The sequence below is a fragment of the Hevea brasiliensis genome, chromosome 3 (assembly GCF_030052815.1).
Source record: "Hevea brasiliensis isolate MT/VB/25A 57/8 chromosome 3, ASM3005281v1, whole genome shotgun sequence".
NCBI classification, from domain to species: Eukaryota; Viridiplantae; Streptophyta; class Magnoliopsida; order Malpighiales; family Euphorbiaceae; genus Hevea; species Hevea brasiliensis.
The window spans coordinates 98169452-98241540 of record NC_079495.1 but is presented as its reverse complement, the minus strand read 5'-3'; the positions used below and the strand labels follow the sequence as shown (position 1 = coordinate 98241540).

The window sequence follows — 72089 nt, the reverse complement described above, 5'->3', positions numbered from 1 at the left end:
GTGGAGTTTAAAATTAACCAAGACTCATTAAAATCTTTAATCAATCATAAAACTCTCTTAATCCTTAGTCTATTTCTAGATTTAAGCTAATTAAGTCTAATTTCTTGATTATCTATCATTCCATCTTCTTCTTTCGGTCCTTCTACTAAGGATTAAGAACATAACTTGATGGGGTCCTTTACTAAGCATGTAAATAAGCATACAAGAAATTGATTAAACCTCATAAATTTCATTAAATTGGGACTAAAATAGTTCAATCCATAAAAATAACTCAAATATTACATCCCTAACTCAAAAATCAAAGAAAACTATTCACAATCCATGTTTAATACAAGAGATTTTGTGTAAAAGAAGAAATAAAATATGAAAAATAAACTAAAACTAAAAAACCTAACGTTTTGCGTGAAGAAATGGTGAAGAAGAAGAAGAAGAAGAAGAAAAATCTAAGCTCTTGTAATCCAAAAATGGAGTGTGCCTCTCTTTTCTCTCTCCTCTTTCTCCAAATATTTTTTCTTATTATTCCTCTTGTAGCAAAAAGTGATGTAAGAATGCTTACATATCCCTAGCAAAAACCCTAGAATGGTCTAAAAATGGTATAAGATGAGGTCATTACACATGTGGAAAGATTTGCCACTTCAACTAATTCAGGAGAAAATGCATAGCTAGAACTGTGGTTATGCAGCATCTTATGCAGAGTTAGAATTGGAAAGAATGAGTGAAGATATGTTTGCATAGCCATGCAAGTCCCTATGCATGATTTGGCAAGCTTCAGAGGTTTTCCGTAAAGGTGCATAGGCAAATGCGTGAAGTTGCATAGTCTATGCAAGAAGTTATGCAACATTCGGCAGGTTTTGGTTTATCTTTCGTGAAGGTGCATAGGCAAGTGCATGAAGCTGCATAGCTTATGCAAGAAGTCATGGAACTTTCGGCAGGTTCTATAATTTTTTATTTTTCTGCATAAGCAGGTGTATAGCCTATGCACTAAGCTATGTAACTTTTGGTAAGTTGAGAATTTCTTTTATTTTCTGGACAAAAGTTGCATAGGCAATGCAGCTTGTTATACAACTTTTGCCAGCCTTCAAAATCTTTAATTTTTAGGCTTCATTTTTGGTACTTTTGGACCTGGAATGTACTCCTCACTTGCACAGTTACTTTTTAGTCTCTCAAAAACACCATTTTATCCATAAAACAAAAGCAAAATTACAAATTAATCTAAAATTAATAATTATGAAAAAAATTAACTACATAACTAATAAAATTAACTAAAAATAACTAACAAATGGATAAAATGACAATGAAATTTAACTTAAATGACTACATGTAATGCACGTATCAATTATAATAATTTATTATGATAGATTTCATGTAAATTGATCATAATTAGTAATTAAAATTTATTTATTATACATATAATAATTACATAAAACAATTTCTTTTGATCTTGACCAATACAATTGTTTCTCCAGAGTAGAAAGCAATTCGAGCGAGATTATTGGAGTGAAATCTTGACCAATAACAACCTTATAGCAGCATGGAGAGTTTATCTATCGGATTTTTCTTGCCTAAACTTGGTTCATCATGGACCTAAGAGATAAGATATATAGTAAGATCCATCTATTAAGTACATGCGTTTCATATGTTTGTGTCTTAAATCCATGATAGATCGAGTTTAGGCAATAATTTTTCCTTTTTATCTAAGGGTGAGAATTTCCTACATATATGAGGTTGTAATTGTTGGTCCTAAGTTATATAGAAGTTGCACATCAAACAATAATCCATTTCCATCTCTCAAAATTTTCAATGTTTGAAAGGATTCCTTAATGGCAATAGTACTACGTTAGGGGTGAGCATAGCCAATTTGGTTTGTTTCAATTTTGAAAAACTGAAAAATTGAATAATTTGAAATTTTTAATAAATTGAATCAAATTGGACTAAATTAGACAGCAAATCAAATCAAATCAAACAAAATAAATTGAAAATTCAAACCAAATCAAATTACTTTAATTTGATTTGGTTTGATTTATTGATTTGGATTCCATATTAAGCTTTTTTTAAACTTATTTTGGACTCATTTTAAACTCAATTTCATTTATATTTTTTATTTTTAACTTTAATATGAGAGCTAATAATAATTAATTAAAAAAATAAATTATTTTATTTAATTCGATTCTTTTTTTTTTTAAGGAAACCAAACTGAATCTAATAGACTGAATTTTTTAAATTCAAGACCAAATCCAATTAAATTGTAAAAAAAAGAAATTGAATTTTTAAATTAAGCCAATTTAATAATATTTTTCATTTAAGGCGCTTTTCCTGTCATGCATTTGCGTCGCATTAATTAGAGAATGTCCCAATACGGAAGACATATCCAATCTCTTGCCCCCTACGACAACATTTGGAGATTCTATGGGCTTTAGGAGTTTATTAGATGTGTACTGTGATTTGTGGTCGACAAATCACCTTATGGGTTGCATTCTTTCATGACAAACAAATCCTCCCTCAGCAAATAATGGCTGATCTTTTTGCTATCTTAGGAAAAATTAGAATGAGGAAACATGATTCACTTAGATGATTCTTGTACAAATATGATTTTTTTTTTAAGAGTGATATTGGGCTTTTGTTTTGGGAGTGTTTTTTCTTCCCATTCTGAGGTGTGGCACATGCAGCTGTAATTGGGTTTAAATAGCCAAATTGGGAAAGAAAAATATTTGATTTGTTTGACCATAAAATTCAAACTAACCACATTAGTTATGATATATTAATTTAGGAACCAAATTGAATTTTATGCCTAAGCCTAATTATTATTTTACCACAGATAGTACTTGATATTCGGGCTATATGGATGGATGACACATGGACATGGTATAATTTATGGGAATAAGGAAATTTAGGTGATAAGTAAATTCGGTATTCTGGTGAGGTATATAATTGAATAAAACTACTTCCCGGTGCTTTTGATGAAGTCGGAGGTTGGCCACGACTATCATCACTGCTAGGTAATAAATGGTTAGAGGGCCAAAGGGATGCTCTCACTTGGCACTCTGATATTTAAGTTAGTCTTGGGTAGAAAGGCAGAAGACAAAGAATAAAGAGTGTAGAAAGTGTTAAAAGAAGAATGTTTTACCACCGGTAATAAATGCTTACAATAAGAAATGTAGTAGCGAGATAACACTTGAAGGTTTATGTCAAGTGGAATTGTCTCATTCAATTAGATCTCTGTTTGAGGTATGAACATGTCATGTCAGGATGATTGATGATTCTGACATACATAAAATGACGGATAGTCTAAATGTATAGGTATATTAGAATAGGTGAAAGACAAAATCGACCTATAAATAAGGGATAAATAATTCAATTAGCAATAAGGCAAGTCCTTGAATTGACAAGTGCTTGAGTTGTCTTAGACAACATATATTCTCGGCATTGGCGCTATTTTATATATGTATTTTAGGTATTCAGAATCAAACTACTTAGTAGGTAAACTATGCCAACCAGAGGTAGACGAATAGCAGTAGTTGGCTTCTAATTGGAAGGGCTCGTAAGATGACCAGTTAACGTAAAAGGTTTCCGACTAGTTGCACTAGAGCCCTTTATTGTGAGTATAAATATGGAGGTATTAAATATTTAAATAAATATAAGTAGTTCATACTATGTTTAACGTATTATATTTCTGTAGGATATTCAAGCGGTGAAATATAATACGACTCGTGGAACATGTGACATCAATCTAAGTAATTGGATAATTTATATTATATCGATCGATACTTATTTGTATAGAATTAGCCTTTGTATATGATGTATACATCCGCAATACTTCAATAGAGAGTTTTTACACTAATTGTGAAACTAGGGATGGACTAGAAGTTAAAAAACTTAACCTTAAAGAGAGTTTGTTCATTTTCACCGTAGTTTCTCTGTTTTTGTTTTTCTTGAAACAAGAAACTGATTTTATTTTTTATTTTTTTTCTAGAAACAGTTTTCTATACTTTTCCTTTTTATATGCAGAATTTTTTAATTTTTAATAAAAATCATTGCTTTTGCTTCATCTCCTATTTGTAATAAAATATCGTAAAATTTTTTAGTTTTATTTTTCTTGCAATAATTTTTATCAAAAAATAATAAAAAAAATCTCAAACACGAGAAAAATCATTAACGTTGAATAAAGCGACTACATATTTTTAGTTCTCTATATGAACATATGTATTCAATTGCTTAAGAAAATATTTGAAAAGAAATCACAAAAATTAAAGAAAAAATTTTAAATTTTTCAGAAAACAAAGAATTTTTTTCTATAAAATGAAAAAGGAAAACCATATGAGCAATGAATTTCAATTTAATGAGTAATGGGTTTGTATTTTTTTTTTTTTTTTTTTTTGAGAATTTAGAGAGGGACAAACACAGAAATCAAGTTGAATGAAAACCATCAACATGCATATGGGTTTGCTGTATCTCTAAGGAAGAATTTTTAACAAGTGAAGGAAGAAGAAAATTGCGAAAAAGAAGAAAGGAAGGAGAGAAATTCGCATCTAAATCTAGTCTATCATAAATTTAAGATATAATTATATAAGATTTACGTATTTATTAAATGTGTCCCACTATATATTTTATATCTTGAGTTATGATAGATCAAGTATAAATAAGAAAAATCCAAATCAAAATACAAAAATAGAAATGAAGAGACCCACTCCACAAAACATTTTTCCAAAAGATGAAAATCAAAAATGGTAAATGTAATGAATTTTTATTCGTCAAAAATTCGTTGTTGAAGCCTGCAGTAATGCAAAAAAGATTACGAGCAATCAAATTTTTTTTCTTTTATCATTATTTTTTTTACGGTGAAATAATAAAAAAGTACTATTTTAAAAATTATTTAAAGAATACTGATATAGCTCCCCAAATATATATATATATATATATATATATATATATATATATATATATATATATATATTTATTTGATCTAGTTACTCAAGTTTTCAAATAGCTCATGAGTCTAATTATATTTAATGGTTCAGCCATGATATTTATTTAGTTAGCTTAACTACTGTAAGACCTACTCAATAAAAGGAAAAAATCTTAATTAAAAATAATCAATATTTGTAGGATTGCCAAATATAGTAATCCTTATAATTATACACTATAAATACAAATATAATTCTATAATTATGGTAGCTAATAATATCAATATAATTACATAATTGACTTACCATAACTAACCATTGTCATATAAAGAGATTAGATCATCTATGGAGGTATATTTTTTCTCTTTAATCAATTTAATACACTATTCTCTCATATCAACTTTAACTTGAGCATCAGAGGGTCTTTACCGAGTCCATACCCGATGAATCCCTAATTCATTTATTTTTTATTTTGCAGGTCTATACCTAAAAGGTATTTTAATAGACCCAACAATGGTGCCGTCTGTGAGAAACGATACAAGAAGCCGTGTCTCTTCCTTATATTATTTATATTATAAACTCAAAATAGGAAAATGAACCCAATGAGAGGATGGCTTGTAGTTTGCAACAACCTAGCCAAAAATTTTTTATAATGCTCAAAAAATTTTTAAATTTACTCAGGTACATTCTAAAAAATTTACTTACAGTGATGTGAAATTTGTTTTAATTTGCTAGAGGGCTTTATATCTAGGGTAAATTACCGCACGAGTGTGCCATGCGAAGGAAAATACCGAAAAAGAGTTGAAAATCGAAAAATTATGAGAGTGGAGTGAGTTGAAAATATAGACGCGAGTCAAAATAGCATCTTTACTTGGGACGCTATCTTTGATAGCGTGCAAAGGCAAAATGAGCGGGAACGCTGTTAAGAACAACGTCCAAATGGGCGGGACGTTGTTCTTAACAGCGTCCAAATGGATAATTTTAATAAATAAATTAAAAATATTATTTTAATAAATAAAATTATAATAATTAATTTTTTTTATTTTATTAAAAAATAAAAGAAATTTATAATAAAAATATTATAATATATAATATTAATTATTATAACTTTATTTATTAAAATAATATTTTTAATTTATTTAAAAAAAATAAAATAATTAAAAAAAAATTGGACGCCACTACTTTTCTTAAATTTTTTTAATTATTTATTTTCTAATTTTAATTTTTTATTTCATTAAATTTAATTTAATTTTAAATTAAAAAATAATATTTATAATAAAAATATTATAATATATAATATTAAATATTATGATTTTTATTTATTAAAATAATATTTTTAATTTATTTAAAATATAAAATAAAATAATTAAAAATTAAAAAAAAAGTTGACTCTACTATAATTAAAAAAAGAAAAGTTGGACGCTAATATTAGCCTCCAACTTTTCTTAAATTTTTTTAATTATTTATTTTTTAATTTTAATTTTTTATTTTATTAAATTTTAAATTAAAAAATAATATTTATAATAAAAATATTATAATATATAATGTTAAATATTATGATTTTTTTATTAAAATAATATTTTTAATTTATTTAAAATATAAAATAAAATAATTAAAAATTTAAAGAAAAGTTGAACGTACTTATCCAACTTTTTTTTAATTTTTTTAATTTAAAAAAATTTAAAAATATAAAATAAAATAAAATGATTACACCTTTTCTTTAAAATTTTAATTATTTTATTTTATATTTTAAATAAAATATAAATATTATTTTAATAAATAAAATCATAATATTTAATATTATATATTATAATATTTTTATTATAAATATTATTTTTTAAATTTAAAATTATATTAAAATTTAATCAAATAAAAAATTAAAATTAAAAAAATAAATAATTAAAAAGTTTAAGAATTCCAACTTTTCTTTAAAATTTTAATTATTTTATTTTATATTTTAAATAAAATATAAATATTATTTTAATAAATAAATATTTAATATTATATATTATAATATTTTTATTATAAATATTATTTTTTAAATTTAAAATTAAATTAAAATTTAATAAAATAAAAAATTAAAATTAAAAAAATAAATAATTAAAAAGTTTAAGAATTCCAACATTTCTTTAAATTTTTAATTATTTTATTTTATATTTTAAATAAATTAAAAATATTATTTTAATAAATAAAATCATAATATTTAATATTATATATTATAATATTTTTATTATAAATATTATTTTTTAATTTAAAATTAAATTAAAATTTAATGAAATAAAAAATTAAAATTAAAAAATAAATAATTAAAAAAGTTTAAGAAAAGTTGGACACTACTTATAGTGTTCAACTTTTTTTTTAATTATTTTATTTTATATTTTAAATAAATTAAAAATATTATTTTAATAAATAAAGTTATAATACGGCACACTCGTACGGTAATAAATTAAAAATATTATTTTAATATTATTTTCGCATTTTCCTTCCTACGGCACACTCGTACGGTAATTAACCCTTATATCTATTTGGATGATCAATCTAAGACATTCTTCTTGTAGTAAGTTTAAATGTTTTATCATTATATCACTCTTTCTTCTTTACTATTACGTGCCTATATATAACCCATGTGCTTTAGACAATATTTTCATATTTTATTTTACAAAAGTTTGACATTAAAAAAAAAAATTCACATTTTCAATTGCTATGAAGTATTTTTAATAGTTTAAAAATTGATGAGAGATCATTGTGAAGTTCTATAACTTTCAAATTATTTGAGCTAATAAAAATTCTTATTTAATAATTTGTATTTATTTTACAAAATTATCGATGTTTCTATGGTAAGGAAATTGTCTTCATTTATGTTAATAGCTCTAAAAGAGCCACATTTAATAAGTCCGTCACCGCACCTTCATTTATGCTATTGCTATATTTTGTTGAAAATTACCTATAATGCTTTCAGTCAACATTATATGGATTTTAGTTAATTTTCTTGACAAAGAATTCTATTATTATCAAAATCAAATTCATTACTTGACTTTAAACGAATAGAAATTATAATTGTATTTTAGTTTAATGGGACTTGAAAAAATTATGTAATTCTAAAAATTAATTTTTAGGATTATTTGGGGGCAATAGCATAAACTCTATTAGACTAAATTATAGTCCAAGTTTGTCTCCAAGGTGAATAGTAATTGGAGATACCTAAAATTATTTTAAAATTTATCACTTTAATTTCCATGATCTAGCATTACTTTTGATTTCTATTTAGCTCATACTTACTATACTACAAAATTTAGATGTTATTAAAATTAAAATTCGTTTTATAGCCATGTATATATGAATATATGTTTATCAATAACATATTACTCTCAAATATTCTTTAAACTCAAAGGCCTTTATTTTTTATCAAAATTAGTTTATAAATCCCTTGGAAATGTACATTATACATTGCATTTATAATATTATTTATTGAAAAATCTTGCATAAATCTACAATATGCATTATAAGGATTATCTTCACAAAAATATTTATACAAGCATTATTTTTGCAGATAATTTCAAGAAAGCCACTAGCTCTAAGGCGACAATTCGCCATTATCAAAATTATCAAGGCAACAATCTGCCAGGCTAAAAATAAACTGAGAGTGCTTAGCCCATCCATAGCGATAGTCTGTTAGACTAAATAAATTGAGAGTACTTAACCCATCCACGGCGATAGTCTACTAGGCTAACTAAATTAAGGATGCTTAGCCGATCCACTGCAATAGTCTGTCAGGCTAAATAAAATAAGGGGTGTTTTGCCCATCCACGGTAATAGTTTGCAAGGCTAACTAAACTAAGGTTGCTTAGCCCACCACAGCGATAGTCCTTCAGGCTAAATAAACTGAGAGTGCTTAATCCACCCACGACAATAATCTGCTAAGCTAAATAAACTAAGGGTGCTTAACCCATCAACGACGATAGTCCGCTAGGGCTAAAAAATAAAATGCTTAGCCTATTAAAGGTAATAGTTCACCAAGCTAAACAAATGAAAGTGTAAGCCTAATTATGGTGAGAGTCTACCAGGATAAATAAATGAAAGATGAAAATCCAACTAAGGCAATAGTTTGCCATTATCAAGTTCAAAGTGATAGTTCACACTCCAAAAAATTATAAGGTGATGGCAAAAAACTTTATTGTCTACGTACAATGAACCTAAAGATTCGTACTCAAAGAGGGGACTAATGATATATATATATATATATATATGATCCAGTTACTTGAGTTTTTGGATAGCCAATGAACCTAATCATATTTAATGGTTCAGCCATAAGATTCGTTTAGCTGGTTTAACTACTGTAAGACCCAACACAATAAACAAAAAAAAAATCTTAATTAAAGATAATTAATATTTGTAGGATTGTCAAATATAGCAATCCCTATAATTGTGTACTATAAATACAAATATAATTATATAATTATGCTAGCTAATAATATCCATATAATTATATAATTTACTTACCATAATCAATCATTGTCTATATCCTATATAAAGAGATTAGATCATCTATGGAGGTATGTTATTTCTCCCTAATTAATCTAATACATTATTCTCTCATATTAACTCTAACTTGAGCATCGGAGGGTCCTCACCAGGTAGCTCCTCAAATAATATATATATAGTTATTCGAGTTTTTGGATAGCCTATGAGCTTAATCATATTTAATGGTTCGACTATGAGATTCGTTTAGCTGGTTTAACCACTGTAAAACTCACACAATAAAAAGAAAGAATCTTAATTAAAGATAATTAATATTTGTAGGGTTACCAAATATGGCAATCTCTATAATTGTATACTATAAATACAAATATAATTATATAATTATGCTGGCTAATAGTATCCATGTAATCACATAATTGACTTACCATAATCTATCATTGTCTATATCCTATATGAAGAGATTAGATCATCGATAGATATATGTTCTTTCTTCCTAATTAATCTAATACATTATTCTTTCATATCAACTCTAACTTAAGCGTCAGAGGGTCCTCACCGAGTCCATATCCGATTGATCTCTAACCCATTTATTTTCTGCTTTGCAGGTTTATACCAACAAAGAATTTCCATGGACCTTAACAATATTTTAAAAAATTATTTAATTATTTTAAATTTTTATAATTAAAATATATTGAAATTAAATTAATATCAAATAAATCTTATATACGAATGCTGATTACAACATAAAGATTTTAAAGCTTATCTATAAGCAAAAATCTAATAATACTAATTTAGAATCCTAATACAACAAGAATTATTTATATTAGGAATAATAAAGAGTGTAAACCCAGCATAGGGCTTGGCCCAATGTCATAATTATATGGGCGAGATTTAAAGAGTACTGTGCATTAATAAATTAAATACAATTATTATAAATTATTTCTCAGCATTAAAAGAATAATTCTAAACTTTTATCATAAAAATGTTCAAATAAATTCAAGTTGCAATATATTTGATAAACAGTAATTCAAGTTGCAGACTCTCGGAAACTAATAATTTTGTGTTTATTTTCTTCAATTTTATGAGAAATATATATATTGCAATAATTATTTTTCATTTTAATATTTACAATTAATTTTAAAATTTTGATACTTAATAGAGACCCAAAATTTTGATACTGCTGGTTAGCAAAATGCAGTGCTACTGTTTGAACTTTCTTGCAAATTTTTAAAGAAAACAAATATTAAAATTAGCAGTAGCAACATTAATTTTATTGTCGATAAGGTTTACATACTACAACAATATGAATAATTATTATTAATAGTATATAAAAGAGATATAACAATAATTATTATTATCATTTAAAATTTTTAATAATAATAATAATTATTGTCAAAAGACTTTTTTCACAGCAATCATAATTTTATTATAAAATACATATAATTGCAATTTTATAACAATAATATACAATAATTTATATGTTATTACTATAAATTTATTATAATAAATTTTATATATTTAATAATAAAAATTATTACTGTTAAATTTAATATTTTTATAGTGGTCAGTAATCCTTGACTCCACGAAACAGACATGCACATAAAATTAATGGAAGGAAAAAGAAAAAAAGGCTGTACCATCAAATTCATTAATTTTTGTTTACTTCCTCTTAAAAAATCAATAAAATGTATGGTTTCTGTTAACTATAATCATTTTGAGATGTATTTAATTAGAAGTCAGCTTTAGCATCCCTTTCTATCTTTTTTAAGCCAATTTTCATTTTATACTTTGTCTCCCCTTTGTTCCAAATAATTGAAATATTTATTTTTAAAAATAAAATGATAGAAATATATATTCTTCTTGTATTACAATCCAAGCACAAACACCCATCATTGGCCTATATTAGTCCAATTTGAACACTAATTCTTTTCATTATCCTCGCAATGATTGTTAAATTAATACTTTTATATTTGACAATAACCTAATCATATTCCAATATGAAGAAATTCTCTCAATAATATTGAAATTATTTTTAAAATTATAAGGTTTGAGTTAAAGTTAAATTGAAACTATTTATTAAAAAATATAAAAAAAATATTTAAAATAAAAACATGAGTTTAGATAATTAAGAATGAATGAGAGATTTGAAAAACATATGGACTCTGGGATTATTTTATATAATTGATCTTAAAAACAATATCATTACATCAAAATAATTCCATTTTGGTGCAATTGACAAAGATTAGATCAAGGCTAATTATTAGATGCACGGGGAGCACTAAAAAATAGTATTCCCTCTCTCACAGAAAAGTGGATCATTCCTACACTAATGTTACATTATTGCAATAGATTTTTGGCTCCAACGAAACAATGAAATCAAAATGTAATTGAAATTAATACGAGCTTGTAAACGAAGAATAAATCCCAGCAAATGAAACGAGCAGTAACAATGATAGTTGCTGATTCAAATTCTAACACTTAGGTAGATCAGCCGGTGGAGGTGGCAAGGTAGATCCCGGAGTGGGTCCGTTCTGGACCACGAAAGCTGTGGCTAGTCCCCAAGGCAAGTGCACGTCTAGATGACAGTGCATGAACCATACACCTGCAAGTGCACAAGCAGTTGAAACAAGGCAAACGACATAGTGTACATTTTACGAGAATTGAAAAGACAAATTCATACCAGGATTATTGGCTGTGAATCTGATGACTGCCCATCCTCCTACAGGGACTCCAATCGTGTTACGTAGTGGTGAGTTGACAAGATTGAACTTTTTGGGGTCGTTTACAGGATCATAGTTTCCAAATCCTTGAGCCAACACATGGAAATTGAAACCGTGAATATGTATGGGATGATTCTCCACAGCAAGCAAGGCCGTGTTCTGTAAAACTATCTGCACCGTCGCATTGTACTTCAGCACCTTTACGCTCGTTGATTTGGGAGTAAACAGCAGCGACAGATCGCTGCTGATATTGGCGTTTGTGTAGTCGAACTTCACTGGAGGCGCATCGGGGAAATTAGGAGTGTAGACTCCGCTTACGTTGAAAAAGAAGGCTTGCAACATTGACAGCCCTGTTGGGAGCTGAAAAGATTCATTGTTCATGCTAGCAGAGAATCGCTGCCCGAATGGACCCGGACATGTAGCATTCCCTCCGCAGGGTGCAAGCCCAACCCCAACTGTCACGAACATGTGCTCGTCAATTTGACGTGGCACCGGCACCCAGTGTGGTCCCCCAGCAAGTCCAGTGAGGTTGCTGTAGAACTTATGGGCCGTCGGAGTGTCATTAGTGGCCGGCATTAGAGGCATAATAGGAGTGGGGGCCGTGGAGCCTTCGTATATGAGGATGCCTCTCGTGGTGGTGTCATCGAACGGTACGCCAGGAGCACTCGCATAAGGGCTGGCCGCCATGTAGTAAGACCCCACTGGCTGGTCAGCGGTGATGAGGACATCGGTGGTCATGCCGGGGCCAGTGACAACGACGTCTGTGATATAAGGTTGTGTGTAGGAAGCATCGATGGAGACAACTGTCATCTTGTGATTGGCTATCTTGAAAAAGAGCTGATTATTGAGTGCAGCGTTGATTATGCGTAACAAGTAGGTTTTTCCGTTCTCCACCTTAAGTGTGTATGTCTCTAATTAAATATTTAAAAAAATTAATTAACATTAGAAGCAATAAGTTATAACAAACAATGTAAAAATTTTACAATTTTTTGTGAGATGGGCAAGATTCTTACGGTTTTGAGAGCAAGGGTAAAGATCACCAGGCATTCCATTAATGGTGTAAGCATTGGAATTGTTAGGTGCGCCGCCGGTGGCGAGTGCCTGGTTCTCAACGTCAATAATATTAGCATTCCACCACTCTCCTGCAATCGGATTTACAATTCATCGATCATTGATTTGTTAACCCACAAGTACTCTACAAGCAATAATAAGATATTTGGGGTACCTAATAAGATGGGTACTTCTTTGTCGGGTTTAGGGAACGGGTAGGAATGGCCGGATCTTGGACGGATAATAAGAGCTCCGTAAACTGTAGCTCTGAGAGTTAAGACGTGAGCATGCCACCAGAGAGTACCCTCCTGTTTGATGACCTTAAATCTGTAGGTGTAGCTACTTCCAGGGATTATTGGACATTGAGTTACCATATTAGGCCCATCTGCCCACCCACTTAGTTTCTGAAATATTCCATGCCTGCATTCATCACATTGTTCATTACTGTTAATTAATCCTAAATGTAAAAGCGATGGAGAGGATAATCATGCCAATGAAGAGTATCATTATGATGGTTAATTATTAAGAATCTATTCATTTCACATTATAATTAGGTTCCGCTTTGTTAATTGGAAAAAAATTATATATATAGATATTATTTCATAACTTGGATAAATTAATTAAAATAATTAAGAAAGACTCACAGAAATATTAGTTAAGTCATGCAGATTAATGCTTATTTTCTTGTTTATGTGATGGGAGCAGCTGGAAATCTTGTGAAGGTTTTTCTTTTTAAATTATATCCAAATCAAATGGATTCGAAGATTGAGTTTTCTGACAGTAATATTATTAGGTTAGCATTTTCTATGGATTTACCAATGAATTGTGACATTGTAGGGAGACTCGTTAGACACATGAACCACAAGGGTGTCACCCTCTCGAACGCGGAGGGTTGGGCCGGGGAGGCTTCCGTTCACTGCAGTTACCACTTGCTCACTGCACAACCGCCGGAGAGTAAGGTTTTTCACCTGAAATATATATACATATTGAAATATGAGATGGGGTTCTGTTAAGCCTGCTTTATGCCTCACATGTAAAACTGAAGGTAATAAAATGCACATCAGAAAAGTAATTGGGCTAAACTCAAATTAACTCATGGATGTTGCGAAGAACGTGTCACCTATGCATGCATGAACTCATTTAACTATCAAGAAGAGAAATGAAGGAACAAGAAAGAAATAAGGAAGGGGAAAAAATTACATGGAATGAATGTTCCACAATTGCAGCAGAAGCCACTGAAGAGGCTAGAAGAGCTGATGCACATAGCAGAAGAAAAAGAAAACAAGACATGTTGAAATGTGAAGAGGAGATACTACAAAATGAGAGGGCTAAAGGTTCTGCGAAGAACGTGGTGCTAATAATTTAGCTAAACTCCGTGCATTGATTTGATGCGATGGATACATAACAGGAAACTTTTAGATAAATATTTATAGATATAATGAGTTGAGAGAGTCATAGGGTTTGCACGATTAAGTGACAAGGTGGCTGAGTGATTTTAATTAGGGATTTGAATCGAAATTAATTAAGAGAGTTAGCGGAAGCTTCGTTATCTACAGTTTAAGTTAGGCCATCAAAATATACATAAACAAAGCTATCTCTCTCTTTTGAATTTGGCATTTCTCAAGTGCATGGGCCCAAAATTATAATTTAAATATAGAAAAATTCTTATTTAAATCTGATACATCATGAATTCAACACACAAATGTGCAGAATCTATGTATTTAATATATGAGTTTCACTATATATTTTATATTTTGAGTTCATAATAAACTTGGTCTAAACAAGAAAAATTCTTAAATTTAAGTATATTATGAACCTAAGACACAAATATATGAGAATCGTGGATCTCATTATATATTTTTTATTTTGAATTCATGATAAAAATTCTTAAATTTAAGTATATTATGAACCTAAAATACAAATTTATGAGAATCGTGGATCTCACTATATATTTTTTATTTTGAATTCATGCTAAATCAGGTATAAATAAGAAAAATACTTCAATATAGAAACTTGCATTTCCACTTTATATGTATTATCTAGCGATTAAATTGATAAAACTACTTTTTACATAGATCTTTTAAGCATTTTAATTATTTATATTGTAATAATTTATTTATTTAATAATTTAAAAAATCTTAACAATCAATTGGCTTAATAGTTTTAAAGTTATCTATAATATTATGAAGTGTTTGAATTTAAACTCTAATTAGTTGAATATAAATAACAAAATTAGAATTGAATTAAATTTACACCTTAAATAAATAATCTAATATTTGACATAACGAAATTAACAAAGAAAAGGAATAAAACTTTAATTACTTTGCACATAAAATGATTTTATATTTTAATGCTAAATTAAGAATACTAACGCCTATGCCTAGCTAAGATTTTCTCTTATTTGTTGTTTCCTTGAAAATTAAAAAATATAAAAAAATATCATTAAAGAATTTTAATTATGAATAATAGACAGGATCATGGTGGCTTCCATTAGAAATCATATTTAAAGTCTCATAGTTTTGAAAACAATTACAATACTATTAAATTAAAACTCATTAATATCGATATATTTCTTTAAACTTCACCCCTATCCAATTATTTTTAAAATTAAATCTAATTAAAGTTTCCGAATTTAATTCTCAATCACATTTACTAAGTGTTCCATTAATTAAAAGTTTAGTTTTCTCTTTTAATTATCATCTATTTTATTTTAAAAATAAAATTTTGATATAAAAATTTCTTATAATTCAAACTCAATATGTTTAATTAGTATATGTAACAATAAATTGAAATCTAAATTTTTCATCATTTAGAAATGATAAAGTTTGAGTCAAGTTCTATCAATTAAAATCTATAGAATTTACAAGTAAATTTTAAATTAAAAAGGCTGCAATTTTAAAATAAATTATATAGTTAATATTAGTAAATGTTATTATAATTTTTTATAAAACTAAATTGCAAAATCAAATAACACTACTATAGATATTAATTAGAATTAACAGCAACAGTAATTTTGCTGCCTATAATAAATTAACATACAATAACAATAAATAATTATTGTTAATGATATATAAAAAAGACATGCTAACAGTTATTGTTATTATTAAAATTTTTTTGTAACGATAATTATTGCTGATAATAACTATTTTTTTAACACATACAATTTTAATGTCATAATATGCTGTAATTTACATATTATTATCGTACATTTATGGCAGTAAATTCTAAACATTTTGCAGTAAATTTTTTATTAATGTTATAAACACAATATAATTAAATAAGGGGAGAGTAAACATTGGTGGTTGTGGTCAAGCTGAGAGACGCATTTTACCTTGGACGCCAATACCAGAGAACAATAAAGGTTTGCTGAAAAAATAATGGAAAACTATAGAATATGGACAGATTTCAAAGATTGAAGACGACAAACATTTGTTTGTTTCACATTTGGATGGATGACTAGAGGCAAATCAATTGGATGGAGTCAATGATCACAAAGTCATTTTTTCCCTTTTAAGAACAGTCTCGTGCAATGTTATGCCCTCACCATTGAAGTCATGAGTGACATCTTTCCAGAAGTGCAAGCGAAAAAATAAATAATTTATCCGTATATATATATATATATATATATATATATATATATATATATATAAAAGGATAGTGTTAAAAAAAATCAAAATCCCTGAAATTAAATTATATATTAACAACAGGCCGGTTGAAAAAAAAAATTTTATTGCATTTTAATAATTTTATTTGATTTTTTAAATCTTGATGGAATTGGTCAAGTTCTTAAAATTTTATTCAAATTCCTTCAATTGAATGTTGAATTCTTCAATTTATTTATAGCTAAAATTTAACATTGTAATATTTATCTATTTTTTCATAATTTCATTTTGATAACTATTAAACATCAAATAGTGTCATGATTTGGTGATAGTGAAGAGAGAGAGTGTGTGACTAAAACATTTAATGTAATCAAATGGCTAAGAATTTTAATACACAATGGATATCAAAATAAAGTTTAAAAGTAATTAATAGTAATGGTAACATTAGATCAGCAAAAAATAATGTGAAAGAATATGTAAAAAAAAAAAATTGGATAAAATTATAAAAAAAATTTCAAAATTTTGAAATATTTAAATTAAAACTTTTATATATTTTGAAATTTTGATTGATTCTATCAAAATAAAAAAAAATTGAACAAAAATATCAAACGGGATAAGATTTTTTTTTTTTTAATTAATAGGACTTAAAAAAATCATTAAAGGGCATGCCTGAGAAACAAGTTGTGTGTCCATTAATTTTATGTTAATTAAAAAAATGCGTTCAAATCTTTTATACATGAGCTTTATTAATGACTGAATATTACTAATCGTAACAGTAAAAAACCAAAATATAGTTAAATCCCAAGTTTCCCCCTAATTCATTAATTTATAATCTTAATTTTCATGGCAGAGAAAATAATTAATAAGAGGGTTTGTTTATTAATTATTTTTATTTATTTAATTTCAATTCAAAGTGTAATTTTAGTAATATTAAAATATAGATTAAAAATTCATAGTTTCCTTTAATATAGATATTATCAATTAATCATTGACACCTTAGACTGAATCAACGTTGGAATATAATAAGAAGGCCTCAATATGTTGGGCGTTTTCCAACTTTCAATGCGCATTCCTTTATCAACATAGATTTTTATCTGGTCTATCATATTTTTGAAATATAAAATTATAATAATTTATTAAATATATAAATTTCATTTATATATTTATATATATATTTAATTTATTTTTATTTTTTCCAATTCAATTTGCTTGTTTTTTCAATATTATGGCTCTCATGAAATTATCCAAGTAGAAAGTGCTCAATTATTACCATTTGAATTATAATAACATAAAATCAGCGACCAGTATTATATTTATTTTGAGCATATATAGTTTCGTAATGGAAGACATCATATATAGGTTGTCAAATTCGAGCCTGGTGGAATAATTTAATTAATCTGATTTTCATAAATTTAATGTGAACCTGCAGGATGATTGAATAAGGAATTTATTTAATCGACAAATTCATAAATTCGATCAGGTTTAAAGTTGATGTTGATTGAGTCATCTCATTCAAAACAAATTTATTAAAAATATTTATGAGCAAATTTATTATTATGAAAATTTTATTCTTAATACTTCTTTTATTATATATAAAATATTACTATTTTAATTCAAAATTCTAAATAAAATTTTAAATTTTTTTAAAAATATTTACATGTTGAAATTTAATTAAATTTATTCTTTTAATTACTTAGAATATATATTAAACTAAATTATTACTATTATTTAAAAAATTATTAGTTTTATAATATGTTTAATAATATATTGATCAAACTCCAAATTGTTTTCATGATTCAATGACTAAATCAGATTTAAAAACCATGAATTTAGTTTCTCGTACTGTCAATTTGATAATTTATAAAAACTGAGAATTTAATTTAAAATTAATTCGATAATTGATATAACTTCCACTTTTTTTTAAGTTGCGACTCATTTTCAAAAATAAACTCTATTTATTTCATAAAAGATAATTTATATATTAAAATATTTTAAATAAAACTTATTTTTTTTTAAATGTTTCTCATTAAAATATTTTTTATTATTTAATTATAATATTAAACTGATAATATTGATATTGTTATTTTCTTCCGTGAGTATAGGATAATGAATTTAAAAATTAAATATGTAACAGTGGCATCGTTGGTGATACCGTTACTGGTAGGAGGGTGGATGGGGAGTGGTGATGGATCCATAAATGGCGGTAAATTTGAGGTCATGATGGGTTTGCTGATGGAGAAAAAAAAAGAGAAAAAAGCAATCACATTTTTTTATTGATGGAAAAGATTTTTGTGACGATCTTTCCCATAAAAGGCGCTAATAATGTTATTCTTCTCTTTATGAGTATAAAATTAAGAATCTAGGTATTGAATTCGTATTACTTACTTGAGCATTGAAGTGGTTGTTGATTAGTCCATTCGGTATTCTCTCTTATTTTACATGTTCAATTACTAAATCCATCATTTCATACCTATAAAAAAGGAGATAACATCAAATATGTGTTATAAGTCTTTTTATATTTTAATAAGAATATTGTCAAAATTCAGAAAATTATTTAATATTTAGAAAAGAGAAAATTATTTTTTTTTAAATAGTTTAATTTTTTTTTTATTAAGAAAATATTTTCTGTTAGACTCATTTTCTAAGTACTTTAAACTCTAGAAAATGATAAAAATACTTAAAAAAAATATTTTTTGCAAAATATTGAAGCCTGAGAAAAAAAAAAAGAGTTTCATATTTTTTTTAAGTACATTTTATTAATAAACCATAAAAACGTAGCATATATCAATCAAATTAAACCAAGTCAAAAGACCTTTCTTAATACACCCAACTTAAGCTAACCTATGTTAACTGGGAAAAACTTGAAATCAAAACGGAATACGGCAAATAGTTCAAAAAAAAAAAAAAAAAACATGAACAAAGCATCGACAAAATCAGTAAAAATAAATAAACAATAAAGGATGCACTCAAGACTCTTAACTTGTGGACACGATTGGAGTTTGAAGAAGTGTTTTAGTATTTATTATGTCTTATTCAAATCCTTTCTATATTGTCTTAAATTATATTTAATTTTCTTTACACATTACTTAATTATATTTTTCATCTCAATAACTCACTATTAGCATAATTAATCAATTAATATTATAGGCGCCGGGGAACGTTTTGGGTTTCTCCATGCCAGTTGGTTGTGTTAGGTAGCCATTGACTAGAACTTCTTCCCCCGATACAGGTGAGAGTTGGCCCCTTGCGTTGGCATCCAAGTTAATTAACCCTTATTTGACTTCAAATTTTATATTCTGCCGTCTGCTTTAATCAACCAAAATATTAAAACTTTTAGATATCCTCTCAATTTATGATGAGAAACTTTTAGGTAACTCAAACTATCACATCATTTATAGAATAGGCTAATTAAATTATTTTATATAGTAACACAATTATAGATAATATAATTATAGATAAATATATAGTTCCATTTTTAATTATCTTTCTATATTTATATAATTATAAATAATTACATAGATAATATAAAATGATTTGATTGATTTAGATATGTCCGATTAAACTGTTTGATACACCTAATGGCTAATAATTGATAGTTGCTGCTAATAATTGATATATTCTAAATATTTGATAAAATAATGTCTAATTAATATTGTTAATATGTAAAATAATTAATAAGAGTATATATATATATATATATATTATTTATTTTATTACTAAAATAGAAGTATAATCATTAATTTATTACACAACATACATAAAAATTAAAAATATAATTAATTTCATACATATACATACATATTTTTTATCATGTAAGAAAGAAGATTATAATTAATTTAATTATTATTTACAACATTTTTATATTTATTTATTTTTACAATTTTAAAAAATATATTAATATAAAAAATAATTTAAAAATACAAAAATTTTGTAATTAATAAATTTTAAAAGGTTCATATAGTCTAAATAAAAAATAAAATTAAATAAGCTATTAATTGATAATAAATAGCTCTAAAAATAAAATTAATACAAATTACAGCCAATAAATAATTTATAAGCTATAATTGTAGTTTTAATAAGTTTACTAAATAGATTGATTCGTCTATTTAAATATTTATTATCTATTAGTTGCATTCAAAAGCTAAATTAAATATCCTCTTTGTTTATAAATAATATGGTACCAAGTCTCCCAAATCACTCATTTATGATTATGATACAAATCCTAAAACTAGATAATAAAAAAGTTATGTAATCTTTATGAATCCCTAATCTTGATGTGATTAGTGAACGGACCAATAGATATGGAATAGAATAGTAAATTGTTTGAAAGTTGACTCATATTTAATACCACTGTATTGCAATAATAAATCAAAAGATCTTTCTCTAGAAATTTTGTTCCTCTCCTCACCTCTAATCTTCCATATGTCAAAATCCAGATTTTATTTTACAATAGATTTAATTAATATATATGAATGGAATAGTCCAATTGATTAGGTACAAGTAAACCTTACTTGGAAGCATAGTTTCATTAGAAATTTGTTTAAATAATTATTGCATATTTTCTTGTGGATGACAAGACTGTGGAATAGACACTGTAAGAATATTAACAGAAATTTACATATGGAAAATTTAAGAGAGAGCAATTGAAATTGAAAAGTCTATAATTAATTAAATAATTTTGTCAGTAACCATTAGCTGGAATTATAAATTGATAAAAGGAAGCAAAACAGTTAAGAGTATTGTAATTAAGAAATTGAAAAACCACTGAAGTGTCATAGTGATGTCATCGCATCAGATGTTAATTTTATTAAAATTACGTGCACAAGCATGCATATGTATAAATATATTAATTAATTAAGACAATGAAGTTCAAATGTAACTTTGATCAACAACGCATGCCTAACTTTCTACATTAATATACCAAAACACACACACACACACACACACACACACACACACACACACACACACACACACACACACACACACACACACACATATATATATATATATATATATATATATATATATATATATATATATATATATATATATATATATTAATTTTATATATTAAAATTGTTATGCATCATAAAAATGTATAAATTATAAAGAAATAAAATAAATATACAAAACATGTAATTTGCCCTCTTTACATAGACTACATCCATGAGTATACCATTTTTCCAATCAATAATATACTAATCAATTATAAGGTCAAAGCTATATATCTATAAATTTAATTATAGTTAATAGAATCCTCACAATAATCTATTCGTAGTAAATATATTAATTAATTCTCTCAGTCTCCTCTAAAGATAAACTAATATATTTGTTACTTTAATTATTTAATATACCACAAAAAATATATTCAACTATAATGGACAATAGTCCATTTCTTTTAGACTATTTCCTTCTCTACTTTAAGCTGAAATCTCTTTCTCTTTATAAGATTGCAACCTTAGGCTGGATTTTCTGTCTCTCTATGAGACTGCAATGGGTAAAAGTCTCTCATCAATGAATAAATTTAAATTCTTAACAATTGGCAAAGCCTTTATTTATAATGGGCAACAGTCTCATTCTATAAATTGAAAGCTCATTCTATAAATTAAAAGTCAAATAACATTTTCACCATACTCATATTTATAGTGTAAATTCTCTTAATTTTAATCTAATTAGAAATCTTACTCAATTTTAGAATAACACTAAAATACTCGTTCTACTCTATATGCAAAATATTTCTTAACTCTATTAAAGAATGTTTCTCACACTCAAATTTAAAAAAAAAAATCTTCTAAATCAATTAGGATTTTGGATCATAAATTCAATATTAAAATTAAATGTTTTTACAATTAATATTAATATATATATATATATATATATATATATATATATATATATATATATATATATATATTAAAGAGTATTACCCTTAAAATATTATTTAACAAAATCAAATATGGTTGCTAAAAAAAGAAGTACAATAATATTCACTTAATTAATCTTTAATGTATTTGTAACAGTATCATTGTAGTATGTCTGCAGCTCAAAATTGATAGATGATAGGCAATCATTTGCGTAAAAGGAGAATTTATGACATTGATTTATATTCTATCAATCCATTATAAAGAATTATGGTTAATATTTAATATATTTATGTCCTTCCATAACTTTATATTCAAAATTAGTATACATTTATTAATACCGAATATAATAGGTTTACCAAACAATTATTATTATTATTATTATTATTATTATTATTATTATTATTATTATTATTATTATTATCAAATAGGTCCTACAAGCTAATTGGGGATGAATGTATATAAGCTTTAAAATCTCTCTCAAAATTATTAAAACATAAAACTAATTATTATAAAATCAACATTTTTTCTTCCTAAAATAAATTTATATATAGAAAAAAAAATACATTAATAAATTTATTTTTCACTTTTTATCCTGCATATAAATTTATAAAATGGATTAATTATCAAGTTTCATTTTATTATATTTAGATTTTATTATAAATTTTATTGCACCTATATCATTTAATTTTTTATTTTGTGTCTTTTTTTTATAATTACCTTATTTAATTACTAGATGCAATAAATTATATTAACTTTTTTTTTATTATCTGAATTGACAAAATAAAAGAAAAGAATAAAATCATAAAAGATATTCAACTCTTTAGCATTTATTTCTTCTATATATTTAAAATGAATAATTTCCCTTTACACACACTTAAACTCTTAAAAATCTAACCTTGATTTTTACTTTCATAACAATTTAACTTTTTAACACAATATCATTACAAAATTAACATTTTCAATGTTGCGGTTAACTTTCAATTTCTTAAATAATTAGTTTAATGATCATATGATAATGGCTTAAGTTGAACTTTAAATTTAAAGGAAATATGTATCATTCAAAATTAATTATATTTGCAAATTAAAAATAAATTTTCCTCTATCTACTTGTTGTTATATGTTGAAAAAGAAATTGTTGAAAAATTTACTATGAATTCACTTATAGGTAACTTTTGTGATATGAATGAACAACACACTCTTTTTTATTGGGTTATATATTATTATAGCAGGCATGTAAATTTAAAACACATACACAATCGCACAATAGGCACTTAAATTTAAAACACATACACAATTATACAATCACATAATATAGAAAAGAGAGAAAAAAAAAAAAAACCACAGGATTTACGTGGTTCGACCTTAAAATCTACGTACATGAGGAAAATAAGAAAAAAGTTCCATGATGGAAAAAAATAAAATACAATCACTTAGAACTCTCAAACATTAACCCTATCGACCTGTGCCCTTCCCTACTATAACAGACGTCACTTTTTATTCTAATCGAATCACAGCACAAAATTTTCAAATTGTGTAATAATTCGAATCCATGAAAATTTATTCAAAATTTAAGCCACATAAAAAATAAATTTAAAATTTGGCCCTCCTTATCCAATATTACGTCCGTCCCTAGCTATTTTATTAAAGTTTGGTCAAATCGTTGATCTTTATCGATTATTTTTATTTATTTATTTTTTAGGTTGAACATTTTGACCAAACCTTATTATGTAAAGTTAAGTTTTTTCATATCATTTTCTTGTTGTTCTTCACTTGGTAACACTTATTGTTATAACAAGCACATAAATCTAAGGCATACACACAAATCGCACAATCACATAGTATAGAAAAAGAAAAGAAAAATAACATAGGATTTAACGTGGTTTAACCATAAAGTCTACATCCACAGGCAAGATAAGAGAAATAGTTTCACCATGATGAGAGTAAGATACAATCACTCAGAACTCTTAAATCCTAACCCTAATGTATTTTTCGAATGTCTCACAACTCTATCTCAAATGGCAAAATATTATAATATTTATACTGGTTCACAGATTTCACTTTTTATCCCAATCAGGTCACAGTGTGAATCTTTTGGGTCAGACCATAATTCAGGTTCATTAAAACATATCCAAAATTCAAGCTATATAAAAAATAACAATTCTTCTCCTTGGCTTGAATTCCCTCAATCATTAACAAAATAACTATCAAAACACTCTTTCTTGCCATATGCCCTCGCAAGGGCATTACTGAGTGCTACAAACACCATCCAAGCCTAGGCAGTGCCTAAACTTGTTGACTGGGACTCCCTTAGTCATTATATCTACTAGATTATCATGTGTAAATACTGTAGATAATCTAGTAGATTATCATGTGCAAACTAAGTACATTGATGTCAGATATCACTTCATTCACTTAGTTTGCACATGATAATCTACTAGATTATCTACAGTCTTTACACATGATAATCTAGTAGATATAATGACTAAGGGAGTCCCAGTCAACAAGTTTAGCAATCGCCAGACTTGGATGGTGTTTGTAGCACTCAGTAATGCCCTTGCGAGAGCATATGGCAAGAAAGAGTGTTTTAATGGTTATTTTGTTAATGATTGAGGGAATTCAAGCCAAGGAGAAGAATTGTTATTTTTTATATGGCTTGAATTTTGGATATGTCTTAATGAACCTGAATTACGGTCCGACCCAAAAGTTTCACACTGTGACCTGATTGGGATAAAAAGTAAAATCTGTTTCACTTAGTTTGCACATCATAATCTACTAGATTATCTACAGTCTTTACACATGATAATCTAGTAGATATAATGACTAAGGGAGTCCCAGTCAACAAGTTTAGGCACTGCCTAGACTTGGATGGTGTTTGTAGCACTCAGTAATGCCCTTGCGAGAGCATATGGCAAGAAAGAGTGTTTTAATGGTTATTTTGTTAATGATTGAGGGAATTCAAGCCAAGGAGAAGAATTGTTATTTTTTATATGGCTTGAATTTTGGATATGTCTTAATGAACCTGAATTACAGTCCGACCCAAAAGTTTCACACTGTGACCTGATTGGGATAAAAAGTGAAATCTGTGAACCAGTATAAATATTATAATATTTTGCCATTTGAGATAGAGTTGTGAGACATTCGAAAAATACATTAGGGTTAGGATTTAAGAGTTCTGAGTGATTGTATCTTACTCTCATCATGGTGAAACTATTTCTCTTATCTTGCCTGTGGATGTAGACTTTATGGTTAAACCACGTTAAATCCTATGTTATTTTTCTTTTCTTTTTCTATACTATGTGATTGTGCGATTTGTGTGTATGCCTTAGATTTATGTGCTTGTTATAACAATAAGTGTTACCAAGTGAAGAACAACAAGAAAATGATATGAAAAAACTTAACTTTACATAATAAGGTTTGGTCAAAATGTTCAACCTAAAAAATAAATAAATAAAAATAATCGATAAAGATCAACGATTTGACCAAACTTTAATAAAATAGCTAGGGACGGACGTAATATTGGATAAGGAGGGCCAAATTTTAAATTTATTTTTTATGTGGCTTAAATTTTGAATAAATTTTCATGGATTCGAATTATTACACAATTTGAAAATTTTGTGCTGTGATTCGATTAGAATAAAAAGTGACGTCTGTTATAGTAGGGAAGGGCACAGGTCGATAGGGTTAATGTTTGAGAGTTCTAAGTGATTGTATTTTATTTTTTTCTATCATGAAACTTTTTTCTTATTTCCCCATGTATATAGATTTTAAGGTCGAACCACGTAAATCCAATGTTATTTTTTTTTTCTCTTTTCTATATTATATGATTGTATAATTGTGTATGTGTTTTAAATTTAAGTGCCTATTGTGCGATTGTATATGTGTTTTAAATTTATATGCCTGCTATAATAATATGTAACCCAATAAAAAAGAGTGTGTTGTTCATTCATATCACAAAAGTTACCTATAAGTGAATTCATAGTAAATTTTTCAACAATTTCTTTTTCAACATATAACAACAAGCAAATAGAGGAAAATTTATTTTTAATTTGCAAATATAATTAATTTTGAATGATACATATTTCCTTTAAATTTAAAGTTCAACTTAAGCCATTATCATATGATCATTAAACTAATTATTTAAGAAATTGAAAGTTAACCGCAACATTGAAAATGTCAATTTTGTAATGATATTGTATTAAAAAAGTTAAATTGTTATGAAAGTAAAATTCAAGGTTAGATTTTTAAGAGTTTTAAGTGTGTGTAAAGGGAAATTATTCATTTTAAATATATAGAAGAAATAAATGCTAAAGAGTAGAATATCTTTTATGATTTTATTCTTTTCTTTTATTTTGTCAATTCAGATAATAAAAAAAAAGTTAATATAATTTATTGCATCTAGTAATTAAATAAGGTAATTATAAAAAAAAGACACAAAATAAAAAATTAAATGATATAGGTGCAATAAAATTTATAATAAAATGTAAATATAATAAAATGAAACTTGATAATTAATCCATTTTATAAATTTATATGCAGGATAAAAAGTGAAAAATAAATTTATTAGTGCATTTTTTTCTATATATAAATTTATTTGAGGAAGAAAAAATGTTGATTTTATAATAATTAGTTTTATGTTTTAATAATTTTGAGAGAGAGAGATTTTAAAGCTTATATACATTCATCCCCAATTAGCTTGTAGGACCTATTTGATGAAAAAATAATGATAATAATTGTTTGGTGAACCTATTATATTCGGTATTAATAAATATATACTAATTTTGAATATAAATTTATGGAAGGACATAAATATATTAAATATTAACCATAATTCTTTATAATTGATTGATAGAATATAAATCAACGTCATAAATTCTCCTTTTACGCAAATGATTGCCTATCATCTATCAATTTTGAGCTGCAGACATACTACAGTGATACTGTTACAAATACATTAAAGATTAATTAAGTGAAAATTATTGTACTTCATTTTTATAATTGATTAGTATATTATTGATTGGAAAAATAGTATACTCATGGATGTAGTTTATGTGAAGAGGGCGAATTACATATTTTATATATTTTTTTTATTTTTTTTATAATTTATATATTTCATGATGCATAACAATTTTAATATATAAAATTAATATATATATATATATATATATATATATATATGTGTGTGTGTGTGTGTGTGTGTGTGTGTGTGTGTGTGAGTGTGTGTTTTGGTATATTAATGTAGAAAGTTAGGCATGCGTTGTTGATCAAAGTTACATTTGAACTTCATTGTCTTAATTAATTAATATATTTATACATATGCATGCTTGTGCACGTAATTTTAATAAAATTAACATCTGATGCGATGACATCACTGTGACGCTTCAGTGGTTTTTCAATTTCTTAATTACAATACTCTTAACTGTTTTGCTACCTTTTATCAATTTACAATTTCAGCTAATGGTTATTGACAACATTATTTAATTAATTATAGACTTTTCAATTTCAGTTGCTCTCTCTTAAAATTTCCATATGTAAATTTCTGTTAATATTCTTACAGTGTCTATTCCACAGTCTTGTCATCCACAAGAAAATATGCAATAATTATTTAAACAAATTTCTAATGAAAACTATGCTTCCAAGTAAGGTTCACTTGTACCTAATCAATTGGACTATTCCATTCATATATATTAATTAAATCTATTGTAAAATAAAGTCTGGATTTTGACATATGGAAGATTAGAGGTGAGGAAAGGAACAAAATTTCTAGAGAAAGATCTTTTGATTTATTATTGCAATACAGTGGTATTAAATATGAGTCAACTTTCAAACAATTTACTATTCTATTCTATATCTCTTGGTCCATTCACTAATCACATCAAGATTAGGGATTCATAAAGATTACATAACTTTTTTATTATCTAGTTTTAGGATTTGTATCATAATCATAAATGAGTGATTTGGGAGACTTGGTACCACATTATTTATAAACAAAGAGGATATTTAATTTAACTTTGAATACAACTGATAGATAATAGATATCTAAATAGACGAATCAATCCATTTAGTAAACTCATTAAAACTACTATTATAGATATCTAAAAAATTTTTCGAGTTTTCTGGAAATTTTTGAAATTTTTGGGTCTCGGTTTTGGTGTGAAGGCAGAGTAAAAATTTAAATTTGGGTATCTTTAATCAAACTGGTCGAATTTAACTGGACCAGATTGGACCAGTTGAATCGAACCGGTCCCTTTCCTTTTTCTTTCCCCCTCCCTTTCCCTGCGTGGCACCTCTTTTTCTCCCCTTCAATTCTCTCTCCTCCCTCCTCCTACGGCCAGCCGACCACCTCCCTTCCCTTCCCTTCCTCAGTCGCTGAGGCACCACCCCCATGCCTCCCCCTTGCCAGCAGCCACCCAAGGACGCCGAAAAATGTGCCCAAAACTCCCTTTTCGCGTGGCGCATTGCTTCACTTTTCCGGCTAGCATCCAACCGATCCAGCTACTAATAAAATTGGGTCTTGTCCCAAACCTCTTCTACTCCTCAAGAGCTTTCCATAAACATCAAGAACAATCAATTTCATTGAGCGGTTTGTCTAATTTTTGCCGGGAAAGTTTTAGCCCATTTTGAATTTTGAGCTAAATTTCTCTCAAACTGAGAACCCTATGAAAATTCTAAGAGTACCGGCGTACTCTACTCAACGAGAGCTTCGCAACCATATAAATTTCAAAATTTTCCGACATCAAAATTTCGATGGGTCCCTTGAACTTCGTAGTGTTTTTTCAAGCTCCAAACGAGCTTAATTAATTTTCTAACAATTTTATTCTAATCCTTGGTGTTATGGGCTTTGCGTAATTACTTTTGTTTTGTGGAAATTCGATCGTTGCTCTGGTCTATATTTCCGAACTGGACAGACAGACTGCCAAAATAACTTTTAATTTGGGTCAAAGTTATAGTCTACCCTACCATTTTCAAATGCCCCGGACGCATTCTAAGTATCAGAATTGGTATAGGTAAACCCAAACCCTAAGTTTCTTCAATTACCTAGTGCTAAATTTAGAATAAAAATCTATAAAATATTCATGGGTAGCTAGAAAATTATAAACCCTTTTGTATTAGCTTCATAATATTGTTAAGGACCACGGGACAGAATTTTAGAAATTTTAAAGCTCGTTTAAATTATTTATAATAAAATGATAATTATGGAGACTAAAATATAATTTTTTTAAAATTATGAGTATTGACTGTTTTGGAGGGCCCCGGAGGGGCCATATGATGATGATAAGATGTAGATGTGGGATTTGTATATTTGAAGTATTATTTGGATCATTTTGCAAGTTGGATAGGTCCTAGGTATATGAAAAACTCTGTAGGATTTTCAACAAAATTTAAGATTTGTCCTTTGATTCTTTAAAATTTTGTTTGAATAAATATTGATAAATTTTTTGATATAATATTTAAATGAGCCGGGTCAGCCTTCCTTCTCCGCCCAGCCGCCGCAGTGATCAACGGTTAATTAATGAGTACATATTAATTTTATTTATAATTTCAATATTATTATAATTAAAGCATGTTCATGCATCACTTATACCTATATGTATGTAGTAAACATTAGACACACTTTATGTTGCATTTGTTCTTGATGATATTGTTAGGATTATTGTTTTATGGCAATCTAGAGCTGTATGCATGAGTGGGTGTGTTTGTGGTGTGTATATGGATATGGATAGGACGGGTAGACGCTGCTGGAGCTTGACTCATTGGGACTCGATCCTTATTATGGATAAGTCGGAGTAGTCGCAGCTTTGAGTTGATCTCGGTAGCCCTCGCAGTTGGATATTTAGAGAAAGTTCGGCTTTGAGTTGATCTCACTGGTAAAGATTGAAACTAAGAGAATTGTATAGGAGATCAACTCCCGTATATATATGTGTGAGTATGGATATGGCACATGGGTGTGTGAGTGTTCCAGATTGCTTTTGATGTGATTATGACTTGTCCTATTTGAACTTTGTGAAGGTGTTGCATTCATTCTTAGGGATGTACTAGACTTAGGTAGTTATAAAAATTGTATATAGAATCAATATCTTACTCTATGAGTCGAACGCTCACTCCTGTTCACCATATTTTTCCAGCTATAGGAGGAGTTCTTTTTCAGAATAACCTATTTCCTTCCTCGCATGTTTATTAGCAATTATTTATTTGTATTATCATTTTCGAAAATTGTAATATAGAACTCTGCATGAGTTAGCACTAGTAATGATCTTGTCAAGCATTATGTAAATTTTAGTTTTGGTGTTTTAATAAATGCAAATTTTTAGGATATTTAAAATGTTTGCAAATTGTGGTATGAGAGTTGAGCTGGGCTCCCCTGACTTTAGGTTTTCTAATGGTTATCGAGTTGGGTTGACTTGAATAAAAATGTAATATTCTATTTTATTTTGTTCACAAGTTGGGGCTCAGTTTTTTGCTCTGGTCATGGATTTGGGAACATTAAAGCTTACTACGGGTTTCGGGGGTTTTATGCTAACCCAGGTCCTAGTGCTGGTCCAGCCCATAGAATCGAGTCATGACACTCTCTATAATATGGAGAGTGGGTCCAAATAATTATGAGAGATGGTGCATATACAGCGGGTGCACCTAATAATCTCTCTTGGCTTTGTACAACCTGATGCGGAGCTAGATAATTGATTCTAAAAAATTTTATTTAATTTAATTTAATTAATATATGTAAAATTTTAATAATGACAATAATTAAATAAAAAATAATTTCATAAAATAATAAATTTTTATTATAATATTAAATTTACAATGGTTTTTAATGAGTTTTTGTTTTTTGAAAGTGTTATATGATTGATGTAGCCCAATAGCAAGTGCATGGGTCGTTCGAGTAGTATAGAAAAAATATCATTCCCTTGAAAAGTTGTGTCAAAATTAAATTTTTAATGTAAAAGTATACTAATATAAACTAAATTTGGACTAATAATTAATTAAATGAAGAGATTGAAGATTAAAATATATATTTGCAAATTTAATAAAGAGATTACTTGAGTAGAAAAATTCACTACAATCACAAGAAATAAATTGAGTTAAATGAAATATGTCAAGAATAAAGATATTAAGCGCTTAAAAAGGTTAACAATAATCAACAATGGCAAAAGGTGATTCCGGAGTTTTGGAGTTCATATCTAAGTTATTTTGAGATTTTGATTGGTTAGCCAAGCATATAATAATTATGTGCTTCAAGAAGATTAATTTTCAAATCTTTTGAAAACTCCTTCGAGTGAGACGAAGAGTACCTTAATTAATTAAATTTTACTTTTGTAAAGTTTAAAATTAACTAAGACCCATTAGTTTCTTCAATCAATCCATTAATCCTCTTAATCCTTAGCCTATTTCTAGATCTAAGTTAATTAAGTTCAATTACTTGATTATCTATCACTGGGTTTTCTCTTTTCGGTGCTTCAACCAAGGATTAAAAATATAATTTAATGGGATCCTATACTAAGTATGTCATTAGGCATACAAGAAATGGATAAAACTTCATAATAACCATAAAGTCTAGTCTAACTAGTTCAAATCCATAAATTATCTTAAATATTTCATACTCAACTCCAGAATCTTAAAAGAATTACTCACTATTTATGTTTAATGCAAATACTCTAACAAAAGAAGAAGTAAAAGATGAAAATAAAATTAAAACTGAAAAAACCGATGAAGGAAGTGCAGAAAATGGCAGAAATGAAACAGAATCGAAGCTTCAAATAGAAATAATGAGGTTGACAGCTCCCTTTCTCCTACTTTTCATGTAACAACCTAAATTTTAAAATATAAATTTTATATTTTCATATAGTATCTAGATATTATTTTAATAGTATCTAACTAATTTATAATTTTTGCAAAACCCTCATTTACATATTCTTAATATTATTATAAACATATTTTATAAATTATTTAATAGTTTAATTTAATTGAAATGATTAGTTTTAAATATTAATGTTAAACTAATTAACAAAATATATTATTTTATTATTTTTAACCTTAGTTCTAATATTTGATTTATTATTATTATTTTGATTATTATTATTATCAATATTATTTATTGAATTTTATTTATTATTTAATTGTAAATATTTTTGTATTTTGGGACTTATTTGAAAAATATAGAAAAGATCAAGGATTTATTAAGGACTAATTTGAAACTTTTCAAGAATGAATCTAGACAAATGCTTGTTCAAATTCATTCCCAGATTTAAAAAAAAAAAATTCAGCTACATTTTCCTCTCTCTCTTTTTCCCTTCCACACTCTTCCCTCTCCCACCCGTTACTCTCTTCCCCCTCCCCCACCCCACCCCCCCCCCCCCTCCCTCCTTTTTGCAGCTATCGGTGAGACTCTGGCCACCACCAGTAGCCGGCAGGGGAGCCCTACCACTCCACTAACCCGGCAAGTCACCAGCAGGCAGGAGTAGCTTTAGCAGTGGTGCGAATGAAGGAAATTCCTCCTTCAATGTGCACGCAAGGGCAACGACTTCTAGACGCGATTTTGGCTTCATCCATCAGCCGATCAAGGCATTCTTGGTGGCTTTGGAAAGCGTATTCCAAGAGCTTTCTTTTGATACCAATTTTGTAACAAATGGTGGTCGGAGGAAAAAGTTATGGAGGAGAGATTTTTCGTGTTTTTTAAGCTTTCCGATCAGATCTAGAACGATCCAACCATTAGATTGATGATCTGAGACCACCGATGAACTCAGAGAGATGAAACCTTTGAGATGGGATTGACCTTGCTCTGATCGGACACCATTTGAAAAAAGCAATCATCAAACGATCTAGATCATTTAGTGAGATTTTCGAACTTTTTCTATGCCTATAAATTAAATATAATTGTATAATAATTATTAATAATTTATGGGTTTCTTTTAAGTACAATCAGATCGATGTTAGCTCATTGATGCTCGGGATTGAGTTTTCAGCCTGATTCAGCTGCCTAGTGGCCCGTCACGGAATATAGTTAATATTACGGTTGATCCCAACATTTTAAGACTTGTCAAACACAGTCTAGGTAGCAGAATTTGCAAATGTAGTCCCGAACTTAAGTTGTGTAAATTTTTATCTTGGCTAGCTAGCTAATAAATTTGTAAAATATTCTTGGCTTAGTAAAATTAAGTAAAATAATTTTGATTAATATAAAGACAATGTAGAGGACCTCCAAAAATATTTTTATAATTTTTAGAGTGCTAAAAATAAATATTTGGATTGTAGAGGAGTTAGAGATCCGAGCTGAAGTTTGAAGGATTGGACCTAGATTAGGATTCTTGTAGGCCCTGGATGGGCATTATAATTGTTATTGTAGGCCTGAGGCCCTGTGTGTTATTGTTGGTTTGTTTTTCTTGCAGGGTGATTAGGTCCAATTATAAGGAAGACTCTACCAAATTTTCAGCAAGACCTTAGGATTTATTTTAAATCTATAGTTTGAATTAATTATTTAATTTTGTTAGTCTTTTGATAGAGTTCAGTGCGTATGTTTAGATGATCAGTACTAGCCATCTTCTCCTTTCAGTCAGACCAGCTACAGTCCAGTGGACCAGTCTGTAAGTTGGATATTGATTATTTTTATAATTTCAATATTAATTATATATTTGGTATGTTCATGCATTTTATAAATATTTAATTATGCACATGTATAGTTAATACATTAGAGGTATTTTGATTACTACATATTTAATTATTATTATTTATTTGTGATTGCCACCCTAAGGATAATTTGGAGCTATGTTCGTGTGTTGGTGTGAGTATGGTGTGGATATGGATATGGATAGGATGGGTAGTCATGGTTGGAACTTACCTCATTGGGACTCAATCCTTATATATGGATAAATTGAGGTGAGTACGGCTTTGAGTTGATCTCGTTGACCCTTGTACTTGGATTGTTAAGCGAAAATCTGGCTTGAGTTGATCTCATTGGCAAGTATTAGATCAAGAGAGTTGTATAGGATATCAGTTACCATATGTATATATTAATGCGGTACAATGGGTGTGTGTGTAGCTCCAAATTAACTTCTCGTGCAAATATTAAGTGAATTATTTATTTTATGTATTGAATGTGTATTTCATGATAGGATTGCACTAGTTTTAGATAGTTATAGAAATTGCATCAATATTTAAACTCTCTAAGTTGAACGCTCATTCCTGTTTAAATATTTTTTCCCAAGTTGCAGAAGGAGCAAGTTTATTTCTTTGACTCTAACCTGCATTTTCCTCTGCAGGTTGTGCTTCTAAGTTAATAGTTTCTTGTGTTTATTTATTTATTTATTTAATAACTAGAACTTCACTATGATATAGGGTTATGTATTTAAGGTATTAATTAATAAAAAAAATTTTATAATATTAAATAGTTTATACATGATGATATCAGGGTTGAGCTCGACTCCCCCAGCTTTAGTTTTTAATGGTCATCGAGTTTGGTTAGCCTAAATAATAATATAATATTTTATTTTATTTACATGTTGGGCCTTAATTTTGGCCCTGGTTATGGGTTTGAGAATGGTGAGACTTACTACAGGCCTCAGGGGCTTTATGCTGACTCAGGTCCTAGTGCAAATCTGGCCCATAGAATTGGGTTGTGATAAAGCTGGTATCAGAGCTTAGGCTCTAGATTCATGGAAAGTGTATACCTAGAGTTATCACATGCAGAGTATAGGATCCTGTTTCATCTTCTTCTGTAATTCCTAATTTTTAGATTCTGTATTTTTCCTTGGGTAGTATAAAAGTGCTTCAGTTTAGTGTCTCGTTTTTCATGGAGTGCATGGTGATGTGAACTTAAGCTAGTAGATGTGCTGAGGTCTGCCATGAGTATACGTGCTCCAAGAAATAATGTGTTTCTATTAGTTTGAGGCTAAGTGGCGTGCTTATCTAGCACAAGGCATGAGTACATAAAAGTGAGTCATGGCAGTATAATTACCCTAGATAGGAGTGAGGGTACTACTATCTGCAGTTATAAGTGGATAGCTCAATCAGAGTAAATTTATATTATCAGGAGGTTAAAGAGAAATGAGAGGTTAGAAAACCTTGTCTGTTGGGATATATCGTAGTGGCCTATATAATGTTCTCGATCTTTATGCTATAAGCTATAAATTATAGTACCGATATAGGATTGTTATGTAAAGCTACATGCATCCCCATGGTGTTCCATGATGAGGGTATTTGCAGATAACCTCTGGCATGGTATAGATATGCCAGAACAGATTTCTTTTATAGAGGAGTTGGAAACTCCTAGTTAGGGCTTTAAAATCTTGAGCTAGAATATCAAAGGTCATAGTTGGGCAATAACTAGAGTCAGTAACTCAATTACCCTAGCATGAGCTAAAGTCATATCAGGAGTTGTCATAAGACTAAAGGTTTTAGTATAGTCATAAAGTAAAGGTACCACCTACAGAGTGAGAATATCTAGTCTCTGATATGGGGTCTTGGACAGTTTAGGCATTATAAGAGACATTTTGCTTAAAGATTAGTGAAAATAGTATCTTCTTTATATGACAGTAGGGCGCAGAATACGACTTTGCTCTCCTAAAGGAGACTGAATGTTATGAATAATGTTTATAGCCTATGAAATGATGTTTAGATAATGTTTGTAATATGATAAGAGAGCAAATAGCCTGACATGATTGTGGCAAGGTGACAGATGCAGTTTGTAATCAGTTGTCATGTAGGGTGGTCTTATCCTTTCAGGAGAGACAAAAGGTTACTACTGGTCATGGTGACCTATGGAATAATGTCTCAAATGGGACTGTAGAGTGTGGTAAGGAGCTGTTGGCTCAGGTATCCTAAAGAGAGTATAAGTTCCATTATAGGGACCATAAGTGATCGAATCATGATGGATGAAAAGTCTATGAATTGAATGACGGGTTATGGTACCAAGTATCTTAAGTTTAAAGGAGCGGAAGCATGAAAATTATTAGATTAGAACATTGAATTTAAAAATTTTCTTCTAGGGTCTCATGCATCATGCAAGATTCATTATTTACCTATTGATTTCAATGTTCAATAGCATATTAAAACACTTTTAATATGTATTTGGATCTACATTTGCCATTTAATATTTTAGAATTAACATATTCATTCATTAGAACCCTAGATTAATTCAAGAACATGTGTACTAACCTTTTGATACACTGTAGATGTATTTGGTACCTTTGGGAAGTACCTAGAACCCCAAATGTTATCCCTCTAGATTGTCCATACAAAGATCACCAATGGAAGCCCCTTGAACGGCTTCTAAAGCCTTGTCAACCAATTAAAAAATAGGGATTTGCCTTTAGAGATGTTGTAGATATATACAGGACACTAGAAACAATTTCTAGCAATTTTAATTCAAAAGAATATAGGCAATTCTCTTTGAATTAATGAAAGAAGAAGAAGAAGAGAGAGGAGAGCTTTTTTGGGTAGCGGCACATATGAGAGAATATCATATTGATTTTTCATTCTTTCATAACATCACATTAGATTATTAGGTCATCACTTAAAACCCTTACCACATGTCATCTTCTGATTGCCTCTTAGTTTAATTGACCCAATCACATTGTGCCAAGTGTCAAACCTAGATTTAATCTTGACTTTGATCATCTTACATGATTAAAAGAAAAATAGCAAGCTTATATGCTACCATGTGTCACTATCTCATAGTGCCACATGTCACCCTGTGAAATGACCAAATTATCCTTGTGTTGTAATTTAGAGTTCTCAACCCAAAATAATTATTTCTCCTCTTCTAATCAATTTATATCAAATATAAATAAATTAATTAATCTCTATTAATTAATTTCTCACAATTAAATTCATATTTAAATAATTTAAATATAAATTTAACTTATACTATATATCCAATAACCTAGATTTGGTTTCAAGCCATGCTAGGGACTTTGCAATCTAATTGCAAACCAAACCTATTTAATTAATCAATTGAACTCTTTAATTAATTAATTAATTAAATCACATTTAAATTGGTGATTACTTGTGTATGTGTGTGACTCACTAGACTCATCACTAATTGGCAATGAGATATGATATTAACTCTTAATATTATCAAAACTCTTTCTTATCATAAATGATTTCTCTAAATCATTTTATGCACCTCATAGACCATGGTTAACACCTAGCATAGCATGCCATGGCCACCCAATTAGTAATAAGAAATACCTTAAATGAACCTTTTATCATATGTTACCATGCACTAGAATCTCTATTACAAAATCCCAATTTGAGCTAGAGTCATGGTTTATGTCAAACCCTATTTGTTATGAATATTATGTTCTCTTTTAATTTCAGTTCTTGATTAAAAAGATTTTCTCATCAGAAACTCTTTTCTAATTAAATCTATCTGTCCTGACCAGGAACTTGAAAACATCAAGAAGAATTAAATGAACATAGGATTTTATCCCTATTTATTTAGGGTAACAGATTCCATCTTGATCAACACCTACCTCCATATATAACTAGTAGGAGCCAACACATGCCCATATACCCATACACAGTACAAGTATGAAAGCAATATCAAACTCAAACCACTTATATACAAGATAACTGTGTTATCTCAGGTCTAAAGATTATATGCACTGATATGATTTATGACAATGCATTGACAAGAGTAAACTCCATGTGTCATAAATGTCACTAGTTCAGCCTACTTATCATGTATAAGTGCCTATCATGTTTGTTATATGGCATGAGACTCACCATTCCATCTTATTTATATCTCATATAAATACCTTGGGAACAAATATGATTACAATCTTTTTGGATAAGTCATGTCCTGTGTGAAGTATCCTCGATTGTGAACCAATTTATGATACTTTGTGCTAGAAATACTATCACTCATATTCTTAATAACTTAAGAATAGAATTTTTAACAAAATATCAATGTACCTTTTCTATTACACATCAATATACTATGTAAATGGAAAAGTGGAATTGCCTTTTATTAATAAAATAAGTACAAGATACATACTAAATAATATGTTCTAGGGCATACTACTAACAATCTCCCACTAGCACTAGAGCCATTCATTACAATATCTTAGACCCATCTTCTTAAGATGTCGGTCTAACTGAGCTTATGACATTGCCTTAGTGAATGGATCAGCTAGATTTTCAGCTGATGCTATTTTCTGCATGGCTATATCGCCTTGCCCAACTATCTCTCTGATAATGTGGTAGCGCCTTTCTATGTGTTTGGATTTCTGGTGAGACTGGGGTTCCTTATATCCAAACAGCCTCTTTTACAGCATCTGATGCAGTAATGTATTAGGCCTCTGTAGTGGAATCAGCAGTCGTACTCTGTTTGGAACTCTTTCAACTGACTGCACCTCCATTACAAATGAACACAAACCTAGAGATAGACTTTCTATCATCGATATCTGATTGGAAATTATAATCAGTATAACCATCCAATTACAAGTCACCACCTCCATAAATCAAGAATAAATCCTTAGTTCTTCTCAAGTACTTAAGGATATTCTTGACAGCTATCCAGTGTTCCAAACCTAGATTGGATTGAAACCTGCTAGTCAAACTAACAGCATATGTGATATTCGGCCTAGTACACATCATTGCATACATCAAACTTCCAATAGCCGAAGCATATAGAATCTTGGCCATTTTATCTCTTTCTTCATGTGTCTTTGGACACATCTCTTTAGAAAGGTGGATACCATGTCTCACTGGTAACAATCCTCTCTTAGAATCAAGCATGTTAAACCTCTTTAACACCTTTTCTAAGTATAGACTTTGGGATAAATCAATTATTCTTTTTGCTCTATCTCTATAGATGCGAATCCCAAGAATATAGGTTGCCTCCCCTAAGTCTTTCATGGAGAATGTATTTGATAATCATACCTTGACAGTTGTCAACATACCTATGTCATTACCTATCAACAGAATATCATCCACATATGAGACAAGGAAATTGATAGTACTATTTCTAAACTTCTTATATACACATGGCTCATCCTTAAAAAACCAAATGACTTAATGGCTTCATCAAAATAGATGTTCCAACTCCTCGAAGCTACTTTCAACCCATAAATGGATCGCTTTAGCTTGCATACCTTAGAACCATCTTGGGATTCAAAACCCCTAGGTTGTTCCATGAAAATGTTTTCTTCAATGTATCCATTGAGAAAAGCTGTTTTGACATCCATCTGCCAAATCTCATAATCATAGTATGCAGCTATTGTTAATAGAATCCTAATTGATTTAAGCATGGCAACAGGCGAGAAAGTATCCTCATAGTCGATTCCTTACCTCTAGCGAAACCCTTTTGCTACTAGCCTTGCTTTATAGGTCTCTCTACCTTTCCATTAGAATCAATTTTCTTCTTAAAAACCCATTTATTCCCTATAGGTACAATACCTTCAGGTGGGTCAACAAGATCCCAAACTTAATTCTTATACATGGAATCAATCTCGGATTTCATAGTATCAATCCATTTTGAAGAGTCTATATCTGATATAGCTTCTTCATAGGTAAGTGGATCATCTCCATGATCTACTTCTTCATGAGTAGACAACTCTTATTCTTCTTCATGAAAAAAACCATATCTCACTGGTAGGTGAGATATCCTAGTTGATCTGCGAGGAATAGCTGTAGATGTTTCATCAATAGGTGTAGGTTAACTAGATGGATCTATATCCATTTGATTTGTTGGTTGGTCAGAATTCTCCAATTCTAACTCTATTTGCCTTCCTTTGCCTCCTTCTTGAACAAATTATTGTTTAAGAAATGTGGCATCTCTACTTACCACAACCTTTTGTGATGTAGGCAAATAAAAATAATATCCAAAACTCTCTTTTGGATATCCAACAAATCAACCCTTTTCTGATCTGATTTCCAATTTATCAGTGTTCAGCTTTTTTATATAAGTTGGACAACCCTAAATCTTAATATGCTTAAGACTTAATTTTCTTCCATGCCATATCTCATAAGGTGTGGAAGATACTGATTTTGATGAAATCCTATTCAGAATATGCAAAGCTAATTTTAATGCAAATCCCCAAAAGGAGATTGGCATATCAGTATAGCTCATCATACTGTGTACCATATCTAATAGGATACGATTTCTCCTTTCAGATACACCATTCAGTTGTGGCGTTCCTGGAGGAGTCAGCTGGGAAACAATGCCATGCTCTTTCAAGTATTCATCAAATTCAGTACTTAAGTATTCACCTCCATGATCTGATCAAAGAGCTTTAATACTTTTTCCTGTTTGATTTTCTACTTCAGATTTAAATTCTTTTAACTTTTCAAAGGATTCATGTTTGTATTTCATCAAATACAAATACCCAAACCTTGATTTATCATCAGTAAAGGTAATGAAATAATGAAAACTGCCTCTAGCCATTTCTCTAAATGGGCCACATACATCACTAAGTATTAGTTCCAAAATATTTTCAGCTCTTAGCCCTTGTCCAACAAAGGGTGATCTAGTCATTTTGCCCTGAAGGCAGGATTCACAAGTTGGAGTAGGCTCAGAACCCAATGAGGATAAAATTCCCATTTTCTCCAGTTTTGCAATCCTATCTTCTGCAACATGACCTAATCTTAAGTGCCAAATATATTTTGAACTTGAGTTGATTTTCACCATGGCATTGCATTCATTTAGATCACTTGCATTCAATTTGTGTTTGTCATTATTATCTAAATAATAAAGACCATCTTGCATATAACCCGAGCCAACATATTTACTTCTAAAATAAATATTGCAAACATCATATGTGAACTGAAATTCATAACCATCTCTAGTCAAACTAGATATAGAAATGATGTTCTTAAAAGCATCAAGTACATGCAAAACCTTATTTAAATACAAAACATGTCCAGACATGTAAAAAGATTTAGATCCAGTGGCTAAAGCTTCAACAGTTGAGCCATCACCAATCCGGAGTCTAACATCTCGAGAACTCAAGCTGCTACTTTTTGCTATACTCTGCATAGTTCCTATTCCATTGCCCATCCTTCTGGCAGTGGAAACACTTTCCCTTGCCTTTGTTAACTTTGGTCTTTGTTTTCTGTTTGGCTATCTTCTTGGAAGGACCAGGAATTTGAAGCTTCTTTTTTTTATTGCCCTTCTTCTTGTTGGACTTTCCAGCAGAAGAAGATGTAATCAAAGCTACCTCTTTTCCTTTATTGCCCAGCATATTCTTTTGAGCAATAACCAGCATGTTAAGCAGACCAGCCAAGGTGTATTCCTGCTTAGTCATATAGAAATTTGTCACAAAATTCCCAAATGACTCAGGAAGGGACTGAAGGATCAAATCCGTCTGCAGTTGGAAATCCATGTTAAAGTTAAGATGTTCCAGCTACTCAATAAGCCAAATCATCTTGTGGACATGATCCCCAACATTTTATCCCTTAGACATCCTCATGCGAAATAGCTGCCTAGATATCTCAAACCTGGCATTCCTGCTATGTTCACCATACAACTCTTATAGGTGAAGGAGGATCTCACTTGCATATTGCATGTTCTCATGTTGCTTCTGTAACTCATTACTCATAGAAGTAAACATGTAACACTTGGCTCTCACATCATGCTCCTTCCACTTGTCCAAAGTTTCATGTTCCTCTTGAGTGGCCTTTGGAGGTAAGGGACCAGGAACTTGTGAGTCTAGAACATATCCTATATGTTCAAAGTTCAGGACAAGTTTCAAATTTCTTAGCCAATTAGAAAGATTAGGTCCTATCAACCTATTGTGATCAAGTATGCTCACAAGGATATTGGATGGTGGTGGTTGTGGTGTGCTCATTATTATCAGAAAATTAACTATAGAAAATAACCAGATTAATTAGTAAATGTATCATGTATTTAATCAAAATGATTATGGTCTTTTAATCAAATTGGTCCTCCCACTAACTTAGTGAATCCTACACTTCCAAAGTAAAAAACGGAAATCCTAGTTGGATGGATTTCTAGTGGGTGATTGAATTCTTATAATCTTATTGATCATCCTTAGGCACATCCATTATTGGAATTACAATAAACTATAAGTGAGCAACTTCTTGCCCATCACATCTCATGTGAGGTTCAATCCTTTACCTAGCATCTAATGCTCAAAATCTCAAGCACATCCATTATTGACTTATCTTGCATTAGTTAAGTTAATCCCATTGAGCCAATAAACATGAAAATAATTTTAATGTCCTCAGGCACATCCATTATTGGCCACCAAACTATTTACATATTTACAACATCTCATGCTTAATAATTATTCTTAAGAAAATCTCTTAAATTAATTGCATCATATGTAAGTATTTAAAATTTCTTAAAATAATTGTCTCAATGGAGGGCCCATGATATAATTACCTTTAATTATACCATTTCCAACTTAATCATTTGTTTGGAAGATTTTGTGGTCGGCCTAATTACTATTATGGTCTCACTTTGCACATTATCCAATTAGCATGTATATATCATATACTTGCATACATTCCCATACATCTCATGCATTCATGGATAAACATATAATGGTATGATCATGGACTTTCTAAGGGATTCAATTCTGAGCTACCAAGAATTGAATCAGGGCATTTGTAGGTGCATTTTATTCATTCATATTACAAGAGTTGCTGAAGAGTACATAATCAATACTTGATCTTGAATTCCTCCCACTGGTCCTACCAATGCTCTTGACTTCCTTGATCTTCTTGCAATCCAATTACATTGTAATCCTTGGCATACCAAGGCGAATTTACAAGAACCAAATAAATAAAATTACAACCCAAAAATATTACAACCTTTATAATACATGCCACTAAAATAAATTAATTAATTTATAACCCAAAGAAACATAAAAGAAATAAATCCAATCACATTGGTCTTTTATTGTCCATGATCATCCATCATGCATATCACCATTTAACAATTAACTAAAACATACATACTAAAATTAAATTGAATATCTCATATTCAACTTAAAAATCCAGATTTGAATATAATTCAAACAAATTTAAAAATTCAGATTTAAATGAAAATTTAATTGTGTGATTAAAACTCATAATTAAACATTTTAATTAGTCATGGGCCTAATTATGGGCCTTGAAAATAAGCCCACATTCAAGCCCAAAATCCATGCGCATGGTTGAATGAACCAAACCATGCGCACCAATGGTGCTCATCACCATACCGCCACCTATTCTTTACAACCAGCAATGAATTAATCAACTTTTGATCAGATCACATAATTAAATCAGATATTAAACAATCTAAATGGCAAATATAGTGGCTCTGATACCAATTAAAGGAGCGGAAGTATGAAAATTATTAGATTAGAACATTGAATTCAAAAATTTTCTTCTAGGGTCTCATGCATCATGCAAGATTCATTATTTACCTATTGATTTCAATGTTTTATAGCATATTAAAATACTTTTAATATGTATTTGGATCTACATTTACCATTTAAGATTTTAGAATTAACATATTAATTCATTAGAACCCTAGATTAATTCAAGAACATGTGCACTAACCTTTTGATGCACTGTAGATGTGTTTGGTACCTTTGGGAAGCACCTAGGACCCAAAATGTTGTCCCTCTAGATTTTCCACACCAAGATCACCAATGGCAGCCCCTTGAACAGCTTCTAAAGCATTGCCAACCAATTAGAAAATAGGGATTTGCCTTTAGAGAGGTTGTAGATGTATACAGGACACTAAAAATAATTTCTAGCAATTTTAATTCAAGAGAATATAGGCAATTCTCTTTGAATTGATGAAAGAAGAAGAAGAAGAAGAGAGAGGAGAGCTTCTTTGGGTAGCAGCACAAATGAGAGAATATCATATTGGTTTTTCATTCTTTCATAATATCACATTATATAATTAGGTCATCACTTAAAAACCTTGCCACATGTCATCTTCTGATTGCCTCTTAGTTTAATTGACCCAATCATATTGTGCCAAGTGTCAAACCTAGATTTAATCTTGACTTTGATCATCTTACATGATTAAAAGACAAATGGCAAGCTTATATGGTGCCATGTGTCACCATCTCATGGTGCCACCTGTCACTCTGTGAAATGACCAAATTATCCTGGTGTTGTAATTTTGAGTTCTCAACCCAAAATAATTATTTCTCCTCTTCTAATCAATTTATATCAAATATAAATTAATTAATTAATCTCTATTAATTAATTTCTCACAATTAAATATATATTTAAACTATTTAAATATAAACTTAACTTATACTATACATCCAATAACATAGATTTGGTTTCAAGCCATGCTAGGGACTTTGCAATCTAATTGCAAACCAAACATATTTAATTAATCAATTAAACTCTTTAACTAATTAATTAAATCACATTTAACTTGGTGATTACTTGTGTATGTGTGTAACTCACTAGGCTAATCACTAATTGGCAATGAGATATGATATTAATCCTTAATATCATCAGAACTCTTTCTTACCATAAATGATTTCTCTAAATCATTTTATGCACCTCATAGACCATGGTTAACACCTAGCATAGCATGTCATGGCTACCCAATTAGTAATAAGGAATACCTTAAATAAACCTTTTATCATATGTTACCATGCACTAGAATCTCTCTGTTACAAAATCCCAATTCGAGCTGGAGTTATGGTTTATGTCAAACCTCATTTGCTATGAATATTATGTTCTCTTTTAATTCCAGTTCTTGATTAAAAAGATTTTCTCATCAGAAACTCTTTTCTGATTAAATCTAACTGTCCTGGCCAGGAACTTGAAAACATCAAGAACAATTAAATGAACATAAGATTTTATCCCTATTTACTTAGGGTCATAGATTCCATCTTGATCAACACCTACCTCCATATATAACTAGTAGGAGCCAACACACACCCATATACCCATACACAGTACAAATATAAAAGCAGTATCAAACTCAAACCACCTATATACAAGATAATTGTGCTATCTCAGGTCTAAAGATTATATGCACTGATATGATTTTTGACAATGCATTAACGAGAGTAAACTCCATGTGCTTGTCATAAATGTCACTGGTTCGGCCTACTTATCATGCATAAGTGCCTATCATGTTTGTTATATGGCATGAGACTCACCATTCTATCTTATTTATATCTCATATAAATACCATGGGAACAAACATGATTACAATCTTTCTGGATAAGTCATGTCTTGTGTGAAGTATCCTCAACTGTGAACCAATTTATGATACTTTGCTCTAGAAATACTGTCACTCATATTCTTAACAACTTAATAATAGAATTTCTTATAAAATATCAATGGACCTTTTCTATTACACATAAATATATTATATAAACGGAAAAGTGGAATTGCCTTTTATTAATAAAATAAGTACAAGATACATAATAAATGATATGCTCTAGGGCATACTACTAACAAAGTTTTAACTAATTGAGTGGATATGGGAAAATAAAATCTCTGTAGATCCCCTCCTTGATATAGTAGAGAGTAGTATATAGTCTAAAGAATAGAAACAGAGATCACATAGTGAATGCATGGCTACTATTCTCTGAGTTCCTCCTTAGTTTCCTATTGCTTAAGATAAGAGTATACTCTCAACAGAATAATGTTAAGAGCAGTAAGTCAGCAAAGACAAATTATAGAATGCCAATAAAAAAAGAGAGTGTAGAAATGAAAATTTAAACAATTGGCTGTAGATGTAGCATAACACAAATGCCAGTGAAAGTACTAGCTAGAGTGATCAAAAGACCAAATTTGAGTAACACTGAGGTGTAGATGACTTGGTAGAGACAGTAAAAAAATACAAGTTTTTGATATGATAGTCAGGTCAAGAGAGAGAATAGAGCTAAAGAATTAAATAGTCAAAGTTCAGTTTGGGGTAAGAAAAAAGGAGTTGGCTAAAGAACAAATTGAAAAGCCCAGATTAAGATAAGATTAGGATGAGTACAGTTAAGATACAGAGGGGATAAATGTGGTTTTAGGGAAGGCAAACAAGATAAATAGAAAAGTAAGGGTAGAGAGCTTAGAAAAGGATGACATTAGAGAGAACGTTTGTCAGGGTATAAAACCAAAAAGTGTAGAATTCAAAGTAGGTCATAATTAGTGTAGTGTTAGGAGCCAGAATATAGAGCTTAGAGTTGTAAGGTATGGAATAGGTTTTGTATATTTTCTATCACCAAGGTATAATAAGAAGCAATGGGATAAGGACCTTTGACATTGTTAATAGTATGAGGAAAGTTAAGTGAGATATGCAACCAAAATGGGTAATAACCAGAGGGTGTGCAACTGTAACACAGATTGTCTTATCAGACAAAGAAGCAATGTCAATAGTTAGTAAGTTAAATAAAACTCAACCTAATGGATTCAATTATGCATGATGAGAGATAAGAATAAGGAATAATAACACAAAGATTTGATGTTAGAATTTAGAATGGCAAGATAGTAGTCATAGAGACAGTAATCATAGGTTAGGTAAGTGTTTATAATATGACCAATAGGTTAAATTTGTAAGAAAACATGAGTGACAGTAAGCAACAGAATAATAGTAAAGGGCAAGATAGGATAGGTATAGATATTAATCACAAGTTATTAGAAAATACATAGATCAAATGAATGATTATTGATAAGACTGGAGTTAGTTCTAGAACAATCTATTAGTGCTTTACCTTCCAGAATATAGCGAAGAAAAAGGGGCACTAGACAAATGATTATAAATATGGAGGACAAATAGAGAACAAAAAAAGATTATAAATTTTAAGATGTTGAGTGGAATAGTGGTACAATGGAGGGTTGGTGCAGTTGATATTCTGTAGAAAGAGCACATTAGTAGCAAGGAGATGTTAAAACTTGAACTGGGATATAAGATATGGGTACTTTTGAGGTTGAAGTTTGGAAAGCTATGGCAATAGATGTATCAATATCAAAGTGAATGAACATGTAAGGTATCTTGTCAGGGTTTATGGCAGAACACACATTCACCATTGCCATGGTTAGCTCAGGTGAAACTTATAGGTTTAAGGGCATCTAGCTAAACATGATGAGCATTTTCCCTACAAAAGGTATTAGGGAATGATAATTTTCTGATGTTCAAGTTGGAGAAGGAGGTACTGGAAGAACCTTTCATGGTGAATGGCTAGTGTTCCATAATATGACTAGTACGCTAGTACTATAGTATGATGCCATATAGTGGATGTGCTAGTAGGAGCCAATCGCAGAGTTAAAATTTTGGAAGTAATAGAGTTAGTAATCAAGTTAGGGTTAATAAGTAAAAAGGTTACAGTTAACACTGATAGGATGAATATCTTCAAATGAAAGGGACACTAAGGGATGTTTAGGACAAATTATGGTAAAATGGCAGGTTAAAGGAGCGGTAGAGCCCTGATTCAAGTGCCCAATGTGTCAGGAAGTACATAAGATGGTAAAAAGTTTCAAGCAGAGACTAAGATATGATGAGTCATGTTGACTGAGTGATTCGAGAATACATAAATTTTTGTCATGTCAGAGGAGAGACCGATTCACTTGTCAATGTCGATAGATGATGGAAGGAATGCTTGGCATTTGGATGGGACTCTACACAACTGATTATCTATGAGATAGGCAAGAGTCGGTACAAGGACCTTATTAGTGGCACAAAGTAAGTGGAAAGATCACAATACCAGGGAATTAAGAAGCACAGGTGCTTTTAGTACGGAGAAAAGTCTTAGTAAAGCTCCATTGGCCAAATAGGATCAGCAATGATTTCTGGTAAGATGCATGCAAAAGTAGTAATTTTAGAAGGGCGCTTCATGAAATCTTGTAAAACAAGTAGTGTGAGTCACTTTTGTGCACCACAAAGATTGGTAATAGAAGAGAACAAGGATTAGAATTTCAAGCTACTACACCAGAGTCTAGTAAAAGAATAAAGAGTATCAAAGATATCAAAAAAAGATTAAGGAAGAGTTGGAGGTAGGAGTTTCACTACAAAAGGATGATGATGGCTTAGATGCTAAAGCAAAGTTAGAGAATAGTAGAATAGGTTTGATAGCATAAGTAGAGTTCAAGGAGCAATGAACAACCACATTCTTTTCCTTGGCCCTTTTTGTTTAAAATTTGGGGATGAAGTTTTCTTTAGAGGGGAAGATTGTAATAATCTGAATTTTAAAATATAGATTTTATATTTTTATATAGTATCTAAATATTATTTTAATAGTATCTAACTAATTTATAATTTTTGTAAACCCTCATTTATATGTTCTTAATATTATTCTAATAATATTTTATAAATTATTTAATAGTTTAATTTAATTGAAATTGTTAGTTTTAAATATTAATGTTAAACCAATTAACAAAATATATTATTTCATTATTTTTAACCTTAGTTCTAAGATTTAATTTATTGTTATTAATTTTATTATTATTATCAATATTATTTATTGAATTTTATTTATTATTTAATTGTACATATATATTTATTTTGGGACTTATTTGAAAAATATATAAAAGATTAAGTATTTATAAAAAAATCAAGGATTTATTAAGGACTTATTTTAAACTTTTCAGGAATGAATCTAGACAAATGCTTGTCCAAATTCATTCCCAGATTTTAAAAAGAAATATAAATTCAGCTGTCTTTTTCTCTCTCTCTCTCTTTTTCCCTCCCACACTCTTCCCTCTCCCTCCTGTCACTCTTTTCCTCCCCCGCCCCCACTCCCCCCTCCTTCCTTTTGCAACTGCCGGCGAGACTCTGACCACCGGCAGTGGCCTGCAATAGAGCCCCACCACCCCAAGATGCCAACAAGCCACCAGCTAGTCGGAGCAACACCAGTAGTGGTGCAAACGCGGAAATTCCTCCTTCGATGCCTGCACGGGGGTAATAACTTTCAAGCTCGATTCTGGCCTCATCCGAGTCTGATCAAGGCATTCTTAGTGGAGTTGGAAAGCTTATTCTGAGAGCTTTCTTTTGATACCAATTTTGCAGCAAATGGTGGTCGTAGGAAAAGTTATGAAAGAGAGAAGTTTTGGGTTTTTCAGTTTTTTGATCAAATCTAAGACGATCCGACTATTGGATCGACGATCCGAGACTACTGATAGACTTAAAGTGACGAAACCTTCGAGATGAAATTGACCTTGCTCTGATCAGATACCGTTTGAAAAAGGCGATCATCGAATGGTCCAGATCACTTAGTGAGATTTTTAACCTTTTTTGATACCTGTAAATTAAATATAATTGTATGATAATTATCAGTAATTTATGGGCTTAGTTTAGGTGCAATCGGATTGATGTTAGCTCACTAGTGCCTAGGACTGAGTTTTCGGCCTGATCTGGCTGCCCGGCGGCCCGTCCTAGAATATAATTAATATTACAGTCGATCCTAGCATTTTCAGACATTTCGAACACATTCTAGATAGCAAAATTTGCATAGGTAGTCTCGAACTTAAGTTGTGTAAATTTTTACCTTGGCTAGTTAACTGATAAATCTCTAAAATATTTCTAACTTAATAAAATTAAATAAAATAATTTTAATTAATATAAGGATGATGTAGAGGACCTCCAGCAATATTTTTATAATTTTTGAAGTGCTAAAAATAAATATTTAGATTGTAAAGGAGTTAGGGACATGAGTTGGAGTTTAGAGGATTAAGCCTAGATTAGGATTCTTGTAGGTCCCAAATGGGCATTCTAATTATTGTTGTGGACCTGAAACCCTGTGTGTTATTGTTGGTTTATTTTTCTTACAAGGGGTTAGGCCCAATTATAGGGGAGACTCTGTCAAAATTTTGACAAGACCTTAATTAGGATTTATTTTAATTTTATAGTTTGAATTAATTATTTAATTTTATCAGTCTTTTAATAAAGGTCAGTGTGTATGTTTAGGTAATCAGTGCAGGCCGTCTTTTCCTTCTAGCCAGACCAACTGTAGTCCAGTCAACTAGTCTGTGAGTTAGATATTGATTATTTTTATAATTTCAATATTAATTATATATTTGGCATGGTCATGCATTTTATGAATATTTAATTATACACATGTATAGTTAATATATTAATGGCATTAAGCCAGACTGCAGGTTGTGCTTCTTAGTTAATAGTTTCTTGTGTTTATTTATTTATTTACTTATTTGTTTAATAACTAGAACTCCGCTGTGACATTGGGTTATGTATTTATGGTATTAATTAAAGAAAAAAAATTTATAATATTAAATAGTTTGTTCATGATGATATCAAGGTTGAGCTGAGCTCCTCTAGCTTTAGTTTCTGATGGTCATCAGGTTGGGTTGACTCAAATAAAAATATAATAGTTATTTTATTTGCATGTCAGGCCTTAATTTTGGCCCTAGTTATGAGTTTGAGAATATTGAGGCTTACTATAGGCCTCGGGGCCTTTAAGATGGCCTAGGTCCTAGTGCCGGTCCTACCCATAGAATCAGGTTGTGACATTTCAAATCTTTCTTCTACCAGCAAAAATGAGGTAATAATGCTTTTATACTCCCTGACATAAACCCTAAAATAGACTAAAAATGGTGTGTGGTGAGGTTATACACATGTGACAAAATTTTGCTCTTTCAGCCAATTAATAAGGAATTGCATGGCTGGAAATGTGCCCATGTAGCGTCTTATGCGGAGTTAGAATTGGAGAAAATAAGTAGAGACAAGTTTGCATGGCCATATAAGTTTTTGGCACATTTTGGTAAGCTTTAAAGAATTTTCATGAAGGTGCATAAGTAGGTACACAGGTTATGCAGAAGGTTATAAACATTTCGGAAAGTTTGGGGGATTTTCCGCTCAGCTGCATAAGCTATTGTATAACCTATGCAATGGGCTATGCAAGTTTCAGCAGATTTAAGTTCATCCTCTGTGAAGGTGCATAGGCTATGCAGGAAGCTCTGCACATTTCAATAAACTTACTATATTTCTCTGGTCTCTTGCATAAGATAGTGCCTAGCCTATGCACTAGGCTATGCAAATTTCGACAACTTAAGAACTTCTTTTATTTTTTGGACATAAGCTGCACAAGCTATGCAACTCCTTATGCAACTTTCAACAGCCTTAAAATATCTTTAATTTTTAGGCTTTATTTTTTACACTTTTGGATCTGGAATTTACTCATCACTTGCACAATTACCTTTTAGTCCCTCAAGAGTACCATTTTACCTACAAAATAAAATGAAATTATGAATTAATCTAAAATTTGATAATTATAAAAAAATTAACTAAATAACTAATAAAATTAACTAAAAATGACTAACAAAAGAATAAAATAACTATGAAAGTTAACCTGAATGACTATAAGAAATGTATATATCAATGATCGCTTTGTTATTAATATTATCAAAAATATTTTTCTCAGCATATGCATTCAAAGAAGTATTTGACAAATTTTTTTTCCATCCACTTTAATTATTATAGAGTTCTTTTATAGGACAAATTCATAAAATAAAAGAATGTGGCATTACCTCCAAGGGGTGAGATGGGATGGCAAGGGTCCCTTCTACCTTAACCAGTGATTTCAGGTTTGAGTCTTGGGTATTGAGTACCTTTAAAACTTGGGAGGAGGTGCTTTGCCCTCTTTGTGGACCTACCAGGCACGAATCCGGATTATTCAGGCAAGTGAGCTTTGGATACTGGGTGGTTTCTACCAAAAAAAAAAAGAATGAGGGTGTTAATAAAGATATCGTGTATTACATATATCAATATTAAAAAAAAAAAAAAAAGGATATGTCCATGTTGAAGAATTTAATAACTGGGGTTAATTATCAACCTTTTATCACCAAAATGGTAAGACTTGAGCTCAATTGACCATTAAATTTTTAAACATATATAAATTTGGATGCATCTAATATAAGCTTGAACTCATATGAGAAGAAGTTTAATTACTGTTAAATTAAATATTTGTATTATGATATGTGCAGAATTAATTAAGATGTATATATAAAATGGACAAATATATATTCAAAAATTCAATCTAATAATAGATACACTCTTCCATATATGAAATTGAACTCTCCATAATCACACCCTATAAATTTAAAAAAAAAAAAATTTAGTGAATCAATTAACCCTTAAAACCACAAAAGAATTGTATTAATTGCTATGATTATTTTGTTTTTGAAAGTGTCACGGAAAAATAGAACAAATTATGGATTTTTTTTATTCAATTCACCGTAAATTTGACATATTTGTATAAAATATATGATATAATTTACCTCTCTATATATATATATATTACACATATTTATGTTTTAAGTTGATCGAATCTAAGTAAAACTTTTTTAAAAATTATATACCTTATTCTCGAATTTAGAGGCATATAATTGTGTGATGGTTAAATTTTAATTTGAAATATAGAACTCATTTAATTTCAATTTAATGAATATAAAATTTTTTATTATTCATAATTATTGATTTTTTAGTAATAATATAATAAAACGACTTACGAAAATTAATAACAAATTTATTCTGCCACTAATTATCAACAGATTTGCAATGTAATAAAAACTAATTTGTGTAGTCAAATTAGCTACGAAAAAAATTTTATTGTTAATTTTAGCTCCAAAAGTTGGCATACAATTTAGTAGTGAAATATCAAGAAAATTTAGTAATTTCGTTGTTAATTTCAGTGCCAAATTAACAATGAATTGGCAATGGATTTTGTAAAAATTATGAAGCAATCTTTTTTAAAAGAAAAAATTTTGCAATTTTGATGATAAATTAGCAATGAAATCTAAATCCCTTTTAAAATTTAACAATATATTTTGAATATGTTACTAAATTGTGGAGTTTTTTTTTTTTAATAACAGCTAATTTTGCAATCAATCGCTTAAATTAATAATGAATTTTAGCTCTGTTAGTAAGTTGTCAACCTTTTTTTTATTAGGAAAAAATTATTTTTTTAATTATAAATTGCATTACAAGACCACAAAGGCAATATTCCATTCAATGAGGATCCAAATACACAAGGGCCCATAAACCTGATAGAAACCTAAGAACAAATAACAGGTCTAAGCCCCAATTTTCCTCTCCTTCACGGCGCCGCACGCCTAAGCTCGAAGGAAAAATAAAATTTTAAGTACAAAAATTAAGATAATTATTTATATATTTAAAAATGAAAAAAATTTTATCTAAATTCAATTTATTATAAATTTAAAATATAAATATATGATATTTATATATTTAATAGGTAAATTTATTATAAATTTTATTATATATTTTATACCTTAAATACATAATAAATCAAATTTAGATAAAAAAATCTCTAAATATATTTACAATATATTTATTAAAGGATGCAAATGCATTTATAATATAGACTGTGTATATGAATCTAAACTATTGTATGGAAAGTGAATGGAAAGGGGATGGAAGGGAATAGAAATTGTTTATGAAAATCAAATGAAATAAATGGGAATGAAGTAAATGGTTATGAGTTATCCATCTTATTTCTACTCTTTCCATCCCGGTTTATATAAGAATTAAGACATTGTTAAAATTATCATAATTTTAATAAATATTTATTTTTATAGCTGAATAATATGTGTGCCTATCTCTCGATAGAAAAATAAAAAACCTTTCTATCAACTTTTAATAATTGATATTAGAGCATAATTGTAAACTTTTTTTTTTTTCATATTATGTCTTCTCTATATATTCCAGTGGTCAAGGTGTTTTTTTTTTTCTTTAATTTTCATAATTATTGACTTGTCGTAAGGGCATATTAATTTTCATTTAATTTTGCCATTTTTAGGCGGAATACTATTTTTGTTAATTAAATTAAATATAAGAGACCAAACTATTTCATTTTCTAACTTTTATAGATCTCAAAATTATCATATAATTTACTCTAAATTAAAGTTCAAGACATTATTATATAGGATAATTTATAATTTAAACTTTGATGTATGATAAAATTTATAATTTAATTCTTATATTTTTTAAACTAAATAATTTATTTCTATCATTAAAATTTCATTAAGCTACTATTAATTTTAATAAAAATTATTAAAATCATCCTTATATTTTATAAATTGATGCTTATATATATATATATATAAATAAATTATAATTCTTATTAAAATATTAAAATTAAATTACTTAATTTAAAAATTATAGAGGCTAATTTATAAGTTTAATCAAATTTTAAAAATTAAATTACTAATAAAATAAAATTTTAGAAATTAAATTATTTTCAGATTAAATATAAAATTAAAAACATTTTGATTATTTTTATTAAAATTAGTGTTAACTTAACTGAAATTTTAATGATAAAACTTATAAATTTTGCAAAATCTTAGAACTAAATAACTTGATTTTAAAAATACAGGGATTAAGTTATAGATTTTATCAAATTTTATAGACTAAATTGTAGTTTATCCTTTCTAATTTTTTTACACTAATTTACAAATTAATCCTCAAACTATGTGAAAGATTACAAGCCAGTCCATTTTTTAAGGAGAAGCACTTTAAGTTTCAAAATTTAATTATGTTGACAAAATAATTCATCCATTTAAATTTACCATTAAATGATTAAAATAATCTTATCTAAGTTTAATTTAAAATAATGATGTGTCGAATTTTATATTATTTTTAAAATTTATATTTAAGTAATTATTTACTGTATATTAAAATAATTAATAACTTAAATTATTATAATTCATTATAATATATAATTTTTTATAAAAATATCAATAATTCTTTGATAAGTTAAAAAATTTATAAATTATAAATGAATTATATATTTAAATGATTTACATATAACTATATTCTGTTAAAATAAATTAAATTGAATCACATAAAATAAATTTTTTTATATTTTCTTTTAAAAATTATGTTAAGAGAATTTTTATAATTGTTTAATTATTGAAAATTACCACTTTAGATAAAATTAATTACAATATGAAATTATAAGCTATAATATAAGAAATTTAAGAATTTAGAGAAATTTTAATTAGCAATAACTAATTATTTTTTAATTATTTATTATTAATATTTTGTATTTGAATAGTTGAGTGTTATAAAAATATTAAATTATAAATATTATTTAAATTTAATTTTTCAGGATTTCAAAAAAATTTTAATTTTTTTCTAATATTTATTTATTAAATAATTAAATATTATTTAAATATGAAATTGAAATAGAAAATGTATTTTATTAATAAATAAAATATAAATTATTTAATTATTTTAAATTAAAAACACAATAAAAATATTTTACTTGGAGGAAATAATTATCCTGTAAACAAAATTAAATTCCAAAATTAATATATTTTTTTATTATTCAATTATAAAAATAACATATAAATTGTAACACACGTCAAGGTCAACTTCTAATAGCCTACTCATCATTATCGATGATATTTCCTCGCAATTCTCCGTGAAGACGCTCTGCAGTTCCTAGTCCAAGTCTTTCTCCAAGAGCATGACTCAGTATAATACACCATTAAACAAAGATCCCTCCCCCACTCTCTCTCTCTCTCTCTCTCTCTCTCTCTCTCTCCTTTTATTTGCATTGTTTAATAATTAATATTTGATAATTTTCTCCTTTTGCTCTTTCGGTTTTGATAAGTGAAAGCAAGCACTGATAGAATTGCAAGGTCACCTAATCCAATACCCATTTCTTCAACGTTTTGAATTTTGACATCACCTAGAGCTTCAAACTATTAAAAGTATTTTCATTCCCCAAAATCCAAGTGCCATTTAGCAAGTTCTTTCGTTCAAGATTAAAAATTTTTCAAAAAAATGTCTGCTTTAGAAATGTCCCACATCGATTTGGAGCAGGGGAGCCACAGCCGTTCCGTCACGGGAAGTGATGACTCCTGCTTTTCTGATGCAGAAGATGGGTCTTGCTACTCTCAATTTTATTCTACCACGGGTGGCTCCTATGACGATTACGCTTTCGCTTGTGTCTCTGATCCTGAGATTATAGACGGTGTGGTTCCGGATTCTAGGAGGGTATCGTCTGTGTCTGATTGCTCTGTGGAGGTGGAGATTGAGGGTCGGGTAACTGAGATAAAGGTGCATTTGGATAAGTTGGAGAGGGATTGTAGGATATGCCATCTGGGTCTGGAGAGCAATAGCCATGAATCCGGGGTTCCCATTGAATTAGGTTGTTCTTGTAAGGATGATTTGGCTGCTGCTCATAAACAGTGTGCTGAGGCTTGGTTCCAGATTAAAGGAAACAAGTAAGTACAAAAAATAATTTTATTTATTTATTTATTTATTTGGAAAACGTTATTTGGATTATTAATTTTGTTTGTTCGCGGGAAAAGGTGGATTCCCTATTTGGTAGTGGCAAGTTCATGCATTTTTCTGGTGTAATGAATGATCCATTTCACTGTTCATAATAGTCTAAGAAGTGCCTGTAAATCTCCACTTCAGTGGTTGCGTTTTCCTTACTCTTCAAGGAAAGCTAATGATAATTACCCATTAAAGATGCAAAAGAAAAAGATTGGTTCCAGGTTGGGTGTATCAGAATATAGTTTAATTGGATGTGAAGCATAATATAAGGGTAGCAACTCTGATTACTTATAACATAAAGGGAAAGTGGAAGGGAATTGCGTTTCTTGATCAAGTTAGAAAAAGTAAAGCCAAAAAGTAAAGCATTAGGATACAAGACCTCATATGTAATTGCACCGACAATTCCTTAACAGTCCATTCTTTTTTCCAGGTTTAGGAATCTTTGTGTTGCTCTTTTGTGATTATCCTTTCTTTATGAAAGTTGAGATTTGACACCCTATTGATGGACACGTTTGTCTTTACTACAAGCTTATTTCTTGCAGGGTAGGCCGCTTGATTTTTTTCATAATTTGCTAGATACAGATTCCTGACTTGCTGTTCATCTAACATGTTTAATGACAAATGATAAATTGACTTTTAACAAGATACTGAAAATGGCTAAAAATTTCCTGATGCTTATCATTTTTTTAAGATGTTGGCAAGTGGTGTACCTTTAGACTGGATATTGTTTTAAATTTGGCAGGGCAAAGCAATCTGGTGGGGCAAATTTTTATCTGAAAACTTAATAAAGTTTTAAAATGTTCAATTCAGGAGCCATGTTAGCTTGAAAGAAAAAAATATATGCTTTTAATAGCACTAGAAGGAATTTACTTTTAATCTCTCTCCTTACATTGTAGAAATCTCTTTTCTCATGTGAAAGCATATAAAATATATGCAGGAATGTACAGCAGAGATGCCATCACGAGATTCAACAATAATTAATTATTCTTAAGCTGATTTTGAAGGCAATAATATATGCAAAGTTTTATGTGCTGTAGTATCAACATAGATATTCCAATCCTTTAAGTTTTCCCAATACTTTGTCTAGGCAGTTGCTAATGTTTCGAATCTTATGCTTATAACTGTAGCAGTATGGTGGTGTAAATTTCCAAAAACGAATCTCTATTATTGACATGTTTGGCACAAATATTTCCATTTTATCACTTCCTCATTTCTTTACCTAATATCCGAGTCCTTATTCTGGATTAGCCTTTTTAATCTGGATTGCACGTCGCTTTCTTTTTTCCAGCTTGCTGGGAATCATTTGCTGTTTCCTGTTTCCTGTTTTTTCACTGTGAAGAAGACATCTGTGCTCACTTAATATATGAATTATGTGAGCTATGTTCTTTTTGTTGGTATCTCCCTTTTTGCTTGTCTTTTTGTTTATTTATTGTCTTATTATTACATTGACTGCCAACTGAACACCTCTATTATGCAGGTGAATAAATATGTGTAAACCAGTATCATTTATTTGTAGTTGATCTCTCTTTTGAACTCCAAAACATGTTACAAATATTAAGCTAGCTTCCATTAGTTCCTTTCGTCATGAAAGATTGATTGGTCTCATTTATGTTCTAGTATTTATTCCTCTTTTTGCATTCATTTACCATTCTCTATATATATCAGGACCTGTGAGATTTGTCATTCCATTGCTCGTAATGTGGTTGGAGTAAATGAAATTGAGAAAAAAGAGCAATCAAATGAGGCAAACAATGCTACTGCAGTGGCTGCAGCCCCAGCATCAGCACACCATTCAGAAACTCAAAGCTTCTGGCATGGCCATCGCTTCCTGAATAGTCTACTTGTGTGCGTGGTATTTTCATTTGTCATATCATGGCTCTTTCACTTTAATGTTCCATCCTCATAAACTGTGAAACGTATTGAGACCAAATATATATATAGAAGAAGAAGAAGAAGAAGAAGAAGAAGGAAGAGCATCAATGAGAAGAAAGAATAGTTGCAGAATAGCAAAGCTTGCAGAATTTGTTGCTGTATTGTCGATGAACAAAATAGTTGAGAACCTAAAGGGTTTCATAGGTAGTCACACAACCTTGTTTTTCACTTTATACCACAGAGAACTCTGCCTTGAAAATTACTTATAGTTTCAAATGCTTGGATATTGGATTGATTTGCTCTGAGTGTTGTAGTCTGCCGTTCATCGTTAATGCTAAGCATGTCCCCAATCCACAATTTGCTTTGTGAAACAATTATGAAAAACTCTTGGTTGTTGCCTTTTTCTTTGCTTTATTTATTTTATTGGGGAAATTAAAAAAAAATTTTCATGTGGATATGCATATTTTCACTTTGAGATTTAGTTTGGGGTAAAGTGATACCTTATAATTATGTGCCATTATCAAATAAAGGTATTTTAACTAACGCCGTTAAAATATGATAATGTGGCATTAAAAAATAATATTATAATATTATTTTAATTATAAAAATAGTCTCACTTAAAATAAAATTAAAAAACAAAAATTTTTAATTACTATTAGCGGCAGATGAGCTTTTCTCCGATGGAAATATTCTTGTTACAGGTTTGCTATGCGGACAATTAAGAGTTGCTTTGGGTTTGGTTTATATGCTTTAGAAATTTTTGGTGGCCTTGACCCTCTAATTGACCTTGCTTATCTCATTCTTGGTTTGACATTGGTATGGTGGTTAAGAGAGAGCATCTTGACTGAGGAAAGGCCTTATTATGTGATGATTGTGTGTATGTTTTTTTCCTTTTATAACACTAATACATAGGTGAAATGTTTCGCGTAGTTGTAACATTTTTAAAATAAAGCTTGTGGAATAAATAAAAGCAAAATGAGAAAGAAACATGTGTTATAACCGCTTTGAATTCTTCTCATCGCACGGCTGTTATTATTGAGGATTATGTAGGCACCTATTTTGCGACTACAGTTTTGTTCAATCTCAATACAATAGGTGGAGTTAGATACGTCTGATAAATCACCTAATCCAAATGAACTTGGAGATGCTTCAGATTTTCCTTTCTTCCCATTATTCATGGCTCACGCACATTAGCAGGGCGTGATATGACTAGCATGGATAGCACCCTCTCTCGGATAGATGAAAATTTGACCTTGTCTAGTTTACAGTATGATGCCACATAATCACTACGTTTTATCCTTTTTTCTCATAAAAAACAAAGGATTTGCTTTATATAATTTGCTCTCTCTCTCTCTCTCTCTCTCTCTCTCTCTCTCTCTCTCTCTCTCTCTCTATATATATATATATATATATATATATATTATATACATCACGTCTAGTTTCTTTATGTTTTGCGCTATATATAACCCACTCCATCGAATTTCAGTGACTGCACTAGCTATGATGTAGAAGAGCTCATTTAAAACCTCAAACTTATCCCTTCCTATCCTTCTTTCATTTGAAATTAGGAGAGATAGAACACTATTTAGTTCACAACTCCATTCTTTCCATTATTGCTTCGCTTATTTTTCCATGGTTCCATTCCTTCCATCTTGAATCACAATTTGCTTGAAGAAGGATATTGGGTAATGGTAGCAACCACTGCCAATTGTTCAGAAATTTGCAAGGCCCCATCTGGAAATGGCTCAGCTCACTTCTGGGCTTGAATGGAAATGGAGATTCTAGCAACATCGCTGGAGCATGGATAAGCTTGCGTGAAGTTTCTAAAATAGAATCTATTTTTTTTTATATTTTTATAATTTTTAATAATTAAAAATTATTTTAAAATATTATAATATTATTTTTTATATCACATTAGGATATTTAATTAGCGTTAGTAAAAATATCTTTATTTGATAACACCGCACAACTATAAGCTATCACTTTGTCACGAACTAAATCTCATATTCTGAAGTAAAAATTATGCAAAACCACAGGATACTTTTTTATAATTTCTCCTATTTTATTTATTCATTATTCGTATCCGCAATTATATGCACTGTTCTATAAGTAGTTTTCCTTTTTTTGGCTTTTTTTTTATTTTTTTTATAAATATTTTTAAAATTATTTACTCTTTCTACAAGAGTGTCTATTCATACGATGTCACGGTAATAGATAGGATATTTACCAAAATCATCGTAATTTTACCTGAATCCAATTAATATTTTCAATATTATAATTCATTTTAAATTTAATTAAAATTTACTTTCAATTATCTTTAATTAATAGTTTGCATAAAATATTTTTATATTGATAATTTATATTTTATAAATTTAATAATCCTATAAAATATTATCATTTTCGTGGAATCGAATATTTGATGTCCCCCTGTTCCCATAAGCTTTTTTCCCCCGCAATCCTCCTAGTCTTTTTTTCCCATCAACCAAACCTTCTGGGCACATGCTTGGACGGCTTTTTAAGATTCTTTTGCAATTTTTTAAAAACTCTTAAATAATTAAATAACTTTCTAAATTTTTTTTTAACATCATTTAAAATATACTTTTTTTTTAAATATTAACATTAATTACTTCAATTACTATTGATTAATATATTAAGAAATTAATAAATTAACTACTTTAAAAAAATAAATTATAAATTTAGACTAATGAAAAAAAATTATAAAATTAGAAAAAAAATTGTCATTAATTACTTTTTTTCATTATTAATAATTAATTAAATTTTATAAAATAATAATAATATTAAAAATTTCCTTTGTGTTAATATTAAAAATTCAAAATAATACTTTCTTAGGTAATTCAAACGCGAGTGAGTTCCCAACCTTGGGAAGCCTAGAGGGTAATTGTCGGTCCCTGAAGATTAATATTACCTAACAAAATCAATGAGGTGTATCGATATTGGCGGATGCATAGAAATAAATGAGGAAAAGTTTGATTTAGTTAATTTTTATTTTTTGTTTATATTAATTTAAAATTTTAAATTTAAATTTAATTTAATTTAAAAATTAAAATTTATGTATTAAGTTTTTTGATTTGAATAAAAAATTAGGGAGTTTAATTTTAAAATTAAATTTTTTTATTTTTTAATTTAAATTCAAAAATTAAAAAATTTAATTTCTTTATTTTCTTGATTTCAAGTTAAATTGAACTTAAATTTAAATTTTTTAATTAAATTTAATAAAAAGTTAAAGTTAGATAAATTAAACTTTTTCAATAAACATAGTGATGTAATTGACCTTTACACCTAATTATATATATTTCTATCCCTCATAAATGTAATTATTAAATTCTCTTTTCAATAAAATTTAAAATTAATTGAAAAAAAATATTTAAATTAAAGTTTATTTATTTTTAAAATTTTACTCTTAACATTTTAATAATAAACTTTATTAAATAATATAATTTATATATATTACAGTGCTAAATAATTTTGAGTTAACTGTGTATTTTGATAGTATTAATAATAATAATTATTTGATTTTATTATAATTTTTTTGAGTTTAATTATTTATTATATTTTTTATTTTATATATATATATATATATATATATATATATATATATATATATATATATTTAACATACTGAGCTGAAAAAGAATTAATTAAAAATTCAAAATAATACTTTCTTAAGCAATTCAAACGCTAGTGAGATCCCAACCTCAGGTAATTGTCAGTCCCTGGAGTAGGGCAGCCAAATCAGTGACTGCGTTTCAAGTGCTGCATTCAACAGATTAAGATTCAGCATAAATATTTATCAACACAAACAACAATTCCTGAAGAATCCTCAATGTTGTAGCGTCAAGAAAAACTGAAAATTAGGTGGGAAAACTAATAAGACTACGTACAATAAATAGCCTACACAAAATTATAAAAATAAAATACATTGCAAAAAAAGGGGAAAACGAATGGGAAAAATGAGAAACCTATACACTTTCAGCTTTTGTTCCTTTTGGCTTCTAATTTTGTGCCATCTTTGAGTGTTTCTTGTGCATCCGTCTCCATTCCAAGGCTGAAGAGACAAGCTGCTTGAAGGTATGAGGCAGTGGGCCACTCAGGAGATACCACTTGGGCTTGCATAGCATCCCCAAGAGCTTCTTGTGGCATTTCACTCATTAAGTAAGATAAGCAGCGCCTGGCATGCACAGTTGGCGACACCATGGTTCCCCCATCAATGAACTGCAGAAGACAAAAGGGAAAAACTTAGCTTCTCGCACAAGCCAATATATCGAAGTCTTATTACCATATTATGCAGCTGGAATTGGAAAGTCTCGTAATTTTCCTTTACTTTTTATCTTGAATGTGATGAAAGTTTACCAGGAGACAACTTGCTTCTATTTGCTCACAGAATATAATACTAAATGCATCTAGTTACGACGTCTGATGATCAGTGAGACCTAATTCTTGCATTTCTCCCAAGACAAATAATAGGGGTTTGTTTGGATAGTTGTGCATTTGAAATGAATAAGGATTTAAATTTGTGTTCTAAGTGAAAAATCATAAATTCAACATGATATCAAATTCAAATACTTTATCATTTGAAATCCACATCTATCCAAACTTATTTTTCCACAATTGCAATGGCAATTTAGATGATCAATTATTCTGGATCACCAAGTTTGGCTGCTTGTAGATTATCGAAAAAAATATAAGGCAAAACCCAAAATTTGCTAGGTCAAAGTGAAATGGGAATACTCACTTGCGTGTAGCATTCAATGGCAGTTGCAAAATCCTTAGCTCGAAAAGCAGTATCTCCATGCTTCTTAGAATTCAATGTCTCCTGCATTTGACTGGTCCACATTTGAAAAGAAAGCTGCAAGACGAGAAATAAAAATTCCTTGAAGCAAAGCAACATAATGTCAATCTGGTTGATTGGCTGAAATTCTAAGATTCAGAACCAGCAACATAATGCCCCGGGGTCTCTTTTTCTTGCGGAGGGGGACCAGGGAAAGTTAAAAATCTATGGATACAAAATTAGCTGACAACACACATCCTTCAGCCAATGGTAAACATTTTCTTTAATCAATTATACTATTACAGTTGCAATGGAACTGTGAGGAACTGAGGGCATAATGGCATGCACTCAAGCATTTTGTTTGCCTAAATAGAGCCAGGTGCTGCATCAGTCTAGCCTTATGCTACGTTGTTTCATTCGAGCCATTTTGCCTTGGTTTAGGAAAGTTCAATTCATCCAAATATACCAGCTGCCGGTGCTATTTCCTAGATTGAATTAAAGCACGACAAGACTTTGTTTTAAACAAATTTTCAGTTTTATCAAATCTGGTATATGTCCACATTTTTCACACAGATGAAATAAGTCATTAGGTCAAACCTCATTGGCAATCCCTTCATCATCCTTGTATCCAATCTTCTCCAGGATTTCATGTATAGCTGTAAGATCCATTCTCAAGCATGCCTCACCAAAAGGAGTTAATGACAATTGCTGAGTTGACGGTGCAGCCTCATGTGGGATACCCATCAATACGTAAGATGGAACCTGCTAAAACTTCATTTAATGAGAAATTATAGCCTCTCTCTTTTTCTACAGAAACTATTTTAGCTCAGCTGAAGCAGACCAAATATTACAAAAAGGAAGTCTGCCATTTGTAAAAATGTGTAGCCAAAACATCCAACTCAAAAAGCATTTCCAACTTTAGAAAGTTAATTCAATAACACTATTATTCTATCTACCTCTGCTTCTTTCTGAAGTGACAAAAGTGAAGTAACAAGCGACTTTGCATTTGGCCTCTCACGAGCTTCATATTGTAAACAACGGGAAGCTAATCGCACTAATTCAGTTCCATCATCTTTTGAAAAATGACCCTCCAAAGCAGAATCCATTAACATAAGGAAATTCTTGCCACGAATCAGGTCAAGTGCCTAAAAGCAAGAAACACATTCAAGTAAATTCCCAAGTTTAAAGCGTTTGACGAGTAAAGATCAACGAGAATAATTTAAATCCAGGAGCCAATAACATAAGTTTTGCCAACACTTTCAAACTAGCAAGAAAAGCACCTCTGGAAAATTTCAAATAATAAAAGACCACTATAAGTGAATAAAAAAATCTTGTGAAAATCCCAAAATCACTTCCTGAGAAGAATATAAAAATGTTGATGCCTCCATCCCACATTCTCAATAAACAGATGAGAGTGTTCGAAGATCAACCAATTATAGAAAACATTATTGTGATATTGGCTGCAGAAACAATTTCATGGAAAAATTAAATCAGGCCAATGCGGTTGAAAAGGAATATTTGAAGTGATGGTAAAAAGGCTAAAGATGCTATAAAATTCTTTGGATATTGCAAACCAAAGTCCCAAAGGTGGCATGGTTCAGTGAACTCAGACAGAAGAAGTAACGGTAGATTGCAACTCTATTACAAATGAATATGCAAGATCCTATATTATATTTCGAATTTCAATGCTACCAGCAGCGACTAAAAATACTTACATGGCTTGGAGGAATATGCTTGCCACTCAGAAGATCTAACAAGAGTGTTCCAAAGCTGTACACTACACTCTCTGGGGTCACTCTACCTGCCAAGATGCACATTAAGCTTCCTATTAGCTTTAACTTGAATTTGAAGCGCATGGAATTTGTGATGATGCTGATTTCAACCATATATACGTTCTTCATAATTTGGGATTATTCATACTGATCTAAGCACACGATACAGAGGCTAATAGTTTTCATCTGTTTCCTAGACTCTGACATTGAGAACTAAAAGGTCAAGGTCAGATCAAGATGGGAATGATTTATATGTGAAGATAATATATCAGTATTTAGTTATTCATAAATTTCTGATGCTCTTATAAACAATTTTTTACCGGTTCTCAAGTACTCCGGAGGGGTGAAAGCCAAATTCGTGCTATAACTTTTTCCATCTCGGCTATTCTTCATTAGTCCAAAGCAAGATAGCCTGGGATTACCATCCTGTCAATCTCCAAAACCAATATCATGAGCCAGCAAATACAACAGATCCACCAAAAAGAGAAAGTGAAGGCATACAAGCAAGGTTTACCTGATCAAATAGGACTCTGTAGGCATTAAGATCATGATACAATGCCCTTCCCTTGCTGCTACAGTATTCCAGGGCTTGCGCCAAATAAAGAGCTACCCTCAGCCTCATTGCCCATTTCATAGGTTGGTTCTCCCCTGCATTAATTCAACCAACAACCACCAAATCAAAAACTGTAACCCACGAATTGAATACCAATTCCTTTAAAATAATATTTAAAAAAAAAAAGAAGGAAAAGAAACTCACAGTGAAACAGATGCCTTGCAAGCGTTTCATGGGGCATGAACTCGGCAACAAGCAATCTCTCATCGCCTTCACAGCAACATCCAATCAAATTCGCCAACCGCTCGCTCCTCAAACTCCCTACTGATCTGGCTTCCTCCTAAATCACATTTCTCATTGACCGATTTAGTTAACATTTAATACCCAAAAAAGAAAAAAAAAAAAAACAATTCAACAACCAAACAAAAAGTGGATATAGATATAGCTAACGGACAAGGAATTGGCGAGAATCAGGCCATGCCAGTCTGTTAAATCGCTTAACAGCAATCCATCGGTCATTGTCGAGCTTCCCTTTGTAAACGACGTTGGGTGCTTTTTCACCGTGCTCCGACACAATATTATCCGAAGAGAAACCACTCGTGGCAACTTTCAGTTGCTCAAAGCTGAACTCGGTGAAACTCGGCCATACATTTCGGTCATTTTTGCCTCCACTTTCTGCAATGAAAAAGACACACACAGCTGCTAAATCACCTAACCCAAAATCACAAAAACGACACTGAGCCTTCAAGAAAAAAAGAATCTTACCGAGATCGGTGGATTCGAGGACGGAAGACTTGAGATGAGAGTGGAACCAACAGAGGGAGAATTTGGAGCAGCGGGCTCCCATTGACGGCGATAATTTAGATGAAAAAAAAAAATCAAATAAAATCAAAATACTGATCAGACAATGTGATCAGACAGTCAGCATTGATTCTCCGTCAAATTTTTTAACTTGGTCAAATCAATCTCAACTTGATAGAAGAGAACAGAAGAGGATCCAAAGGCTTCTTCACCTTCTGTTTCTCTCCTCTCTGCGTGTCTCCATAAATGTATATTTTTCTTGAGCTCCTCTACACTGGTTGATGCGTGTACGCTGCAAAAGCTCCTTTTTCTCTGCTTTCTGCTTTTCTTTACAAAAAAAGTGCATAATTTTATGTTATTTTTATAAGTAGGCGGCAAAGAGATGAACATAACGGTCGTATTGTTCTTTTGGGGTGTAAAGCAAAAGCAGTAACGAAAACGATGACGTAGAAATCAAAATCCAGCTGCTTTTGATTTGGTCGGGTTAACTTCAGCTCAACTAAACAGCAATTGAAAGCTGGTATTCCTTTCTCTTTCCTAACCTAATTATTTGGTAACTACTTTTGTTTTCTTATAATAATTAATTAGTATTAACTAAATGCAATAATAAAAAATATATTAAGTATTTATTAAATTTGCTTATATTTAATTTAGCTTGAAAATAATCGTAATCAACTATTAATGGAAGACTAGACTAAGTCATGGGATGCATGTGACCAACAAAAAAAAACATAGAGTTATTTTGTATTTATTGCCTCTTGTCAATATAAAATTTTTATATTTTGTCTTTATTTAATTAAAGTTTTATTTTTATTTTTTTTTATTGTTGGTTGAAAACAAAAACCTGTGACCTATTGGTTGATCTGGCCAAAGTTCGATTTAGAATTTGGATTTGATTAAAATCGAATCGGTTAAATTTAGGCTTGAGATGGTTGAGCTGTTTACAATTTCAAATTAGTTTGGAATTGTTACTCAAGATAAACCTGGTCCAAGGTTGATTCAAAATCAGAATTGAGTAATTCAATTCAAATTTGTTATCAAACCAAAATTTAAAAAAAAAAAACTGTTATGATCAAAATCAGCCTTTAATTGACCAAAATCAAACATGAATCATCCGATTCAATTTGGTTCAAAATCAGAATTTTTATTTTAAAAAATTGACTACTGAATTTGTTTTTTTGGGTAGAAATTGACTATTGAATTTAATTGAACTGAGAGAGACCCTGCAAAGTTCTTATTCCTCCAATTCTTATACCTACAATAGCTGATTCCGGCCTGGATAAGCCGTTGGCCCACCAAGGGCCAGCCTTGAATTAGATTGGACAGAAATTGATGGTTCGATCTGCACTTGGGTTCAAACTCTCCCCTGCACAGACCGAAATCGCTCCTGCGGGGCTCTATTGTTGACCAAATGTGATTTTGGTCATTTTAAAGATTGCGTATTGCAATGGGAGATTGCGTTTTGCTTTATTTTCAAGATTCTTCAAAACGGCATCCGTTTCCAGACGTCTTTTTCCCTGAACATCATATCAATATCCAACTGCATTTACTATATAAAAGGAGGTTAACTTTCTAATCTTGTTCAGAAGTTGTGTTCAAATAAAATCTACCCTTTCACATTCAACAACTATTTTCATTTGTTTAAAAAAAAAAAATGTTTAATATTTAATTGCCATAACCTTTTTAGATGGTATACAATTTCAAAGCAACTTTTCTCTATTTATCTAATTTTTTAAATAAATTGAGACATCTTTTGTCTCGATCAACGAAAGACTAATTCTTTTTAAACATCGGACGTGTAAAGTGAAACTCTCTCCATATTATTAACTCTATCTGTTAAATAGTAAATCAATCTATAAGGTATGATGCACGTTTACGACTACACTAAACTCGCTTGGATATATTTATCCAATTTTAATAAAATAACGTTTTTAAAAAAATATTAAGATATAAATAAGGATTTTTTTTTTCTAGACTAGTCTATCATGAATATAAAATATAAAATATATAGTGAGACTCATCTATTAATTACGTAAGCTTCACGTATTTATATCTTAAGTTTATGATAGATTGAATCTAAGCAAAAATTTACTCGTACTTAATTGCATAAGTAGCCTATTTGTTTTTTATTAGGAGACATGCAATAGCCACTAACTAAACAAATTTATTTTTGAATCTCTTTCAGCAAGACATGAGTGGACCTGAAACAGTAGTAAGTTGGATCTAAAGGGATGGTTGCTGGGATCACATAGACATAGAGATAATGATTGAATAAGGATAAGAAAAACAAAAGAATGGAGGAAATCTAATGCAGAAAGAAAATTTTAATTAATTAGTGTGACAGTTGGAGTCATAATTTGGAACACCCATTTAGGGATCAAGAGGACCCCCCTTTACAGGGGAAAAGAAGAAGCATGTAAAGGGAGAAAGTGGTGGTTATAGTTAGACTTAGACATGCTTCAATTATGATAAAAGTATACATCAATTCATATCAATTGCTACAGTCAATTGCCATCTCTTCTTCTCCTTCTTTATTGACTAACTTTTTATTAGCTTAAATTGCGCCAGCATCACTTTTGGGTCATAGGCATAGACAAGGGTGGAGGAAATTATACCTTATACGATGAGCGTGCATTGGGGCCTAATTGCTATCAATTGCGTACAAAAACACACTTCGAGTGGCCCACATGGGCAACCTCAAACAATTCCCTGGCTGTCATGTGATGCAGCCCACATTGACAGAGGTTGGCAAACCGGTTAAATATTTGTTATTTAAATTTGTTTATATAAGTGATTAATTAAAAATAAAATATATATTTTATATAATAATATTTATAAATTTTGATATATTATATTTTAAATAAATAAAATTTAAATATTTTATAAATTTATTAAATTTTTAAAATATAAATTATTAATAAAAATATTTTTATATAAATTATTAATTAAAATATATATAATTAAATATTTTTAAATATTTTTCAAATAATAACAATCGTATTAACACCCTATTGCCCATTCAATGGATTCTTCAACTACATTACACCAAACATATTCTCATTCCTAATTTTCTATGACCACTTTCAATGTTCATAGGACTTCGAATATGAAATTGTCCTATCTTCCTAATCCTAGGCCAATTACATTTTCCGAAACGGTGGAAATTTAAAAGGTTCATACATTTTTAGGAATGTCACTGTTAAGGATCGTAGCTCCAAGGTTTTTGCTTGTTACCTAATTTTACAGGACAGTTTTTTTTTTCTGAATTATTGCATCTTTTAATTTTTTTTAAAAAATTAATGATTTAATTTGTATATTTTAACTAATTAAATTAAAAATCCTTCCAATTATATTTTAAAAAATAATTTTTTAAATAATTTTAACGGAGTTAAAGACTAAATTTTTAATTTTTAAAAAATTAAGGGATATATATATATATATATATATATATATATATATATATATATATATATATATATTAATTTTAACATAATCCAAGAATAAAAAAATAATTTACCATTGAAAATATTTTTTTAGACTGATGAAAAATTAATTATATGAATCTTTAATTTGACATAATTAAAATAAAGAGAATAAATTATTAATTTTTAAAGATTAAGAAACATATGCATTAATTTTAAAAAGGATAATGTCCAAAAAAAATTCTAAAATTTGAGATTTTTCATACTTTTACCTCAAACTTTTTTCCTTTAAACAAAAATATCCTGAACTTTTAAATTATTTACAATTACACCTTTTTAACAGTGAAAACGTCCAAAAAACCCCAAAATTTTAACCCTTTTTTTTGTAATTGTATTTTAAATTATTTTATTAATAAATATACCTTAAACTTTGAAATTCACTATAATTGAACTCTACCTTTAGTTGCCTTATTAAATGCTAACAATAGTGCTAAGTTAGCATTTCTAATCCCCCAAATTAAAATTAATTAAATGCAATTTATAATGAAATAAACCCTAATAAATTAATTAATGGATCCTATTCTGGGCTGTCAAGGTAGGTCTAGTTGAGTTGTTGAAACGAAATATTGATGGAGAGTGATGTTGAGTTTTCATATCACAGAAGTGAGTGTCGTAGAAGTAATAGCTTGTAGAGATGATGAAGGATAGTTGAGAGAAATATTGTATGCTATGAAGCGATAGGGAAGAAATAAGCACACTGGTTGGTGAATGGGGTAAGAGATTTATGTCGAATGGCTTTGTGATGCGTGGAGGTTAAGGGGAGCTAGTGGTTAAGAAGCGCAGAGGTATAAAATGAACTCATGTGTTCTTGGTAGAAACAATGTCGTTTGCCAAAAATGAATTTTCTTTTTTTTTTCTTTTATTATAAATTAGTTTTAATTCCTATCAAATTGGTTTATTAGAATTGTTAACCTAGTACCTCTTTTAGTATTGAATGGGCAACTACCAGTAAGTTCAATTGTATTGAATTTCAAACATCAAGATATATATGTTAAAAAAAATAAGATATAATTAGGAAAAAACGTAAAATTTTAGTTTTTTTTTGGATATTTAACTATATTGATGTGGCAAAATCCGTAAGAATTAATGGTGAAATAGAAGATAGGATATAATTGCAATAAAGTTAATAATTCAAAGGTATTTTTGTTAAAAAATTAAGTACAATTAAAAAAAATACAAAATTTGAGATTTTTTTAGACATTATCCCATTTCAAGGTAATTAAAAGACCAAAATGGATTTTTTTTTTCCTTGTCTAAGATAAGAATAGATTTTCATTTATTCAGCAAACATACAATTTCACAGGCTTTTGACAAAAAAGGTGTAATAAAAAATATAAAATACAGAAAAAGGGTGAGTTTGAAACTAATTACCAAAAAGGGGTGAATTATGCTGAGTTGGACGAGGTGAGTCCGGGACGCTAACTATAATACTAACTATAATAGCGTTTTTAAGATCTGGACGCTATTCAAAATAGCGCCCAGCACTCCTTACAATAATAAAAAATTATTTAAAAAAAGTTTAAAGGTTGAGCGCTACTTATAGTAGAGTCCAATCTTTTTATTTTATTTTTAATAATTATATTTTATATTTTAAATAAAATATAAATATTATTTTAATAAATAAAATTATAATATATAATATTATATATTATAATATTTTTATTATAAATATTATTTTTTTATTTAAAATTAAATTAAAATTTAATAAAATAAAAAATTAAAATTAAAAATAAATAATTAAAAAAATTTAAGAAAAATTAGACGCTACTTACTTTTTTTAAAATTTTAATTATTTTATTTTATATTTTAAATAAATTAAAAAAATAAAAAATATTAAAAAATTATAATAAAAATATAAAATAAAATAATTAAAAAAATTAGACTATAAGTTACGTCTAATTTGTTTTAAACCTTTTTAATTATTTATTTTTTTAATTTTAAATTTTTATTTTATTAAATTTTAATTTAATTTTAAATTAAAAAGATAATATTTATAATAAAAATATTATAATATATAATATTAAATATTA

General features: G+C 29.2%; 3 protein-coding genes across 4 annotated transcripts; 1 reads left to right on the top strand and 2 right to left on the bottom strand.

The window, feature by feature from the left end:
- Window positions 1-11851: 11851 nt before the first annotated feature.
- On the bottom strand, window positions 11852-49950 carry LOC110643048 (laccase-7-like). Its single transcript, XM_058143372.1, has 7 exons — window positions 49926-49950; window positions 49224-49469; window positions 13967-14189; window positions 13326-13570; window positions 13114-13242; window positions 12061-13011; window positions 11852-11982 (listed from the first exon to the last, which is right to left on the bottom strand). Exons 1-7 carry the CDS (start codon window positions 49948-49950, stop codon window positions 11852-11854), a joined length of 1950 nt encoding a protein of 649 aa, XP_057999355.1.
- Window positions 49951-55881: 5931 nt separating this feature from the next.
- Window positions 55882-59065, top strand: LOC110643047 (uncharacterized). Its single transcript, XM_021795272.2, has 2 exons — window positions 55882-56735; window positions 58456-59065. The coding sequence occupies exons 1-2, from the start codon at window positions 56293-56295 to the stop codon at window positions 58694-58696; spliced, it is 684 nt and encodes a 227-aa protein (XP_021650964.2). The 5' UTR covers window positions 55882-56292; the 3' UTR covers window positions 58697-59065.
- Window positions 59066-62437: 3372 nt separating this feature from the next.
- Window positions 62438-66922, bottom strand: LOC110643046 (serine/threonine-protein kinase BSK6). Of its 2 annotated transcripts, XM_058144120.1 has the most exons (11): window positions 66542-66922; window positions 66231-66451; window positions 65981-66116; window positions 65738-65871; window positions 65544-65649; window positions 65167-65252; window positions 64408-64596; window positions 64049-64213; window positions 63416-63529; window positions 62643-62895; window positions 62438-62527 (listed from the first exon to the last, which is right to left on the bottom strand). In XM_058144120.1, exons 1-10 carry the CDS (start codon window positions 66621-66623, stop codon window positions 62653-62655), a joined length of 1476 nt encoding a protein of 491 aa, XP_058000103.1. In that variant the 5' UTR covers window positions 66624-66922; the 3' UTR covers window positions 62438-62527; window positions 62643-62652. The 2 variants fall into 2 exon arrangements, with proteins under 2 accessions (XP_058000103.1, XP_021650963.1); XM_021795271.2 differs by having other exon boundaries at window positions 62438-62895.
- Between the last annotated feature and the right edge of the window lie 5167 nt (window positions 66923-72089).

Bases quoted from the DNA above. Each gene is read 5' to 3' on its own strand.
- LOC110643047 (XM_021795272.2), top strand. From the start codon at position 56,293: ATGTCTGCTTTAGAAATGTCCCACATCGATTTGGAGCAGGGGAGCCAC. The intron at 56,736-58,455 runs GTAAGTACAAAA...TATATATATCAG, and splicing joins TTCCAGATTAAAGGAAACAA to GACCTGTGAGATTTGTCATT.
- LOC110643048 (XM_058143372.1), bottom strand. From the start codon at position 49,950: ATGTCTGAAAATGCTAGGATCGACT. The intron at 14,190-49,223 runs GTGGGAGGGAAA...TATTACCTTCAG, and splicing joins CAGGAGGGAGAGGGAAGAGT to TTTTACATGTGAGGCATAAA. The intron at 13,012-13,113 runs GTAAGAATCTTG...ATATTTAATTAG, and splicing joins TTACCCTTGCTCTCAAAACC to AGACATACACACTTAAGGTG.
- LOC110643046 (XM_021795271.2), bottom strand. From the start codon at position 66,623: ATGGGAGCCCGCTGCTCCAAATTCTCCCTCTGTTGGTTCCACTCTCAT. The intron at 65,872-65,980 runs GTGAGTTTCTTT...GAATTAATGCAG, and splicing joins TGCAAGGCATCTGTTTCACT to GGGAGAACCAACCTATGAAA. The intron at 65,253-65,543 runs GTAAAAAATTGT...GCATCTTGGCAG, and splicing joins TCCGGAGTACTTGAGAACCG to GTAGAGTGACCCCAGAGAGT.